This window comes from Tiliqua scincoides, chromosome 14 (genome assembly GCF_035046505.1).
Source record: "Tiliqua scincoides isolate rTilSci1 chromosome 14, rTilSci1.hap2, whole genome shotgun sequence".
Lineage (NCBI taxonomy): Eukaryota > Metazoa > Chordata > Lepidosauria > Squamata > Scincidae > Tiliqua > Tiliqua scincoides.
The window spans coordinates 14779169-14842868 of NC_089834.1; the positions used below are offsets into that span (position 1 = coordinate 14779169).

The 63700-nt window shown below is 48.4% G+C and overlaps 3 protein-coding genes across 4 annotated transcripts; 1 reads left to right on the forward strand and 2 right to left on the reverse strand.

Moving 5' to 3' along the window:
- Positions 1-4728: 4728 nt before the first annotated feature.
- MPHOSPH9 (M-phase phosphoprotein 9) lies at positions 4729-37273 on the reverse strand. Of its 2 annotated transcripts, XM_066609712.1 has the most exons (24): positions 37146-37273; positions 33027-33159; positions 32232-32337; positions 31041-31130; positions 27006-27511; positions 24158-24281; positions 22541-22631; positions 20353-20456; positions 17317-17439; positions 16099-16550; positions 14904-15059; positions 14226-14313; positions 12704-12919; positions 12135-12182; positions 11747-11811; positions 11097-11192; positions 10549-10692; positions 9727-9914; positions 9014-9178; positions 8471-8591; positions 7776-7879; positions 6068-6249; positions 5798-5866; positions 4729-5124 (listed from the first exon to the last, which is right to left on the reverse strand). In XM_066609712.1, exons 2-24 carry the CDS (start codon positions 33128-33130, stop codon positions 5023-5025), a joined length of 3444 nt encoding a protein of 1147 aa, XP_066465809.1. In that variant the 5' UTR covers positions 33131-33159; positions 37146-37273; the 3' UTR covers positions 4729-5022. The 2 variants fall into 2 exon arrangements, with proteins under 2 accessions (XP_066465809.1, XP_066465810.1); XM_066609713.1 differs by lacking the exons at positions 32232-32337; positions 33027-33159; positions 37146-37273 and adding an exon at positions 27977-28077 and having other exon boundaries at positions 4730-5124; positions 27006-27402; positions 31041-31119.
- Positions 37274-37888: 615 nt separating this feature from the next.
- MTRFR (mitochondrial translation release factor in rescue) lies at positions 37889-43172 on the forward strand. The gene is made up of 3 exons (XM_066609928.1): positions 37889-38031; positions 41200-41504; positions 42835-43172. Exons 2-3 carry the CDS (start codon positions 41223-41225, stop codon positions 43045-43047), a joined length of 495 nt encoding a protein of 164 aa, XP_066466025.1. The 5' UTR covers positions 37889-38031; positions 41200-41222; the 3' UTR covers positions 43048-43172.
- Positions 43173-45549: 2377 nt separating this feature from the next.
- Positions 45550-57640, reverse strand: CDK2AP1 (cyclin dependent kinase 2 associated protein 1). The gene is made up of 4 exons (XM_066609935.1): positions 57431-57640; positions 48247-48353; positions 47294-47429; positions 45550-45736 (listed from the first exon to the last, which is right to left on the reverse strand). Exons 1-4 carry the CDS (start codon positions 57471-57473, stop codon positions 45669-45671), a joined length of 354 nt encoding a protein of 117 aa, XP_066466032.1. The 5' UTR covers positions 57474-57640; the 3' UTR covers positions 45550-45668.
- Positions 57641-63700: the final 6060 nt, after the last annotated feature.

Below are 63700 nucleotides of genomic sequence, written 5' to 3' on the forward strand. Positions count from 1 at the left end.
AGGGTTTGCATCACCCCTCTGCTAGACCTTCTGTCATGCAGTGGGTGGGACCACACCCTGGGCAGTACTATCGCCCCACCAGCTGCTAGTTTTTTTGTTTATAACTTTTGATAGAATAGAGCAGTGGTGCCCAAACCCCGGCCCGGGGGCCACATGTGGCCCTCGGGGGCTCCCAATCAGGCCCGCGGGGAACCCCCAGTCTCCAATGAGCCTCTGGCCCTCCCGAGACATGCTGGAGCCCATGCTGGCCCGCCACAACTGCTTTCAGCATGAAGACAACTGTTCAACTTTTCACCTGAGCTGTGGGATGAGGGCTCCCTCCACTGCTTGCTGTTTCACGTCTGTGATGCAGCAGAGGCAGCAAAGGAAAGGCTGGCCTTGCTTTGCGCAAGGCCTTTTAAAGGCCTTGAGCTACTGCAAAACCTTCATTCCTTCATATAAGGTCCATCTCTAATAAATTCATTTATGTACATTTATTCAAATTCAAAATGTAAATTAATTCTTTCTTTTTTTTTACCCTGCCCCCGACACAGTGTCAGAGAGATGATGTGGCCCTCCTGCCAAAATGTTCGGACACCCCTGGAATAGAGGTATTTCACCACAGTTTGTTTCATTGCACTCTGCGTGGAATTGCATATGGATTGATATGTAACACAATGGTATTGTACAAAAATACCAAGATTTAAAACAATTGGGCAAGTAGGGGTGTCACCCCCCTCCTCCCGTATGCTTCATCTGGTGTGGCCGGCAGCCTCCTATAGTGACACCATTGCCCAGACCCCATCCAGGCACTTGACAAGAAAGCAGCTCTGGACGTGGAGGAGCTGGTTTAGAAACAAGACCGCCGTTTGTAAAGGCAATCAAGAAAATGCAGCCCTTGGAGAAGCAGCCCCCCCCCCCAAGAGAACCTTGCCAGGTTCCTGCTGACAAATGAAATCCCAAGAGGTTAATTTGCACTCAATCTCCTGGGGACAAATAAATTACAATTGACCTAAAATGTATGTATTTTTAATGTATGAAAACAGGCACTCGTCAGAGATTACCAACCAGCCTATACTTGAGCTTTCTCTCTGATCTGCAGCTCCGGCACCGTCTGGGCTGAAGCATGAAGACCGTTCCCCAGGCAGAACTGCTGCTTCGCTGGGGGCAAATTGCCCTCCTTTTAGGAGGCATGAGGTGACCTTTTCTGGGGTACTTGCCAGAGGGGCTCCAGTGCCAGTTTTCTACTTCCAGACCTCCAAGATCACAGAGATGAAGCTAAAAGAGCCAGGATGGTGTCGTCGTTCAAGAGTCGGACTTCGACCAGTAAGATCCAGAAGCCACCTCACTTGTGACAACAGGGAGAGTTCCCTCCCTGGAGCCGATTGGCACAGGTGACCCTTCCTGCTGTCACAAGGTACAGCATCCCACAAGCAGAGCCTGACCCCCGTTGGCACAGCTGGAGAAGCCGCCTTAGACCATTTTGGTCTGCGGTTCACAGCCCACAACTTTTCCAGCCCTATTTGGAGAGGCCGGGGCTTGAACCCAAGACCTTTTGGAGCTCGGTCTGAGGCAGTGGGGGGGGGGGAGATGTTGGCAACAAAGAGGGTTTCTAAGGTCAATGGAAATGAACATTTGGTGGTCAGGATGGGGAAGGGACAGAAGAAAACTTGGTTAGGAGACCCAGAAGGGGAGGCGGTGATTTGACTTGCCTTTTGAACAGCAGGAGACCACTGGTGTGGAAACATATTCTGCGAGTGGCTTTCCAGGAGAGCTGATAAGCTAGGAATCAGACACTGAACTTCATAAAATCTGCTGCTAGAGACACCTGATGAGACTGTTAGAACTGTTTGGTGGTCCTGGCAAAAAATCCGTCTTCTCTAAGCCACAGGGGTAAAGAGCTCCTGCAGGAATAAGGCTTGCGCATGACATGGGACTAGAACATCCCAACTGGGGTCTTTTCTGCCTCACAGTACCTATTTCTAGCACAGGAGGTGAAACGTTGACAGCTGTGGGACAGTTCACACATGCTCAACACTTGCGGACTCTTCAGGTCCACTGACTGCAGGAATGGAATGGAGTGGAAGGAATTCTTCAGGGTCACACAGCCAATCAAGTACCCACTTGCTGCGACAGTCAAGGAACGGAAAACCTCCATGAGCAAACCGGGCCTCTATTCTGCTACTACTTGAAAGCCAAGTCCACTTTCCCCGGCTGCACCAGGTGGGCTCTGCAAGTCTCAATTCAGTCCAGCTGTGAACATCACTACATAATTTGAAGCTGAGTCAGGCAATCATGGAGAAATGGAGGCACTTAAACCCTCAGTTTAGGTCCAGCTGTCCGGTGCGCCCTGGGATGTCATCCAAGGCTCCATGAGCCAGAGCAGATCTCAGCATCACCACCACACATGAATTAAGAGGCAAAACATGGCATTAGAGGACACTTCACTTGCCCACTTGTGCCTGTTTTAGCTTGAAAAGTACTTTTCTGGGCCTGCAAATATTCATTTTTTTTCTTGCAGGGGGGGCAAGAGAGGTGGGGGGGAAATGGTGTCAGTGTACAAGAGGGTGCACTTCATTAAATGTTGTGAAGAGAAACACAGAAATTTTGTTAGCTGCAGCTGCTACAGTGGGATTTTTTTTTTTACCAAGGAAACAAAAACCAGAGAAGCCCTTAGTGGGATCTTTTTTTAAACCAACAATTATAGCGATAGTTATTTTGGAACAACTCCTGGTAGGGCCTTTAATTGGCAAATACCAAATTAAAAAAAAAAAAATGCCAAGGACAATTTTCAGCAGTCTTAATGAGGAACGAGGGCTTGATCTCAGGCTGTGGGGGGAAAGAAGTGTGACATTTATTTTTTGACATGGCAGACCCTTAATTACAGGGGCAGGACTATATGCTGTGTTGCCTCACTGGGTGCCATGGGAAAAGAAAACAACTGAATTCAAAGGGCAAGGACTCAAGCCGCCCAGGAGGGACTCCCGTGTGGTTCTATGGTTGTAATCAAGTGCACAGAGCCATAGGAGTCTCTCATTGGCTCCGCAGGCACACAGATCTCCCAGCACTGCCGATGAACAAGAAACTGCGCACCACAGGAAGGGGGAGAATTGGCAGATGCAAAAGGTCTCCATGATTTGTGGACCACGCAAAGTAGCCAGAAATAGAAGTCAGCCAACAGTTTTCTCAGCCAGGTTACGTGAGCAGCTTTGACCAAGTCAGAACATTTGGTCTGGCCAGCTCAGTACTGCCAGCGGCTCTCCAGGGTTTTATTTTTATTTATCTGAAAAATAGATATTCTGCCTACAAAGTAGAGCCATGTGGGGCAACTACTGGTCCAGAAAGAAGTTGCCATTACAAAGGGTCTTCAAACCGTCACTCAAAACACCAGATGAAACAGACATGCTTTGAGTCCTCGCCAAAAGGCCAGGAGGGAGGGGGCAGTCCTTAATTCCCCTGCAAGGGAATTCCATAGCTATGGGGCTACTACAGAGAAGGCTCATCCCCCATCCTGCCATCCTTCTAACTTGGGACAGAGGTGGTGCTCACAGTAGAGCTTTCTCAGATGACCTAAGAGAGTGGGCCAAAATGTATGGGAGAAGGCGGTCCCTCAGATTCCCTGGACCCAAACTGTGAAGGGCTTTAAAGGGCTTTAAAGTACCCTGAATTGGGCCAAGAAATGAAATGCAGTTGCTGGGGCAGAAAGGGGTCTTTCTCACAAAAGAACACCAGAAGAGTCCTGCTGGATCAGATCAACGGTCCAGCTTCCTGTATCTTACAGTGGCCCACCAGATGCTTCAGGGAGCACAAAGACAACAATCTGGGTGTGCTCCCTGGGGCATTTGGTGGGCCGCTGTGAGATACAGGAAGCTGGACTAGATGGGCCTGTGGCCTGATCCAGTGGGGCTGTTCTTATGTTCTTAAACTACAATTCCCAGGAGGCCTTGCAGGTCTTCTTGTTGTCTGGTGTGCTCCCTGGGGCATTTGGTGGGCCGCTGTGAGATACAGGAAGCTGGACTAGATGGGCCTGTGGCCTGATCCAGTGGGGCTGTTCTTATGTTCTTAAGAGACCTGCATCCTGGTGCCCTCCATTGTATCTGGCATTCTGAGGTAGCCTCTTTCTAAAATCAAGAGATTGCACATACCCATCATGGCTTATAACCCGTGATGCTGGACTTGTCCTCCAGAAACCTGTCCAACCCCCTTTTAAAAGGCACCCAGGCTAGTCTCGCAGATGCCAGGAACTGAACCCGAAATCTCCTGCATGCAAAATGCTTCAAAAAGGACTCTGACTTCTTCACTTTAGACAATTACATTTTAATTAACATTTCAATGACCAACATGCAAAATAAAAATAAAATAAAAATACCAGAAAGTGGTAAAAAGATTATGTTTCTCCAGCTTCTTGTATCTACACAGATATTTAAAATAATGTGCTTTGCTGAAAATACTGTACTGTGACTGAAAGGGAAAAAAAAAATACAAAGTCAGCCATGAAACAAATTGAAATATCTGAACTATAAGATGTGGAGTGATGGGTTGGAGCTCACTTCACAACAAGCAGCTGTGGGTCATGTTTGGCATAAATAAAAATTCAATACTTCATCATATCATACTTTACAAGGCAAGTAACTAGCTGGATAAAAAAAAAAAAACAGGGAGCACAGTGAAAAATCGATTTCAGCATGATTATCTTTTGAAAACAAGTTGCCTTTTGTTACTCTGTTCTTATAAAGAGTCATGTCTACCATCGCCCACCCACCCCCCCCAAGAAAACAAAAAAAGGCTTTTAACACTTTTTTCAAAAGTAGTAAAATACAGAATTGACTGGTCGATTCTTTCAACTGTAAGAAAAATAGTTTTCTTTCTTTAAAATATATGTGGCTCGATACAAAATATTGCTGTGTGCAAAGGGTTAACATGATCGCAAAACTGGGGCAGAGGTTTACAAAAAAATACAAAAACCACTTTGCATTTCCAGAGTGCATAATCAGTATACTGTAGTGCAAACCCAAGGAGATCTAAAATGTAAATAGAGACATCTCAAATATTTGCGGAGGTGCGCAAAACGTGGAATCTCTTCAGGATCATCCGGATGGAGCCCAGTTCGCGGTTGATCCTTTCTAGCTGATCTTCCAAGGCTTCCTGAGGGGGATATCCAAATGCAACGTTCAATTTAAGACTGGGGAAAGGCTAGCCACAACCCAACTAAAATGGACCCTGGGGTATGATATCCAACCTTCTGTCAGCTTTCTTAGGCTAGACCTTTTTAGAATCTGTAATGGACCCACTGGAAGTGATGTCATGACCAGAAGCGACATCACCAAGCAGGGAAATTTTTAAAAATCCTAGGCTGTAATCCCACCCACACTTACCCAGGAGTAAGTCCCATTGACTATCATTGTTAAAAGCTGTAACACTTCCAGCTTATGCAGTCGCATATCATGGCAACATCAAGTCTAATATATTAAAAATAAAACATTGAAATGAACGGGGGCCCACCTGAAACTGGCTTGCGACCCACTTAGTGGGTCTCGACCCACAGTTTAAGAAACACTGGGCTAGGTAGCAATGTTCACCCTGAATACCAGTGTTTAATTTAACCCATTTCTGCCCAGCCCGCAGATGCACACATTTGACCCCGGTTGCATATATGCAGCGTTGGGCAGAAATGCTGTCTGAAGTGACCAGCACCAATTCAGAAATATCTTTGCACAGCAGGACATCTAAAAAAGGCAGAGAATTTCCTCTGCTGCTGCTGCATGACTGGAAAAACCCCACCCACACTCCACAGGTGACTCAAAGTGCAAACTTTTACCTGGTTTAGTCTTGCTTGCAGGGACATTCTGCCTCCAGTACAAGGTATTCGGCTCAACTGGGCCTCAATCTAGTAAAAATACACACCCACAGACCAAACACAATGAAAGAACAAAAGCCTGAGGAGGCAGAGTAAAGCCACCTCTGATCTGTAAGAAAGTCCTCCTCAATGGCTCTTCAGACAGTACCACCCTGGGAGCTCACCCTTTCCGCCCACAACTAGAGACCCCTTTTTAACTTCCTACTTTAAAACCAAGCACTAGGCTTCTACCTGTTGCTTTTCATGAGTCAGGTCATCAAAGAACTTCTCGGTTTCCGCCAAGGTCTTAAACCTTGACACATATTTGAAATCTCCCTCACAAGGCGCTGGTCCTGATGAAGGCAGGCATGGCTCATTCGTGTGCCTGGAGCTCTCCTCTTCCCAAGCTGGGCCCATCCTGCCATTCTTTGCTCCTGCGCACAAAAGATCCACACAAGAGGAACGTTTTTGTACAACCGTCTTTGCTCGGACTGGCAACGTCGCATTTCCAACCCAGAAACAAAACCAAGAAGAAATCTGAACGAAAGCTTGCTGTGAAAACACTTATTACTGCAGAAAATACGTAAGACAAGATGCTCAGATTGTAACTCTGATAAAGCCTAGACAGCCACCTTCTGTCATTTTGAAGGCAGCAGACCCCAGAGCAGTCTTTCTCAACCAGTGGTACAGGTACAACCAGTGGTACTTGGTGGTACTTATGGGACCCCTGGACACCTGCCAGCAAGACCAGGAACACTACGCGCAAACAGTGGCAGGAGGTTTGGCTCGGCACGCAGAGCTCCAAAGGATGCTTTTTGGTGGCCAAGAAAGCCTCCCATCCACTCTGAGCCTTTTACTGGTGTTTGTTTCGTTGTATCTGGCCTCCCAACCCAGGTGCATTTGGCAACGATGTTATCACCAGGTACTTCTGGGGGTATTTCAAACAGGTGAACCGTGAAGTGGTACGGTGGAGGACAAACACTGAGACAGGCCTAGAGCACAAGGCAAAGTTTCCTTTGGAAAGTGTAGTACTTGATGAGCATCAAGCCGCCAGCAAAATTCTTGCATTGTGCCAAAAAATAAAGCTATTGTTTGAGGCAAGGCGCCAGTGTGACTTTTGGATATACTCCATTACTTGGGTTCCTGTCCTGCTCAATCCCACAGCCTCAAGGCCTGTGGTTGGTCTGTGGAACTCCTTGCCACAGGATGTGGTGATGGCGTCTGGCCTGGACGCCTTTAAAAGGGGATTGGACAAGTTTCTGGAGGAAAAATCCATTACGGGTTACAAGCCATGATGCGTATGTGCAACCTCCTGATTTTAGAAATGGGCTATGTCAGAATGCCAGATGCAAGGGAGGGCACCAGGATGAGGTCTCTTGTTATCAGGTGTGCTCCCTGGGGCATTTGGTGGGCTGCTGTGAGATACAGGAAGCTGGACTAGATGGGCCTATGGCCTGATCCAGTGGGGCTGTTCTTATGTTCTTAACTACAATTCCCAGGAAGCCTTGCAGGTCTTCTTGTTATCTGGTGTGCTCCCTGGGGCACTTGGTGGGCCGCTGTGAGATACAGGAAGCTGGACTAGATGGGCCTATGGCCTGATCCAGTGGGGCTGTTCTTATGTTCTTAACTACAATTCCCAGGAAGCCTTGCAGGTCTCTTGTTATCAGGTGTGCTTCCTGGGGCATTTGGTGGGCCGCTGTGAGATACAGGAAGCTGGACTAGATGGGCCTATGGCCTGCTCCAGTGGGGCTGTTCTTATGTTCTTAAGGCCAATGACAAATATATCTTAAGCTGAGCAAAAGAAGAATTGTATTGTATATTTAACTCTGAAAACATTAAGCACAACTGATGGGATTTATATGCAGCCTTGTTCCAGTCTTGCTCTGATCAAGCCAACTGACAGATTCCATTTTCCATTCTTAACAAAACAAACAAACCCCTCTGGACCGTGAATCCTCACCTCCTGCGTCGCCTATGGAGAGAAACTGGAGCTTCTTCCGTGGGTTGCTGCACTGAGCAGCAGGTGCAGGAGCTGTTTCCAAATCATCTAGGAGAATATCAAACCTAGTGTTGTTCAAGGGGGGGGGAGAGGAGAGGTACATATTTGTAAAGTGTTTTTTAATCTCTGCTGCATGATTCAGCACTAGCCAGAGCCAACCCTGGTCATCTCAGGAAACGGCTGATCTGAAGAACTGCCAAGTAATTTCATGTCAGTTTTTATAATATTGGAACCAAGGCTTGACTGGGCAAAATCCTCACTCCAAGAGTGATCTGGTCACTTAGTGGCGTAGCTAGAGGGGGTGCAAAGCACTAAGTTTTGCAGGGAGCCTCACTGTGGTGTCACGGTCCCTCCCCCTCCCCTCAGTTTTCTTCTATTGCCTGAAATGGCTCCGAAGGGGAGGTGCCGTTTGCACACCACAGTAAGGCTCCCTGCAAAACTTAGTGCTTTGCACCCCTCTAGCTATGCCACTGCAATCTGTGGCTACAGGCTGCAGTGATCCTTGCTGAGCAGGGGCAAGAGGGAAGCCGCATTCCTTACCCCACACACATTTCCCCAATGCAGCAGCCTCTCTCTATTGGACCAGCTACGCAAGATGAGCTGGAACACAGCTTGATGGCCACCAGAACCCACTACCCTGCTTCACAGATCGCTACCTGGTCAGCGTGTTCTCGTTCCTGTTGAGCAAGTGGCTAAATCCTGGAGAGAGGTTCTCTTTCGGAGACCGCTTGGGGCTGTAGGTCACAGCGACTGGTGCTAGCATTATCTCTCTCCTTGCTGCCAACAGAAAGGTCTTATTAGGAGAGGGTGCTTTGTAGTGCGATCTAAAAAGGCTTGCAGTCTTTTGCAAGAACACCTTGAAGGTGTTCTTCAAAGATCTCCTATAAGGTGTTCTACTTAAATTGTAGGCATTGACAACTCGAAGTCTTTAGTCCAAATTTAGCCCCAAGAGGAGTAAAAGCTGCTGCTCCCTCCCTAACCGCATCCGTCCCTGGAAGAACTTGGAGAAAGCAGCAGCTATAGAACCAGACAGGCCACTCTAGGGGTTGAGGAAGGAGGCTGTTCCCCCACCCCACACACCCAAAGTGGCCTTTCTGTAAAACCACCAACTAGGGGACAGCCTGTAGTGCAGCACAGCCTTCCAACTCTCTCCCACCTCCCCCCACATCCCTAGGCACCTTGCAGACAGCAATACATACTTGGTGTGTTCGATTTCCTGTTTGATGGAGGGAGAGAGGAGGACCTCTGGCCACTAGGGGAGCTGTATCGTTTGTGCCTTTGGTGGTCTTTGCCTTTCTCTGGGGACCGGCGGACACCGAGAGCAGTTTCATCAAAGCCAACGGTTGGGCGCCGACTGGTTGCTTCTGAAATAATCAGCAGCGCATGAAGGTGGCCTGTGACAGGCTCTCCAGACCACCTCACAGTCCCCAGGTGTTCGTTCTCAAACATGGGAAGCATCGTCAAAAGAATAAGGGGCCCAGAAGGAGATCAAGGGTCGGGCGGGGGACTCGTGCAAAGTCATTTCTGTGGCTCCGGCTGGAGAGAAGACTGAGCACGCAATGCCTTCCGTTTTGCACGCGCCCCTTCGGCCCAAGCTAGTCCCCGTTTTGATCCACAGAAAGCAGGAGCAAGACAAAGGAGGGGCACTGGTCATCTGGTGGGCCACTGTGAGATACAGGAAGCTGGACTAGATGGGCCTATGGCCTGATCCAGCGGGGCTGTTCTTATGTTCTTAACTACAATTCCCAGAATGCCTTGCAGGTCTTCTTGTTATCTGGTGTGCTCCCTGGGCATTTGGTGGGCAGCTGTGAGACACAGGAAGCTGGACTAGATGGGCCTATGGCCTGATCCAGTGAGGATCTTGTTACGTTCTTATGAGGGACGCACCAGAAACCAAACCAGGAAAACTTACTTGCAGGAGCTACCACTGCCTCCTCGTCCTTCCCTGCCTGGGCACCCCAACTTTTCAATGCCTTCCTTTCTTCAAGTTCTTTAAAGGCCTTTATGATGGGTGTTTCTGAGGCTTCTGGTTCTTTTTTGGCAGATTCATTTGTCAACGAGGGATCAGAAGAGGAATCCTTTTCTGGGGGTGAATAGTGCCTAACACACACACACACACACACACACACACACACACACACACACACACAGAGAGAGAGAGCGAGAGAGAGAGAGAGAGAGCGCAGCATTAGACATATTCAATATTATATTGTTATTATAACCACACTGATAAAAAGGAAGAAGAGTGGCAATCAAGGGGTAATTAATTTCAAAATAAACTGCACTCCAGGAGCTAAAGAAATGTGTTTTGAGTACTAAAAAAAGTATACAGCTGGCCCTTCTCATCAGGTTTGGCACCTGCAGATTTGAATCAATGCAGGTGCTGACCCCACGATTGAAGAGCATCAAGGACCTCCTATATGTGAATTGAAGGATCTTCTGGTTGCATCCAAGAGGTCCTTCGAGGGCTTTCTGTGGATTTCATTATCTGCAGAAATCGGCATCTGTTGGGGGGTGTGTGTCTGAGAACGGATCCCCTGTGGATACTGAGCTCACTGGAAACTGTTTCTATGCTGCAAAGTCCAGCACTGGAAGTTTGCGGGGAGGAATCTCCTAGGCCCTCAAAAGCTCATCAGTCCCTGATGCTGGCAGCAGAGGACCCACCTCCCTGTTCGCAGGACTGCTGCCTTTCGAAAAGGACATTTTCCCAGTTACGCTGTCAATCCCACTTTACCTGCAAGTGGCGTACGTTTCTTCAAGTCGATTATCTTTGGGACTCTCGTGGGCTTCTAGAGGCTGGCCTGTGAAGATGGAATACTCTGCTCCTGGGATCAACCACTTCCTTCTGCTGACATCCGAACTTGATAGCTTGCTGCTGCTGCAACAGAAAGCTTCACAATGAACCTAAAGCCCACACGTTCTGTTTACAACATACAGGTTAACACCAATTAACAAGACAATTTACTGCCATTCATGAAGCTCCCTACTTTGATGGTTAATTGTTTGGGAGAGACATCCATGGAGACAATTGTGATTGAAGCAGAAAATGTTTTTATGTCTGTTCAGATGTCCTTACACATGTTTGTGATATGACTACACACAAAGAGCATTTTTCACACACCAAGAACACACAGTATCCTCAACTCTTAGCACAGGTCCAGATCACAACCATTACTCTTCATCCAGATGGAGACGCTATTTCATTCTCCTTAAAGTAGCAGTAGCTTTGAAGACCTGTATCCTTTGCTTCCTCTCACAAGGACATATTTATTATTTACTTACTGGGTGTAAGAAGTTCTGAAGTCTGCAAGATGGCGGAATTTTAGCCCATTTTCATGTTCGAGTTGTTTGATCTGGGCTTCGAGTTTTGAGACTGTTCTAAAGCGGAAGCAAAGAAACACCACACTATACAAAGAGCTACCAATAACCAGCTATTGCCAGTTAGTGTTGACAGAACTAGAGTTAGAGAGTGGGCCAACGCGGTGTAAGGCAGGAGCTAACCCTCGGCTCCTGCCACACCTCTCTAGGAAATCACACACTATACAAGCCACTTTCTCTCCTTGCCCTGGTCTCTGGATTTTCAGTGATGAAAACAACACAAAAACACACAAAGTCCAGTTGAACAAATTGCTCCACGTAATTTTATGCTTTCTGTTCTGCACCAAACAACCTAACATTCCCTGCTCACTGGCCAGCTAGCCTGTGCTGTAATCAGGGCAGGGTTGAAGGCGGATGGAGCACAACTTGGAGTAAGGGGAGTAAGGGTGTAATGCTGGGCTGCTCAAGTCAGGATCTGACTTGCAGCGGCCCAAAGAGCACTCTGGATTGCGCACTAAGCAACATTTGCAGGCTTACTTGCAAGACTGTACGAAATAAAGTGCTTTCCTATTTTATGACATCTTTTCTCATCTAGGCTTAAATGGCATATTTACCTTTTCAAATCAGAAATCTGAGCGTGTGCATCAAGCAGTTTGTTCTCAGTAATATTTAATGTATCCTGTGGGGGAGGAAAAGAAGACACATTATGCTCACAGCAAGTGTAAAACAAACACAGAATTGGTCTCTCTACTGCTCATGAAAGATTACAAGGCATGTCCTCCATTTATCTGGGCACGGATCCAATCTCACTTTAGCTCCCTGTAGTGAAAGCTCCAGGTCTGAGTTTCCCCCCTCTCCCATTGTCAGTGATTAGCTCTTAATCAGTGATCACCAGATCGGGAATCAGGACATTCCAACCCTCCAAAGCCTCTTCAGATTTTGGTTCTCTCACTTAGCTACACACTCTATTCCATTTGCAAACTGTACATGTTTGCCTCTTACCTTTACTCTTTCATGTTCTTTTCCAAGGGATTCATATTCTCCTAAAAGCTACAAAGAAACACACCTTGTTATAGCATTTTCAAGGTTCAAGTCTCAGAAGAAAAGATCTAGTTAGATTAAATCTGAGCCACTACTCCACCAGCCAAGTGGTAACACATCAACAGCAGTCAATCTTCAGACAGACAGACTTTGGAGGAGGACGTCAACTCCTGACTATCTACCACAGCCCACAAAGTAGGCAAGCACATGACTACTGATTCATGCCAGGACCGCATGGGCTCATTTTGTATGGCCAAGTCTTTGAGCTCAAACCAACCAATCACCACTTATGTCAAGCCAACTGAAACATCAGCACCGTGCAAACTTATGAATACTTATTCAGGATGGCGCACCACTGCACTGAACACATACACAAAGACTACCAAATCAATGGGAAATTATTAATTAATTAATTACTCCAGTGCAGTGTCTAAAAGCCTCATTAATCGAGGGTTCTGATGAACCTGCTCAAAACCCCTACAGCCCCAGGCATCGAGGCCAAGTGAAAACACCCCCATTTTCTGACTTACGTTCTGAAACATCTTATTCTCTTCCTTCAACCGGGCATCCTTATTATCGGAGAGCTTGTAGGCCTTTTCAAACGCCTCTTCCAGGTCCTTCAGTCTCCTCTTCAGACGACTGATTGTGTTGTCTTTCTCTTTGCTGCTGGTGCGCATCTCCTCGATTCGCTCTTGCAAGGCCTTGGTTGTATTGCTCACCGCACAGAAGCGCTCTCTCCAGTCCGTCTGAAAGGCAAACCGGCCGATGGACCACACAGGCATGTACTTCACAGAGACTTATTTGGGAGGTTGCAGGCAGAACCACACTGAGAGTTCAGGTGGCCATGTACAGTTTTGAAGCACAAGATGCAAGACAAGTCAGTTGCCAAAGCAGAGGAGACCTAAGATGCTCAAGAGAGCTCAGGTTTCTCCCACAAATGTGCAAAAAGCTCACACAAGGAGGTGTCGCAGGGAATGGGAGATCTGTGCATCTCCTATATTCCCACCCAGCCCTCCCGCCGTGCATCATATCAGTTACCTATTCTTGGGAGTTGTTCATGCTGATAATCCAGAAAAAAGAATGGATTCTATTGCTTGTACAGTGAGCCCTCCTTATCAGTACCCACAGACGCCAAGCCTGCAGCTGGACAACCTCAGAGGACCTCCTGAACATGACTGGAAGACATTTCTGGTCGCATCCGGGAGGTCCTCCAAGGCCCTCCAGCCATTGATTTAATTATCTGTGGAATTCTGTATATGTGGGGTGGTGGTCCTTGAATGGCTTCCTCACAGATATCGAGAGCCCACTGTATGGTGACCTGCCTCACTAGCTTTCCTGGTAGAAGTCACGACATAAACTTAAAAAGCAAAACACTCACGTATCCCAAAGTAATTTGGATTCTTTAAGAACATAAGAACAGCCCCACTGGATCAGGCCATAGGCCCATCTAGTCCAGCTTCCTGTATCTCACAGCGGCCCACCAAATGCCCCAGGGAGTACACCAGACAACAAGAAGACCTGCAAGGCCTCCTGGGAATTGTAGTTTAAGAACATAAGAACAACCCCACTGGATCAGGCCATAGGCCCATCTAGCCCAGCTTCCTGTATCTCACAGCGGCCCACCAAATGCCCCAGGGAGCACACTAGATAACAAGAGACCTGCATCCTGGTGCCCTCCCTTGCATCTGGCATTCTGACATAGCCCATTTCTAAAAATCAGGAGGTTGCACGTACACATCATGGCTTGTAACCCGTAATGGATTTTTCTTCCAGAAACGTGTCCAATCCCCTTTTAAAGGCGTCCAGGCCAGACGCCATCACCACATCCTGTGGCAAGGAGCTCCACAGACCAACCACACTTTTGGGCTTTTGGGAAATCAAAGGCTCCTTGGGGGTAAGAAGTTATCTTGACAAGAGTCACCTATCAGCATGTGACAACACTGAAGATCGGGCTTTGGAATAAGCATGCAGGCCTTCAGAGACTGGCACGTCAACTTGGTGACTTCTTGATACACTTTTTTATTAAGCGCTGGACTCAAAACAGGCACTTACCACTTCCATTTCCAGAGTGTTATTCTTATTCTCAAGGGCTCGCATGCGGTTATTAGTATCGTTCAATGTTGTCTCTAACTGGTCGCATCTAAAAATAAAGCGGTTGCCATTAAAAAGCATTAAAAACAAGAGAGCATTTTTTTTTTTAAAAACCCCAAAACTACCTTTCCTCTATGGCAATGCCTAAACCTCATTGACTTGAGGGAGCCACAGCGATTGACCTGTCCCCACACCAATGTGTCATTAGTCATTGTCCGGAATGCTGTGTCAGAATGGAAAAGCACATTTTGGAGGAGATGGGTTGGGAGAGCACAGCGCTGTGGTGCTCAGGAACAGAGGCAGAATGCTTCACAAACCTCTGGTAGGCTCTCTACATGTGCAGGACCCCCCGCTACATGTGAGGAAGCGCTCTTCAATATTCTGCATAAATACTGCTATTTTTGACTTAGGAAGAGCTCACCCTCCTTCCTTTAAGCATAACATTAATCCCTAATTAACTGGCATCTCAAGATTTCAACAAACAGGTCTGCTTACATTTTCATTTTGTCGTTGCTATGCTTGCCCTACATCTTCCAAACTGAAGCAAATGAGGGACAGAAAGGGAGGCTTCGAGACAGTACCGTTAAAAAAAAAAAAGCAGAAAAATAATATATATCCTCCACATAATTCAAGTATTACCTGTCAGCAAGAGTTTGATTGATTTTCTTCAAGTCTTTGGAAGGAGATTTGTGACTGGCCTCCAGCTGCTGTTTCAAGCTTTGAATTTCTGAATCATAATAAGCTCGTAGATCAGCTATGTGCCGGGCATGTTTTTCTCTCAGATTCTGCCTAATCCTGTTTTGTGGAATTAAAAACAAGCCTTGATGCTGCAGCACCTTAGCAGAGGGCAGTATTGTTGAGTCAGATGATTGCTGTTGTGTGTGTGTGTGTGGGGGGGGGGAGCATCTATGAAACTTTGCTTCCAAACAAAAGCTCTTCTGCTCCCAGGGGGAAAAAAAGCAGCTCTGTCTAAGGGTCCAAAGACTTTGGAAGCAAAAGAGAGTTTTAGGTTTGGTGTTTCTTAAACAGCAGCGCTCTTGTGTTGCAAAACACACACCTTGGAAGCCAAAAGGAGTTTCAAAAGCAGCTTGCGATACAGTCTGGAATGGGGGGAGATATGTAGCTCAAACCACACATGTTCACCCATGCACCAATCAAAGTCCTATTCAAGCTTTTATGTGTGCCAAAGCTGCTCTTTGAACAAGATCCCGGGCCAGGATCCTCAAAACTTCAGCCACCTACTTTTCATTCACGCATGTGGCCCCCACAGTTTGCCCCCACAGGATACCATCTGTTGCTTTTCAGTTGTCAGGTTATCGAAAGAGAGAGTGGCAAGACTACAGCTCATTTTGAGGCCCAAAAAATAACTTGGTGGCACACCCCTTTCTTAAAACCCCATGGGAGAGGAATCCTGACTCTCAGAATCTAAGTGGTACACATGTGGAAGGAGTGCTAAACTCTCCCTCATCTCTGGTTTACCTTCCCACCTAAGCTCCAGTGTCAGGCATGATGAAGGCTCAGTTCTCCTTGCCCACAGGCTCCCTTTCTTTTACGAGACTGGGTCTCCAATACCCCACCCCCTGCTTCCATTTTATCCATGACTGGGGCACATAATGATCCGCTTTAAACAAAAGAGTTCTGCTGCCATCACATCTAGTGTGGACAAGTTATATTCCTTTTTTTTTTTTTGCCAAATGCAGGCAATGCTGGACACCTCCAAAGACTAGCAAGCAAAATCTTCAGGAAATGTCCATAATGGAGACATTTCACTTGCACTGTTTAATTCTGCGGCACTAATCTGAAAACACCACATTTTTAATTACGGAAGTCTTACCTGGACAACACTGCAGGATCTTCTACACAGGTCGCTGAAATACTGTATTCTGGGAAAATATCAGTGGACAAAGGCTGGCAGTGGGCGGCCGACGATGGAGTTAGCGTTAAGTTGTCTTCCTCCTCCATGTTTAGTCCATCATTGCCGGGATGAACATATGCCACAGAAGAACCGGGGGTGTTGGCTTCGTTCTGGAATGCATAGCTGTTCCAGGGGTCTACGTGCAAGGCCGTTGTACTCAAAATGTCGTTCTGAGACCCAGCAGAGGGAGGTGATGACATGCTGCTTGCGCGAGAAAACGAATCTGTGTCCAAATGAATGGAAAAAGCAGGTTCCATCATAGAATCGGGAGAAAAGCAAGCCTTGTCTGGGGTGCCATAAAAGCTGTGAGAGGATAGCCCCGGGTTCTGCTGGCCTGGCTTCATATGCAGCGTTGGGTCGAGGGTCAGGATCTGTGAAAAGTGGCGGAAATGGAAGTTAGCGCCCAGCCATGCAATCCAGAAGCTCGACTTTGACATAAGAATGAACCAACGATGGAAATTTTTTAGGCTGTTTGTTGTGGCTACGGTTTGGGCACAGGACTGCTAGTTCCTTATGTTAGAGCTCTGCATTTTTGGGCTCCATCTGAAAGAAAAGTAATTCACCTTTGGTCTAATAAAGTTGGTGGCAGCCATGACAGTGAAAGCGTTAAGTAAACCTTATTTGTTTTGTGTTCCTGATTTTAACAGAGTATGGGAGAAACAATTGCTTCCTACAGGACAATGCAATGTATCACAGGTTTTGTTTACTGCAAAGAAGTACTTGAGCTCATGGCAAGGAATTAACTGTGTTTTGGAATCTTAGGACTAAAGCAGGGGTCTCCAAACCCTGGCCCAGGGGCCCACAGCAAGCCTCTTTCCAGCCCACAGCCAACCTCTTGTCCCCTGAAAGCCTCTGGCCCACTCAACTGAACATGACCAGAACTGTGCTCTGATTGTGTCTGGAGGGCCTTCTGAGGGCCAGAGAGGTTGAATGAATGAGCCCACTCATTCATTTATTCACTCATCTAAGTTCTATCTTTTATTTATTTAAATTTTATATTTAACTTTTTTTTTTCCGGCCCTCCACACCACAACAGATATTTGATGCGGCCCTCTGGCCAAAATGTTTGGAGACCCCTGAACTAAAGCATAACAAAGCACCCAATTCAATGGATGGCACTACAGAGTCAATCGTTACCTCTGGAGGGTGAGTTGATTGCGAAGGGGAAAGGTTCCAGTCCAGAAGCTGCCTGTTCTCCCTTTGTTTTTTATGGTAAATATCCTTCAAGGATGCTGGCTTCATTTCATCACCAGAAGAGGACTAAAACAGAAAGCAGTTAAGGTGGATAGTTTTAAGCAACACATCTGTTGTATGTAACGCAACAATGCCAAGATGAACACACACTGCTGGGAAGACAGGAGCACAAAATACTATGGTGACAATCCAAGTTTCTGTGGAGGGCCCAAGGCGCGTTCACAAGGGTATCCCCATTCACTACAATGTTAGGACGGCATTGGATATTCAATGACCCAGTTGAGAGGCTCCAGCAAACCAGGATTTGTTCGGCTGAGAACATGAGTCCACCAATGCCAAGTCCACACACTCCACCCACACGAAGGAATGCTGTCCATCAAATTACGATCTGCCCTCTCGATCTGTCCGAACTTGGGAGCAGGGTGTCAAGAGGGGTTTACAAATTGGGATATGGGATCAGGATTTGATCTTGGTTCCATATCCTGGAGAAGTTAACTCACGGCTCCTGGGTCTGAATGACACATGAGCCTGTGTCATTAAGAAATAAGAATTCCTACACACACAAGAAGGAAGGGGGTGAGGGCATGTGCTTTGCACTTGCTCAGTTTGCAATCTTAATCCAAGAAACCATGGTTTGCTGAAACCATGGTTTGCTGAGTTGGCTTCAGTTACTGAAGGGAACAAGTGAGTTTGGGCACATGGTTCTTTTCACATTTTAATTCAGCATCTCTGCAAGGCCCAAACCAAAGGGTGGTGAGTGGGCGGTGAAGGCCCAGCCCTCTCAAATATTCTAAGCCCCTTCCCTAGGATCTTCAGCTTTAATTAAAAGGTAAATCAAAACAGAATAAGTTGGTAGCCTCCTTGTTTCTAGTGGTACAAGAAAAAGCACAATGGCAGTATTGCATGAATAGCTGCCTTATACAGAATCAGACCATTGGTCCATCTAGTTCAGTACCGTTGGTGCTGATTGGCAACGGCTCTCCAGAGTTTCAGCAGAAACTCTGTCCTACCTGGAGGTGCCAAAGATTGCAGACAGACAGAAGCACACCTGCTTCGGCCTTCCAGGGTTCCAAATGTAAAGTGCAAAGGCTACCAAGGTGGAAAGACTGGGGCAACTTAAGTTCTGCCACATTCAATTGTTTTCATGAAAACATTAATACGGTAAATAGCACTAAGTATATTAGACTACCCATAACCAGGTTTTTGTTTCGATGAATCAATTTATGTCGCATCCCTCCCTCCAGTCAAACACTAAATCCCACCACCCGGACAAAATGGCTCAGCCATGGCTTGGAGCAACGCATGGCCATTAGAGTACTCAAAAAAGCACATTAGCCCCACATGTGTCAAGAATCTCTCTCGCCTTTTCTCTGAAGTGGTTTGTTTTTTTTAAAAAAAAAAACTGGAAAGTGACAGCTTTGTTCCCAACAGATTCTGTTTAAAACCTGCCCTGAAGAGGAGAGTGTGGCACTCGTTCGGCAAACACAGACACTTGCGCTACCACTTCTCCTTGACAGCAAGGAATGGCAAGCCCTTAAGAGGCACAAACACTTAAAAAGAAAGCCTGAACCGTAGCAGGGATCAGCTAATAGTGTACTTGGGGGGGGGGGGTGAACATTAGCCATGTGGTGAAAAAAACTCCCATCCTATATTTCCCCAGCCTCACCAATAGAGCAATAAAGCATCCAGGGCAGCCACTGCTTTTTTCTGCTGTATGGAATAATGGAGAGAGGTCTCAGGAGGGTGGAAAAGAAAAAGGGATCCACCAAGAACCTCAACCAACAGTGCAAGGTTTCAGGTCAATAGAGCCAGCAAGTGGCCAGGGATAAACAGCGACATTCTCCCAACCTAGAGAATTATTTTTTCGTCCAGATGCAATTGCCCAAAAAAGTGACGTGATCATTTTTGTTTTCCTTTTTCAGGAGCTGAAACTAGGCCAGCTAGGTAAACATCGCTTTCAGTCGTAGAAACGACAAGGTCTTTGATCTCTCTCTCAAGGCTTCCCGATTTACAATCTGAAGCAAGAATGCTATTATTTGAAGGCATCTTCTCTCCTGCTGCTCTTCCTATTTATGATACACTTGCTACGAAAAGATGCAATTGAAACTCCCCAGAGAGCATCCAGCCTTTCCCATCAACAGAAAAGCAGCTTGCATCCAAGACTTGTAGACAGAAACCTGGCACAAGGGCCTTTGGAGATAAGAGAGGCACTGACAACGCACCTCCAAATCCTGGGAAAAGCCTGTCAATATGGCTCCCCCTCTTCCATGACTAGATTGGCCCCTGCCACTTCTGTCAACAACTTAAACTCCAAGTCCTCGCTTATCAGGTTCCTCACACCTCCTCTCCGATTTCTCCTCCTCAGCATCTCGACGCAAGTACACCTGGTTCTATCATTTCCCCTCCTACGTCTGTACGCCCTGTTCTCAACTCTTCAAATTCACTGGCTTCCTGAGTTACAGGTGGCTGAGCTAACACTTTCACTCATCCTTTGGGGAAGCACATCTTTTGGGGGGTGCTTCCATGCAGGCACAATATTCCGGGGCTGGAAGGAAGTTTCTGCTTAAGTACATTTCAACTTGTGTACAGACCCCTGGAAACTAACTTGTACTTCCATAGGGAAGTTGGTCTCTCTCTCTTCTCTCTTTTCTCTACATTCCTCTTCCAATTTCTCTTATTCCTTTGCTTGGGCCATCTCTTGCCATCTCCCACATCCCTTCCCTTTTAAAAAAAAAAAAACTCTTTCTTTCTTCAACTCAATCCTCTCCTTTCATCCTCCTTGCCCAAGCCACTTCTCTCCAGCTATAAGCCCTCTGCAATTGTTGACACTGAATAAGAGATTGCACAAAACCAGTGTCGGTACCAACTACTAGAAATAGGCAGGATGACCATGATAAACCGGTGAAACCTGTAATAGTGCGAGACAATCCTTTGCCAGCACCTAGCCAACCCTCAAAGCAAGCAAAGTCAAATAAATACCTGCTCTGAGGACACCTTTGCTGAGGAGATACTAAATTCGTTCCTGAACTTCTCGGGCAATGAATGGTATAGCTCTTTCTCATCTAGTTTCCAGTATGTCAGTCCTAAAGAATACAGATAGATGAAAGTTTATTTCAAGAGAGGAAGAGACTATGAAGCCTGAAGTGACTTTTAAAAAAAAAATTTCCCATTACAAGTGCAAATTCAGCATCTTATGAAATATGGCTGAAATAATATGCTTCAGAGCTTGATCTATTACGCTTCAGAGCCGTAACAGGACTGTATGTGAAATAATGCCAAAGATACCATAACATAATCACAAAGAACTCAGGGGGAAAAACTAGTGCCAAGTCTGAAATGAGAATATTGGTCCTTCACAGTATTTCAACATGACCTTCATCTGAATCACCCTTCCTTATACTCCAGTTTGAACAAGTTAGCTAGATCATTGGATCCAATTAAAGAATGGGTGTTTTCATTGAGTGGGCCCTCGGTACCCACAGCGGATCAGTTCAAAGACACCCCGAAGATACCGAATTCCACGGATAATGAAATCTGTGGGGAGGGCAGTGGTGCTGCCTTCAAGGGCTCAGAAGACTCCCAGTCACAACCAGAAGTTACTTCCGGTCACATTTGGGAGGTCCTCTGGGGCCTTCCAGCCACTGAGAGGGGCCACTGTACTTATCACATATTTCTAAAGTAGCTTGAGAAGCAAAGTTGGCATCATTTCGGGGCAAACAGCTGGATATAAATTCTATAATTAACATTTAGATTTTAAAGCAACCTTCCCCTTTCATGTTTTTCCCCTTTCCTAACTTTCAGGTAGATTGTGACTGGGGTACACCAAGATGGTTCCTGTATTGCTCTCGAATTTACATAAGTGTTGCGGGTACTTGGAGCCAAAGGCTTCAGGAAGGCAGCACTGGATATAAAAACCACCGAATAAAGTGGAAGATAATAATATCACACGGCCCACCAGCAGTCAGCCCACACAAAAAGTGTGATGCATCCGTAACAAAGCTGAGGATCTGGCAAGTCCCTGGATGAGATCCTTGTGGGTTATGAAATACTTCATCAGGTTCCAAGAATCATTTTATAAGAGCGAGCAAAGGAACTAATTTGGCATCCAGATTATGTAACTGGGTGGGGAAGCCCAACATCCAAGACTACCAAATACCCCTTCTGAAGTTGTGTCCAGTTTGGCTTTGAAAACTATTTCCAGGCACAGGAACCTGTGCTGATAGACCACCTAGAAGAATCCATTTTGTTCAGATTTTATTGAGCATTGCAGGTCAATCATGTGTTCCGATTTCAAACCTAGAGTGGGAATCCACATCCTTCATTTCAGCGAAATTAGTCCACGTAATAATGCTAAGGTATTAGGTGTAATCCAGAGAAAAGGGATGTCCAGGACTACAGTCTTAAGCAGGCTCACTCACTGGGCCCGGAGGCCATAAATTAAGATGTAGCAAACAGCAGAGAAGCCTCTAAGATACTGTGTTAGTAACAGCACATTTTTAGAATGCTATCAGAAACACAAGGTGGCAAAGTGTGTCCCTTCCAAAGCAGTGTCAAGTTGGTGTGTTGTGTTGTGGGTTGGTGGGAAGGGGCCATTACAAACACACAACCCGTGTCCACAACTCATCCCCTGTGAAGGCTGGGGTGGGTGGGTATATGTGTAAACACACCCAGGGGTGGATGGGTGTATGTGGGAAAAGGTGCGTTTCTTTTCCTTCGGGGGCTAAGAGCAAGGACGCTCAGCTTTGCTGGCTACTGGAGACTACAGAGTTGAGTGGAAAGCCCAGGTCAGGTGTGGGGAACCCTGCGTGAGCTACAAGCCAGCCCCGCTGAACTCAGAAGGACTTCCCTGGAATCTGACACACGTGGAATTGCACGATATCACCCAAACAGTGCAACCCAAACCAGGCTTACTTGGAAGGAAGTCAACATGGAGCCCGACGGAACTTGTACCCAACTTACTCTACACAGGACTGCGCTGTGAAGCACAGAGTTCACTGGGGCACAGGTGTGCCTGCCCTTCTCTGGACTCTTGCCCTACATCTTACACCACAGCAGCCACCACGATACCCGACTACAAGCACCCCCACACACTGTGTTGCAATCTTCCACATGGGGGTCATTGTTGTACTAAGCAAGAAAGCAAAGAAGGAGAAGTGTTCAACCGTACCTGAATTGTCAGACACGACGGAATTTTGGCTTCCATCTGGTTGGCTGAGACAAAAAGTATAAGACGACGGCTCAGCAGCAGTGCTGTTGGTCTAGATTTGCACAGGGGGAGGGAAATCAAAGTTTTATAGGCCAATCAATAAAGTCACATCGATAACACAAAGCAGGAAGAATAAGTGTGCCAAAACCACAAAAGGGTCCTTGAAAGATCCAGGTAGACCAGGGCTTTTCAAACTGGGGCGTCGTGACCCCCCAGCCTGCAGGCCCTGGCCCCTGCCCCCTTAAGGGGGGGGCGGCCTGGAGGCAGGGAGGAGGCAGCGGCGCGACCCCCAGGCTTTAGCGGAGGCGGGGCACAATCGCTCCGCATCCACTTTCACTGCTGAGGGGAGCCCTGCTGCAGGTTGTGCCGGGCTTCCCGCACCCCCGGGAGGATGCAGCGGCTTGGGTACGTGTACCCAAGCCCCTGCAGCCCCCCTGAGCGGCGCGATCTGCCTTTCCCCCGCCCCCGATGACTCCCCTCTCCCGCCCACGCAAGAACTTAGTGGCTCTCAAACTCTCCCAGAGAGTTTGAGAACCACTGAGGTAGACACTAAAATGCATGGGGAAATGCATCGTGCTGAAATGGTTGCGCTAACCTCCAAAAATCAAACTTGCATTACTATGGCAATCAGTACCGAGAAAGCTATTTTGAAAGCAAAGTATAATTATGCTTTCAAGACAGAACCCCCAAAGAGAGGAAACACAGTGGACATTTCAAGGCAAAAAGAGAGAGAGAGGGAAGGGAAAACAGGCTTGTATGGACAACTTAAGGCCCCAATATTAATTGATAATTCATAAGGCAATTTGAGGAGCTTGCACTTCTTGAACACCATCCCTCCAGCAAACCAGCTTTTGAAGGGGGGTTTGAAAAACCAGATTATGATAAGAAAAGCGGGGGTGGTGGTGTTCCTCTGCTGTAACCACCTGCTGTAACTCAGTACCTGCCGGGCATGTTTAGAGGCAATCTTTGGATCCTAGCTGACAGGCAGCCCAATCCACAGCACACTAGCACCAGTGGGGCAGGCGCATGCCCCATCACAAATGTGCCGTAGAAAGCATGTTGCAGCTGCTTGGGGCATCATGGCATGGCCAGAAAGGCCTGTCCTGACTTGCTGGCGCCTGCAGAGGGAGCAGCGTGTGCCAGAGCAGGTAAGCTCTGCATGGGCCAGTGGAGGGCAAAACAAGGGTGGGAAGGAGGTGTAACGGGGTGAGGGAAGGGGTGGATTGGGCCCAGGATGGGGGGGAAGGATCTACAGGGCTGGCTCCTGCCATACTCTATCCCTCCTCCCGGGCTTGATTTCCTGACACAAGGCTTTCTGCCAGTGATTTTTCTGGCACAGGCTTGAGTAGTCCCACTGTAGCTGCTAGGCTTGCCAGAGGGCAAGGGGGCAAAAGTCCCTTCAGGCAGACCTCTGGCAGTCTCTTTCCTTGCACTGGAGACGGCAGAGGCTGTTCCTGCACTGTTACATCGCGGCGCAGAGAGCTAGGATTCAGCTGTAAATTAAACTGCCTGTTGAACAAGACGGATGAAGGGATGTTAATCTGGAAAGGTCTGGGGGAGAAATGGGTCCCCACTCACATCCTCAAATGTCAATTTCTGAGTCTGCTCTTTGCCTTGCACAGAATGCGCATCTCCTTCTTCCACACCGGTCCTTTTCAGCTGGCTTTTTTTCAGCTTTTGAGCCCATGATGTTAAAGATTTACTGTTGGAAGGAAAAAGGTAAAGAAAAAGATAAATTTTTGTGACAGCACCGCAAGTGTCGGTTATTTTAAAGAGCCAATTCGTGCTGGGCCTGCCTAACTTCTACATAGACTGAGCTCTCTTTGTTCTTTTGCATTGTGGGGGGGGGGGGAGAAAGGACAGCAGATTAATTTTCCACACTGTGAGTTTCAGAAGCGCAAGAAAACATTTGCTCCTGTGAGCAAGTCCTGGCATTTGTTTAAAATAAGATCTGTACCGAAAGCAGAGATGATGCTCCTGTTAGCTCTGCAAACCCCGCAGTGCCTTATGTATCAGGGGAATTTTAAAGAACTATCTGTACACAAATATTTATAGAATTTGCAGAATACCAAGTAACAGATGCTCACCAACATAATGGCCAGGAGCCAAAATTAATGTGCAACTTGGTTCGACATCCCCAAGGGGGCTCTGGAATTGCAGCTCTTGAGCAGCAACCCTTCGTGCCACAGAGTACAGGACCTTTTTAAATTGATGAGAGTTTCAAAAGCAATTTCTGACATGGCACTGATGTGTGGCAGGGCCAGGAGCAGGAGATGACTGCTGATCAAAAGCAAAGCATCAGAGATCCCACTGGATATACCCAACCCTCTGAGCGCATGGTTAATTAGCAGAGCAGGCCACAGACAGAACGCGGTTCTGAAACCCCGCACACTATGTCTGCATATAAGGACATAAGAACATAAGAAGAGCCCTGCTGGATCAGGCCAAAGGTTCATCAAATCCAGCTTCCTGCATCTCACAGCGGCCCCTCAGATGTCTCAGGGAGCACACAAGACCACAAGATATTTGTACCCTCTACTCCCTTGCATCTGGCATTCAGAGATAGCCTAGTACCAGGAGGTTGCATACACCAATCTGAATTGTAACCTCTGATAGACTTTTCCTCCAGAAATCTGTCCAAACCTCTTTTAAAGGTATCTAGGCTAGGTGCCATCTCCACATCTTGTGGCAAGGTGTTCCACCGATTAATCCCATGCTGGGTAAAGAGATACTTTATTTCATCTGATTGAACTCTCCTGACACTCAATTTGAGTGAATGTACCCTGGTACTGGTGATAACACATCTGCAATGCATCAAATGATGACCAAAATAAAAGAAAGTAATTCATTACACTGATGACTGGGTTACCCCAACTCAAATTATGGCGCAATTCTAACCAACTTTCCAGCACTGACTTAGCCGCAATGCAGCCCCGAAGGCAAGGCAACAAACATGCCCTTAGCTTGAGGAGGCCCCCTTGACTACTTCCCCACTGCAGGATGCAGTGCACACCACATTGGCACAGCTAGGTCAGTGCTGGAAAGTTGGTTAGGATTGCACCCTTAGTTTGAGAGTAACAGCATCTCAAATATACGCCTGCCAACAAGAGCTGACTAGTCTAGTGGAACCTTCAGCACTTAAGCATTCCCGAAAGAAGACAAACTGAAAACCTCGCAAAGAATGAGCTGCTAGTGAGTAAGTGGCTAGACAAATGCACATAAATAGAGTATTGTTAACATTTCAAAAAGCATAGGAACAGCCCTGCTGCATCTAGGCCAGTATCCTGTTTCCAGAGGTGCCCAGTCTGATGATTCTGGGAAGCCCATAAGGAGACCATGAAGAATAATATAATATATAATATACAGTATTTATATACCGCCTTTCTTGGTCTTTATTCAAGACTTTATTCAAGGCGGTTTACACAGGCAGGCTTATTAAATCCACGCAGGGATTTTTACAAATTGAAAGAAGGTTCTCTCTTTCAAGAACCACCACATTCAAGATGTTACGCTCCGATCTGGTTTAACATTCTGGCCTCCATCCTCCCACGCTCCGAGCAGATGGAACAGCTCAGCTGCAGCTTGCCAGCTGCTTCAAGGTCGCACGGTGCCGGTGGCCTCGAACTGCCGACCTTGTGGATGTTAATCTTCAGGCAAATGGAGGCTCTACCCTCTAGACCAGACCTCCTGCCCTGGAGGAGAAGACCCCGAACAGCCAGTATCGAGAGGAACACCATCTCTGAACATTTGCCCATTGTGGTCAAAGGATCCAGGAGCTCGTCCTATATGGAGGCTGTCAAGTGGTTGTATCCAATGGGAAGCTCAAGTTCTAAGAGCACATACTGACAGTCGGGGGAAGCTAAGCTGCCTCTGTTAGTTAAGTCACCAGTGCTAGTGTAAAACAGACGGCAGATCTATACAGTTGCAGTTTTTTAGCCCCACAGAACGCAGTCAGGACCCCGTAACTTGGCTTAGGACAAAACTGTCATTGACTCTCTAAGAGAGAAAGAGCAATCACATACTCCCATCGCAGTTGCTTTGGAAATGACATATAGATGGAGGCACAATGGAATTCTATGCATCAGAAATAATGGTCCGACCCTGCAGACTATAATAAACTACCCGGGCTACCAGCGTGCAATTGTGACGGCTCTAGCTCTGGTTCTGCCTATTTAACAATCTTTTTCAGGAAACGAGCAAGGGCTTTTGAATACAGAAACTTCCTGCTGCAACCGCAACGGCACTTTGGCACCGCAAAAGGGAGGAATGCATTGCAGGTAAAAATCTACAGAAATTCATCCACACAGGGGAAGTGACATGACACGTATGCAAGAAATCCTGCTGCCTTGATACGTGCTATTGCACGTGTTAAAAGAGCAGAGAAGTGGGGAAGCAGACAAAGGAGGCTCCAAAATTGATTACTTACCAGCTTGTTTTTCCACACTGACCTTCATTAACCTTAGGCTCAAATTCAGCAGGAAAAGCTATATCATCACCCTTTCGAGATGGACAATGTTCTACCGTTGTGTGTGTATGCTCTCTTTTGTTTTGAACACTGGCTGGAACTAAATCCACCTGTACTGACAAGGCACCATCCTGTACTTTGGTAAGTCCCTCAGGGTTTTCCATGCACGTCGGAATGTCTTCAGGCTTGCTTGGACTCAGTTCTGCCGCAGAACAGGTGCCATAGCCGCTGCTTAGCGAAACACTGTTTGCGAGGCACTCCTGATGGATGGCTGAAGTTTGCAGGCGACTCTCAGTTTCGTTGGATGCGAGTTGACTGACCAAGAGCTCATGTTCAGAATGCAACCCCATTGGGAGGTCTAATGAAGAAAAGCCGGAGGTAAGTTTGCCGGGAGAACCTTGCTTGGTGCACAAGCACACATTCTGGTTCTGAAGTTCTACCAAGTGCCTGATTTCATTTTGAATGCGCTGCAAAAAAACCCAAAAAACATGCAAGTCAGTTTCTTAAAAAACTGTACGGCTTACAGAACTTCTGGTTTCTTAAGCACACCTCCAGGAAGACTTTTCAACACAAAGACGTAACATGCGGAAATGTGTAATGGGACACAAATGGATAGTTGCTTCAACTTGGCTATTAAAGTACATGCATGTGCACATTCTGTGTTGCTTGGTTAAGGCTCTATTAGAGATCCAATGCAGTCCTGCAGTTAACTAAACACCACACACTCGACAAAGTGAAACTCAGGCATAAGTATTAGTATAAGTATAAGTATTGGCAACCTTCAGTCTCGAAAGACTATGGTATTGCGCTCTGAAAGGTGGTTCTGGCACAGCGTCTAGTGCCTTTGTGAAACTCAGGCATACTTTCATGAAATCAGACAGCTTGAGTACAGTGCTAATTTGGCAAGCTACTTGCTCAGAAGGAAGGGTTACCTGCCCTGCAAAGCTGCTTTAACAGCACATTGAAACAAAGATTTAAGCCAGAGAAGTCCAACTTTTTCCAGGACAATGTTGAGAGCACATCCATGGGTAATCTGGAAGGACACAAACTGAATTGAACAATCCCAATTGTTTCTGTCCACCTACCTTCAAAATCACATATTTTAGACACGCCCACCTCCACCACCTGTATGCCCCTCTCTCTACCCCTTTTCTCCCTGGACTGAGACCCAGTTGCTGCCACCAAAAAAGTCCCAGGCCACCTTAGAAGAGGTCCATGAAAAGTTGCTACAAACGTCTAGTTAAGTTTCAGTGGTCCAAAACAAGCTCTCCTTTTTTTGGTTTGCTCATAACCAGAGATTGCTTGCTATATGTGCCAAGTGATCCAGAGTGTGTTTATTCAGAGCTATGCTCCACAACTCACAGGGACTTAAGCAGGTGTGCTCAAGACCGCAAACATACACATAAAGAAAATGTTTCATTTTTCTCAACAGAAACTTTTGGAAAACATTTTCTTGGATTTGGCAGCCAAGGGCTCAGTTTCAATATGAAGTTTTAAAGTCTCATTTTCCTTCCTTACACCATCACCTGTGAAACAGCCATGCCAAAAAAGGGTCGTTCACCCAGAGTTTGAAATGGCCAAACATAAAAACAGACATTTGGTTTTCAACCCAATCAATGTACAGAAATGGGGATGACCATATGTTGCTTCTCCCGAAAACTGTTTCTCATCATGTCATAAGCAATTAGACCGTTGCCAGCTTTCAGACAGCACAGAACCAAGCCTTTGACCCCCCAAAATGCTGCTAAGATGCAACCAGCACTTCTCTAGATGACACACAAGAACTTTTGGTGAATTTGCAGGACAAATTCAAATCTGAATTAGGCTTTGGTCTCGCAGCCCATCCACAGGTTAATTTGGAAAACAAGCCACCCACAGTGGTGATTTGCACCACCAGGGAGCAAATCAAGCTTCTCTACAGCAACACATGATTTGAGACATCTACACACAGAGAACCTAAGAGTATGGATGGAAAAAGAAAACACAAAGGTGTGAGAGACAAAAAGAAAGTAAACGGGTGGGGGGGAAGAGAACAAAAAAAGAACAATACCTCTTGTTATTTGTTTCAGTTTCAGGAAGTGTTGTTACTATTAGTGTAGAGGGCCATCAGGAAAGGGAAGGGAGAAACAGTAACCAAAAGGATGTAAATATCAAAGTGTACCATATATACTTAAAGTGTATCAGATACATCTAATCCTCGCATAACACAAACTCTTACATTCTGATTTCACTGCAGAATAAGGAGAATGTAAATTTCTGTGCAAAGGGGACTATTCAGGTCAAGGATATAATAAACGCTATTCACGTGTGCCAATCAAGATCGGGGGTGGGGGAAAAAAATCCTAGCCAGCAAAACAGTTCGTTGCCCACACGTCAGGATTTGAAAGATGTCGGCCATTCTGTGCAGGACTGGGCTTCTAAAGAGGCGATACTGACACCTGGAAAATGAAACGCTCTCTCAAGCAGGTATACAATGGCAGCTGCCCAATGCGAAGTGTGCCCTCGACATTGGGAGAGTGAATAGGAGAGCATTAAGATGGTGGCTGTACAACTGTGTGTTGTGCAGAGGGGGTCAGGGCCAAGGCATGTAGGAATGAGGGCAATTCCCCCTATTCTGCAGTCCTGAAGAAAACCCCCATCTCAAGCAAATAGCACCAATGTGGGGAGGGGTGAAGCCATGTTCCAATCAGGTTTCCCCCTGCAACTGCTATTTGAAAACAAAAAAGGAAATGCTAGGAAAATGCATTAGCATTTAATCAAAGTAGTTTTGGCCTTCATTTTATTAATTAATTAGATTTGTATTCTGCCTTTCTCCGGGCACCCAAGGCGGCTGACCCAACGAGTCAGGCAAGCCTCCTCTGCTAGTTTAGGGGCCCAATCCTATCCACCTTTCCAGCCCCAATGCAGCCCCGAGGTAAGGGAACAAACATCCCCTTACCTTGAGGAGGTCTCTGTGACTGCCTCTCCACCGCAGGATGCAGTGCACTTGTTGGCATGGCTGCATCACCACTGGTAAATTGGAGAGGGTTGGGCCCTAGGTCTGAAACCTACAGAAAGGTCTTTGCTACTCTGGTATATCAAGTTGAGGTGCTCATTTTAAATCAGAAAGAATTTGGAAAGATAGAAATTTTATATTCAGTACCTACCACATGGTGTCAGTAGTATGAATTTGCTCTCAGAATAAAGTACTAACCAGATTTTCTCTGTTTGAAAAACTATGCCATGAAGAACCCCTGGTAAGGAAAGGTACTGCAGGATACTAATTTAACACAATTAGGCTGCAACCCTGTGCACACCTACCTGGGGCCAAACCCTACTGAACACAATAAGTTCTGCGTAAACTTGCAGAAGATTGCACTGTCATATCCTGTCAAACACACACACACAAGAAATAAAGCCCACAAAATTACTACATACACACAGAGGACACTGAACTAAAGCAGAGGTTCTTACATGTGGTCATTCTGACCTAGAAGACAACATCAGCACAAACACCAAAAGTGCAGATAGCACAGCTGACACAAAGAGTTTGAGGGCACAAAATATAAAGCAATGGACAGGTAAAGAACTGCATGCTGGGTATCAAGATGATTGGGCATTCTAGGGAAGAAAAACACTTGTAGGAACAGATTGCAGTCCGTCTGTTTGTCTGTCCGTCCCTCAACTGCAAACCACAAACTGCAATAATTAGGCTAGTCTTACGTCTCTAGCCCAATTAAAACATGCACTGGGAAAGGAATTCCAGTCGCTGTTCTAGCTAAAGCCACCAAGAGCCTTGCGACACCAATACATTTATTGTGGTGTACACTAGGGGCGCATGCAGAAAGATACACATATATAAGAGCATGGAGATACTACTAATTTGTATCATGCTGGGATAGAACAAGGAGTTATCTTGCCCTAGCAGCTGTCCATAATTCTCTAGATATACCTCCCCATGCACACTTTTGAGAACCCGTTTCCGTTTAAAATTGTCAAGCAAACCCAAATACTCACATGGATCTGATGATAGAAGTGTTTTTGCTGGGCCGCTATCTGTTCTTGGCATTGCTCCTCTACCCGTCTGAACAATCGTAACCACCTGGTCTATTTAAAAAAAAAAAGATATTTTGAAAAAGACAAAAGATTCCTTCTCAGTGTTTATCCTACATCCAACACAATATGAATTTCGTCTCAAAATCTGTGCAAAGAAACACCACATGACGTCTAGAAGGCCCCTCCCAAAAAAATTACCCGTACAGAGATGGCAAGTGCTTCAACACAGAGTGAAAATAAAACTGGGAGAGGGAGAAAAGAAAGAACTTGAGTTCTAAAGACTACTTTTGTGTTGGTACAGGCCAGTCTTCCAGTTTCAAGCACTTCAACACTTGAAAGAAACCCAATCAGAGTTTTTGACCAAGCACAGCGTATGGACTGCACTATGGAGTCGTAATTTTGGACTGAAAGAAGGGAAAACCAACACTGGTGACATGTTATATGAGAAGAAGAGAAATACAGCCTTTCTTTGTGCCTGAATTATAACAAGGGATCTCATAAACATATACAGCACAACCCACCGTCTCACTGTGATAAGACACAAACACAGCACAAGAGGTTATCAAGACTGCTACAGCTGGTTGAAGCCACTGCAACAGGTCCAGCCCAAGACCCATGAGCCAGAAGCCACCTCCCACGACCCTGCAAAGGCCTCACCAGGCATTTGGGAGCCATTCCAAATGGCTGACAGCCACAGGATTGTGGTGGAGCTGCCGGGTCATGCAATATTCCGGCTTCCAAACGCAACTGCATTTGCTAAGGTCAGTGACAGACTACCCGTATGGCATGCAGGAGGTCCCAGGTTCAATTCCTGGCATCTCCAAATAACAGAGGAAGTGGGGCTGCAAAAGATCAAGAGAGACCTTGGAGAGCTGCTGCCATTCAAGGCAGACAGTCTTGAACAAGATGGACCAGTTGTTCAACTAAGCAACAGGCAGATGCTGCAGGTGTGTTGTATTGCACCAAATCACTCTCCCTAGCAACAAACAAAAATCTAAGTCATTTTTCTCCCACAAAGTGAGCATATGGATGTGAAATATGGATTTCCAAAGTGAAATATGGATGACTGTTTGCAGCGAAACATTAACACCGATTGATAGACAACACTGAGTATCTGTAACCGTTAGGCCCCAAATCCTGAGCACTACATACCTCACAGTTCTTCAATATTTCCGAGTCACCACTCCTTGGAACGTCTTGCATAAAGGAAGCCAAACGATCAGCTTCGCCAGGTATTATAGCAGGGCTGACTGAGAAACTGGGAGATGCCATTTGGGTTAGACAAGGGATTGCTTGTTAGTTTTGGTGTATTTTTCAATCAGGTGGGTTAACACAACACAATGGTCTAGGGTTGAAAAGCCCTTACGAAAGCCGACCTGCTTGGGTCCAGGAATCCCCTGAGAAGACATCCAAGCAGATAATGCTGAACACAACAGTACCCACAGAGCTATCCTGGAAGCACAAATGTGCCTGGCATTTAATTATCTTTAAGAGTTAAACTCTCAGATTTATAATCCATACCTCTTGTACAGTAACATCCGTCTGAATATCCCATTTTCCCCAAAATGAAAAAGTCCTACATTATATTCATCTCTTTTATGCTGAATAAATCATGACAAACATTTAGTTTTGATTATTTTACAGTGTATCTTTAGGATACAAAAGCTAGATCAACCCCCACAAGTATTACTACCAATTTCTAGGATCAGCAATTGATGTTCTGCCCCACTGCATATCAAAATACAGAACAAACACTGGTAAAGCTACACCAAGTACTCTTACAGACAAGAGAAGTGTCCAACTTTTTCCTTAGGGTACAAGCCCAGTCATGCTGTCTTAAAACAAAGGGGACATCCTTGGGAAAGTTCATTTCAATCCTGGCTGTGCTAGAGCACAAACCTTTGGCTTCAATGTTTAAAATCCAGTTAGGCAGCATCTCACACTTACCTGCAATTATTTAAGTTACGGCCCACAGAGCTGTGAGCATTTTGGAGGAGGGTGTCCGCAGAAGAGGTGCCTTGCTTAACGTTCACCAAGCCCAAGTTTTCCATCTCTCATGTTCGCAAAGAATGTGGATATCCTTTCCAAAAAAAGAGGAACACACACAAGTGACACACTCATTGAAAAGAACACCACCACTTTCCCAAACACTGTTTGGAATCCCAGAATCTGATTATTCATTTGACAAACTTGTATCCCATCTTGTTAACAGCAACATGATCTCAGGGCAGCTTTCAGAAAGAAACCCCAAAACAAACAACTACAAAAACACATCACAAAAAAGCAAACAGCAGGATAAAAAACAATTTGCCTCTCAGATCCAAAGCCTGGGCAGGACAAAGTTCCAAACAACACAGTCCTGGAACATGCTGGAATCCCCAGCATGTATGCGCTGCTGAAACAGAGACGCCTGCGTTGGCTCGGTCATGTCGTGAGAATGGATGATGGCCGGATCCCAAAGGATCCCTTCTATGGTGAACTCGTGCAAGGAAAGCGTCCTACAGGTAGACCACAGCTGCAATACAAGGACATCTGCAAGAGGGATATGAAGGCCTTAGGAGTGGACCTCAACAGGTGGGAAACCCTGGCCTCTGAGCGGCCCGCTTGGAGACAGGCGGTGCAGCATGGCCTTTCCCAGTTTGAAAAGACACTTGGCCAACAGTCTGAGGCAAAGAAGGAAGGCCCATAGCCAGGGAGACAGGCCAGGGCCAGACTGCACTTGCTCCCAGTGTGGAAGGGATTGTCACTCCCGAATCGGCCTTTTCAGCCACACTAGACGCTGTTCCAGAACCACCTTTCAGAGCGCGATACCATAGTCTTTCGAGACTGAAGGTTGCCAACAGGTGTCTCAGATTCAAAGCCTGGGAAAACAATGAGTTATTCACCTGGTCGGAAAAGATGCAAGAGCAGGCAACAGCTAAGACCCACTAGGGAAAGCATTATGTAAGCAGGGTGCCCCAACCAAGGACTTCTCCCCAGTCATCACCCATCCCAGTTCAGAGAAGGGTAACCTCCAGAGATAACCTAGACCTACAGGCCTCATTCATCCTCTGGGGCTCCAATTCTATAGGTGAATACATCTCATTACCAACTTACTTCCAAGTTCGCCTGTCCACATAGGTATTTTCCGAACTCAGCACAGCAAAGTGATATCTTCGAAGCTATGGAACAGGTTTTCATTGCTGAATCCCATATAAAAACTGAGTGGCGACTTGTCTGAACCTGGGTGATGGCTCCATGTTATCCCACACCCACTGGCCAGAACCAAAGAACATGAGCCCTACAGTGAGCCACACAGTCATCTTCCTGTGAGGAAGATCACTGTTCTCCTGTCCCCATTATATAGATGTGACCGAAAAGACGTGATGCAGAAAGTTAATTCATGGCTGAACCAAGCCCGACTCATTCTTCCTACTGGTCCCTGCTCTGGTCTCTTAAACAGAGGACATTAATTTATGTATGTATATGCAAACTCATTTCTTGGGGGGGGGAGGCTCTATTTCTTTGGGGTGGGGGGAGAATAAAACCATTCCACCTCTCACAATACAGCAACATTCCAGTCAAATGCCCTGATGCTGCAAGAAGCGGTCAACTCCAACACACACTCTGGCTCACCAGTAAAGCAGAATTCTCAGCTGTTTGAGGCCATATCAAAAAGCCGAGAATTCATCCTTTTCCCAGCACATTATGCCTGACCTACTTCTTCCCTTGCACAATCCCTGGCGCATGAATTATTTCTACGACATCTTCAGCCGGCGCTCTCGTCACACTGCCTTCCCCCTTGGAAAAATCTTTAGATCTCGCGTCCAAAGCCCAGCCAAACATAATGCAGCTGAACAGAAGCTTAGCTCCACTTCTGAAAGAAATGGAAATATAAAAGCAAGCTGTTGGGTTCAATGCACCTAATAAAAGAAAGGCAGCAAGAAGAGATGGCAGCAACCAGAAGATCCTCAGGAACAGTTTGATCATACAGAGGGTGAAAAAAGATACCTGTGCTTTTCTACTTACTCTCATTCTACAAGGCAAGCTTTTTACAATGGGGCCTGCAGGTAAAAGAGAAGGAAGGCAAACACCACACACAGCCCAGCTGCACAAGAGAGATAAAGTATCAAGCCATTATAACACTGTTAGAAAAGCTGAGTGTGGGGGGGAGGTCCCTATTCAGCTTTGCAGATACAATTGCTGCAGCCATTCGCAATGGGCTACAGCCCCGAAGGAGCTCTTCTCGGCTTCCGAGGCCCCCCCATCAAACAAGGATACAACAGGAACAGATAAACATAAGCTCCCCTTCTCACATTCTTCAGTTTGTGGCCCCCTCCAAATGTGCCAGGTGGACCCCAAAGAGAATGGCTGGTCTACAGCACAGACACAGAAGTTGGTGGGTAGGGTTTTAGCATACGATTCAAAGGCCAGGCTTCACATCTTTGAGATAAATAAATATAGCATAGCAGCTAAGAGAGTAGGCTGTGATCCGCTGCCCTCTCAGTAGGGAGTAAGACCCACTGAACTCAATGGAGCTCACTCCTCAATAAACAAGACAACTTTGCTGTGCCCTGTAAGAGAAAATCCTGGTTCGTGCTTCACCTTAAGCATGAGCCAAGTGCACGATTCTTGGGCAAGATGCTAATCCTCAGATTCCCTTCTGCAATCTAGCGATAAAAATACTGATCTATCTTAACAAGATGGTTGTGAGGAGACAATATTCAGAGTGCTTCAGACTCTAAAGTTGCTACACATGTGTTTAGAACTATTATGATTTTAAAAAGCTAATGAAACACCCTCCCCACATCAGTTCTTCCTGTTCCCTTCCCCAATTCTCCTTATTTTGTCCCTGCCATGTGCTGTTTTAAGGTCGTAAGCCGACAAGCAGAGCTTGTTGGTTTTATTGTACTGCACCCCAAGTCTGAGGCACTTCTAAATATCCTCCTGGGGTCCCCTGTAAGGGTCAATAATAATGATAAATGACAACACTGCTTGTATTCAGGGTGTTTTGCAGAGAATTAATAGGTCCCTGCTACAAGGGGCTTATAATTAGCAGTCAGCACAGTGGACACAAATAGGAAGAAGAGGCAGGGATAGACTGGGGAAGAATGGACACCCATTTCAGCTGCATGTCTTGCAGGCATAATAGTATCTGCCTGCACTGAGCAGGGAGCTGGAATAGATGACCTCCATGGTCCCTCCCATTGAACAAGTGACTGACAGTGACTGACAGTGCAATACTACGCTCGGTGAAAAACTCTGAACCTTCCCCCTAGAAAGCGGGCGGGGACGGGACTGGACACCAGATCTGACAACTACCCTCTAATCCAGGGGTGTCATGAGGCCCATGGACCGCATACGACCCCCAGAAGCAATTTCTCTGCCCCTGAAATAATTGGGCTCTCATATCTCGAAAATATGAACCAGAATTTGCACATTTTCTCTTCTGCCATTTGCAGCTAAGGAGTTTCTATGCGAGAAGCAAGTGCTTATTTCTGGCCATCATCTGCTTAACGATGGCACTTGCTGCTTTATGACATCACTTCCACCTTAATGACGCCCCTTCCTGCTTTAAGGCATAGCTTCCACCTTCCCATTTTAAAACATCACATCCACCTTAACAACATCACTACCTGATTAATGACATCACTTCCACCTTAACAACATCACTACCTGATTAATGACATCACTTCCACCTTAATGACATCACTGTCTCATTCATGACATCACTTCCACCTTGATGACATCACAGCCCACTTTATGACACCACTACCAACTTAATGACCATTTCCTGCTTCAGGACACCATTTCCTGCTCTGTGACATCACTTCCACCCTAATGACGTCACTTCCAGCCCTGCTCTAACCACTGCGCCATCCTTCCTTGCGCTCTTTGGCCATCCTCCCCCCAATACCAATCCCCTCAGGTGCTCAAGCCCCGCCTCCTCCCCCCTCATAGGCCCGCTGCCCACACCAGGTCTGAAGCCTGGGCCGCTGATTGGCTGGCGGCGCGGTCGCTCTTCCCGGCTCGGGGCGTGGCCGGAGGGCCGAAGCGGGCCCAATGGGCGGCGCTCAAGGCCTTTACCTGCATCGCGGCTCGGGGCCCCTCAGGCGCGCGGCGTCCACAGGCGCAGCTCCACTCCCTCCTCCCCCTCCCCTCAGCATTGGCGGTTGAGATTCGAAGAGCCTCGGGGAGGCGCCGCCGCTGATTGGCTGCTCCGGGGCGCGCGCCGCGATTGGCCCGCGCCAGCGACGGGCTGGGGCGGGAAGGGCGGGGCCCGAGAGCGCGCGCCCCGATTGGGCCGCGGCCCGGCGCGCGCCGTTCGACTTCCCCGCTCCGGATAGGCTGGCGGGGCTCGGCAGGGGCGGGCCCGGGGCAGGTCCCGTTCTCTGATTGGCTCTAGCGGGGACTCCGCCCTCACCTTTCGCTCGGGTAGTAAACAGAAGCGGCGCATGCGCAGGGGAGTCACTGGGGCGGGCCTGGTCCTCGTTGACGTGACCCCCTTCCGGCGCAGGTAAGAAGAGCTGAGTGGACCCAGGAGTCCTGCCCCTCCCCCAGCTGGCACCCAGGGGTCTTCCCTCTCCCCCCAGCTGGCACCCAGGGGTCCTGCCCCTCCCTCTCCCCCCAGCTGGCACCCAGGGGTCTTACCCTCCCCCTGCACCCAAGGGTGCTGCCCCGCCCCCCAGCTGGCACACAGGGATCCTGCCCCTCCCCCAGCTGCCACCCAGGGGTCTTACCCTCCCTGTGCACCCAGGGGTCCTCCCCCCCTCCCCCCAGCTGGCACCCAGGGGTCCTCCCCCCTCCCCCCAGCTGGCACCCAGGGGTCCTGCCCGTCCCCATGTACACAGGAGTCTTGCCTCTCCTCTCGTTTGCATTCCCAGCCTCTTTGTTGTGTCAACAGACGCTCTGCTGGAGGCTCCGGGAGGCCTGACTGCCTCCTTAGGAGCCTCTTTGTTGTGCTGGGACCACAGTAAGTACTGTCCGTCATTAAGCAGAAGGTCGTTAAACGGCGCACACCTGTACTTGCATAAGCACCAGAGCTGTTTCAAAGCCTTCAGCAAAGTCACCTAATGGAAGCTGGGTGGTCCTCGGGCAGCCATCCGTGAACTCCTGTTCACAGAGTGTGCTCCTGTTTCCATCATTGATATTTTGGAAGGTGTGACAGAGCCAGGGCAGGAACATGGGTGTCCTGTGCCCCCCTCCCTTCTGTATTCGGGAGCCTAGAAGTCCTACTGCCCTCTCTCTTCCCCCAAATGTGGGGTTTCCCCCCAAGGATCCTGCTGTGTTCCATCACAGGCAGAACCAGTGATGGGGCCCAGGAGCTCTGCCCTTTTGTGTGGGCGCACACTGAAGGGGTGGCATGGAGTCCCTTCACCCCCACACATGCAGAGAGTCAGGAATGATACCCAAGATCCAGAACTTAGTTCCGTCTTCTAACCTTGAGGACTAAAAACAGGCAAGGAACTCCCCAACAGCTGCCTTAGAGCTGTACCGTGGATCTTAGGTAGTCAACAAGCACGAGCGATGTGAGATGTACTATCCATGATACACCGGCCAGGAGACGGAAGATGACACTTGAGCAAGGAGTTCCTCTCGCCTGCCCAGGGCCAGTCTCCACTTGTAGGGCCCCGTCTCCCTGTTTGAAATCCATGGGTCCAGAGGAAGGCCACTTCCAGCCGACAGCGGCCCTGTTTCTTACCATGATGGAACACCTGCCAAGCCCTGTTTAACCCGGCACTTGGTTGCAGTGCAGGGCTTTTCCTAGCAGGTGGAAGTCATGATGATGTTGCAAGCTGGGGATTGTGACTTCACTGCAGAGGAGGGGAGAGAGGGGCAGAAAAAATGAGCAATGGAGAACAAGCCTGGAAAAGAATGGCCTCATTTTCCTGTTTTAAAAGGAAGGGGAGACTTGGAGCAGCCTGTGGTGTAAGTTCTTTATAATCTTTAAAATAGAACAACTCAGAATCTGGTCACATGGATCAAATGGCCTTACAAATGAAGTGCTGCAGGTTGTGCTAGGAGGAGGAGGAGAACTCCAGTGTACCTTTAAAATTCCAGATACAGGGGTTACTTTTTCCACCTGCCTACTACCCTATACATCAGGGAACGTCAAGGGGTGCTGCAGGCAAGGCACCCGAAAGAGGAGCACACAGTGACCTGCTGATTTGTCCACTATTGCTTGACTTTGCTTCAGTCACTGCAAGCAATAACCCATAAGAACAGTCCCACTGGATCAGGCCATAGGCCCATCTAGTCCAGCTTCCTGTATCTCACAGCGGCCCACCAAATGCCCCAAGGAGCACACCAGATAACAAGAGACCTGCAAGGCTTCCTGGGAATTGTAGTTAAGAACATAAGAACAGCCCCACTGGATCAGGCCAGAGGCCCATCTAGTCCAGCTTCCTGTATCTCACAGCGGCCCACCAAATGCCCCAGGGAGCACACCTGATAACAAGAGACCTGCAAGGCTTCCTGGGAATTGTAGTTAAGAACATAAGAACAGTCCCACTGGATCAGGCCATAGGCCCATCTAGTCCAGCTTCCTGTATCTCACAGCGGCCCACCAAATGCCCCAGGGAGCACACCTGATAACAAGAGACCTGCAAGGCTTCCTGGGAATTGTAGTTAAGAACATAAGAACAGCCCTACTGGATCAGGCCAGAGGCCCATCTAGTCCAGCTTCCTGTATCTCACAGCGGCCCACCAAATTCCCCAGAAATTCTTCAGGTTCCATTTAAGCCAGCGGCCCAAAGCCATATGCTTAGAGGCCTTTTAGCAAAATGGAGGAGCCCCTCCGGTCCACAATCTGGCCGAAGTATGACTGGTCCAAAGGAAATTGGGGCAGTGGTGCCTTCTCTACACGCTGTGATTCAAAGTTGGCAAAACATTCTCACCCATCTGTTGGTTTCTAGTGCCACCAAGTGATCACTTGAGTTACTGACAATACTTGGTGTGGCTGTGTCTGGTGCGCTGTGCAGTGCATTTGGTTATGAGGGGTGGGGTGCAAATTTTGAATAGTAGCCAGGGCTGGGGTCTTATTAAGGTAAACCTCACCAGAGACTCTAACTTCACAGGGGTTGGCTTGGGCAACTTCTCCCCATCTCCCAGCCACCTGCCATTTCTTCCCTGCCACGGCATCTCCCTCTTTTTGAGCACATGCTGTTGCCATGCCACTCTCTGTCCACTTGGACTGGTGGAAAGAGAAGACAGAAAGATGAAATAGCAGCACACACTGATTGGCTGCCACTAGGTGGGACAAGGATTGTGTGGCTCAGTTGCACACCCCTCAGCAAGCTCTTGAAGGAGGGTCCCATGTTGCAGGCTGGCATTTAGGATGAGTCCTGGGCTAGCTCCTGAGAAACTGAAGGCCACATGGCTATTCTGTAACCCCAGCCAGAAGGCAAAAGCTCTTGCGTTCTTGGCCACTTGAAATAACGAGAGATCCTGGATGCAGAAGTACATTTCAGTTGGTTGACCAGCTTCTGCTGCTGGAATAACCCACCGCCAGATCGACGTCTCACCGATCAGTGAGGCTGTGCTGGGGCAGTGGTCAGAGCTTGGCATCCTGTGGCTGGCATGGGACTAGACTTGCTTTCTTAATCATACGAAGTGGCAACATTCTGAGAAGAAGAGGCCTGGGTCAGGAAAGGTTAACGCTTTTTCCTCTCCTGGACAGAAGATGGACTTAATTAATCAAACATACCCACTTAACTTGCAACCAGGTGGTTTCATCCTTCCCTTTTCCACCCAAAGAGGTGGCCTACTTATATTGTGCTATTGAGTAGTGGTGTTTCTGCTTTTTGAGGCAGGGTGGGGTGGCTCAAAGTAGCAATGGGTGGGGTAGAGCAATGATAAACATCGGCAAAGAGCACCCCATATAGTGATCCAACCCACCTGGCACGGCATCTTGTGGTTGGACAAGGCATGGTGGTAGACGGGGTTAAACTGGCAGACGTTAGATCATGCCTTTGGACAGTAAATCCACCCCGGCTGAATGGGACCACAAACTGCCCTGCTAAGTCAGCAGAGTTAATAAGAACTAAGTAATATTGAATCACTGTGTTGATAAACTCGTTTTACTGAATGCTAATAATGTGTTTCTATCTCTCTCCCCCCCCCCCCCGCTTTTGGGGGTTAGAAGAATCCTCGTCTCTGGTTTATATGCCTCCTTCAAGTTTGCTGCAGTTTAAAAGCTCGCTGACCAGAATTGGCTGTCTCCCTCTGGCCCCTGGGTGCCGCAGGGGGGAACGTCTTCTGCAGCCTCGATGGCCCAGCCCTTTGCTTCTCATAGCAGGAAAGAAGGACTCCGGTGAACTCCTTCCGCTCAATGAAGCAGATTTGGAAGAGCAGTTTGTACGAGGCTTTGGGCCCGGAGGACAAGCCACAAACAAGACCAGCAACTGTGTGGTCCTGAAGCACCTTCCCTCGGGGATTGTCGTCAAGGTGATTTGGCTGACTTAATGGTTGGCAACCTTCAGTCTCGAAAGACTATGGTCTAAGCCTACAGCACCCGGTATTCCCAGGCGGTCTCCCATCCAAGTACTAACCAGGCCTCACCCTGCTTAGCTTCTGAGATCAGACTAGATCAGGCATCGCTTCCACTTTGTGGCAAGGGCCAGTTGCTTCCTGCACAACAGTGGCTGTTGATAGCTTCATTTATAACTGTCACTTATCAGTATGCAGGGTTTGTAAGTAGCCAAACCCTTGATCACCTGTGGTGTGTAAGAATTGCATCCAGGTGATCAGGCAAGCAAGCTTGCGTGCCACAGATGATTAACTTGGCTGTGGGTGGGCATGTAGGTTAGGAAGACGTGGTCAGTTGTTGTGCCATCAAAGGCTTGCAGGTACAGGTGGACACAAGGAAAACGCAGAAAGGGGAAGAAAATGGGGGAGCATATGGCAATTATTTCAGTCACGCTTAATTACTGATAATAATAATAATATAGGTATTTCTATACCGCCTTTCTTGGTCCTCAGATTTCTCCTTAGACTTTATTCAAGGCGGTTTACCTAGGCAGGCAATTTTTAAATCCCTGTAGGGATTTTTACAATTTGAAAGAAGGTTTCTATCTTTCAAGAAACCCCAACATTCAGATGTTTCATTCTTGATCTGGTCGCACATTCTGGCCTCCATCCTCTCATGCTCAGAGCGGATGGAATAGCTCGGCTCAGCTTGTCAGCTGCTTCAAGGTCGCACGGTGCTGGTGGCCTCGAACCGGCGACCTTGTGGATGTTATCTTCAGGCAAATGGAGGCTCAACCCTCTAGACCAGACCTCCTGATGGTGTCAACTTAACTATGGGGTGTCACGGAAGGATTGTAGGAAGAAAGAAAGATGGTCTCATGAAGGTGTTCTGGCTCCAGATTTGAGAGGGCCCTTGGCAAAGAGCCTCTGGGACCCCCAAACCCTAAGAGTAGGCTTACCTGAGCAGCAGGGTAGGATTGGTCCTGAGTAGCTATGCTGATAGCTGCCATCTTTCTTTTTCCAGCAATGCCCCCACTCCAACATTGTGGCCCAGTTTAGATAATGGGAGGGCTATCGCCTCCCAGCCTCCTGTAACTCAATTTGGCTGGCTTCCAGAAATCCTCTTTCTGACTCTTGCGGTCCCGTTGGTGCCTCCCTCCCCCAGGTCTATGTAATGGGCCAAATGTCTTGTCTAGCTAATCATTCTGCCCCAATATGAGGCCTGCGGTACCCTTTCCAGTCTTAGGGGCAGGCAGGCTGCAGTCCCACAAGTAAATTTCGTTTTTTCTCCTCCCCCCACCCCCACCAGTGCCATCAAACAAGATCAGTGGAGCTGAACCGCAAGAGAGCCCGAGAAATCCTTCAGGAGAAAGTGGACGTTTTCTACAAAGGTGAAGCCAGCGATCTGGTGAAGGCAAAGCAGGAATCGGAGAAGAAAAAGCAAGAGAAGAGGAAGCGGGCAAATGAAAACCTGGAACGGAAAAGGCATTTGAAAGAAATGCAAGCCCTGGAGGACAAATAAGGAGCACAGGGTCATTTTTCTCACACTAGTTTTTGTATGTGTGGTGGGGGGTGTTGGGTGATTTCCAGCTCTTTCTTACCCTGGCCTGATTGTGATTTTTCAAAATACCAATGTGAAGCTACCAAGTTCTGCTTCTTGTCTTTTAAGGGTTTTTTTCCCCTCTTGTCCATTTTCCTAATTTCCTTTTATAAAGGCAAGTATGCTATAACCACCAACAGTGTACTAATTGCTTGAGCATTTAAGAATGGAGGTAGCGCAGCTTTCCTGTAGCTGCCCTATCCAGGTGATTGTCTGGTAGTTCTCTTTCTCCAGTCTAAGAAAGTCAGTTTTCATTGGCGTTACTATTGTGTAAGCTCAAGTCCCAAAGATTCTAAGTTTGAAGTCTTTTTCTTGTGGCTGAGAAGGCAACTTCCATCTTCTTCCTCCTCAGTCTGAATAGTGATTGGCATCTCCCAGTTCCTTTATTTCCTGTTCAAGTGGTGCACAGTGTCTTTATAGTCCTTATGACTTTCATGTTGGCAACCTTCAGTCTCGAAAGACTCTGGTATCGCGCTCTGAATGGTTGTTCTGGAACAGCGTCTAGTGTGGCTGAAAAGGCCGACTCGGGAGTGACAATCCCTTCCACACTGGGAGCAAGTGTAGTGTGTCCCTGGTCTGTCTCCCTGGCTGTGGGCCTTCCTTCTTTGCCTCAGTCTGTTGGCCAAGTGTCTCTTCAAACTGGGAAAGGCCATGCTGCACAGCCTGCCTCCAAGCGGGCCGCTCAGAGGCCAGGGTTTCCCACCTGTTGGTGTCACCTAAGACTTTCATAGTGAACAATCAAAACATATGCTGAAATATGCCAGGTGTACACGCACCCCTCTGACCTACCTTAAACGAAGCCTTGTTGTGTTAGCATCTGGTCCAGCTTCTCATTCCAGGCTCTGGCTTGCAGCCTGCTTCAGGCCATACAGCCCTTTCTCCCACATAGAGAATGGGCTGCAATTGAGAAAGTAGGCAGATACTTGAAAGGTCCTCAGATTGATTAATCCACTAAAACTCGTTTGCTCAATCAACACAGAACCTTGCAGATCTACCAATAACCATACACATGCGGGGTGCCTTTGAGAGATCAGAGTTCACAAATCAGGACACAAACCGTTAATGAAAATAAGCTTTATTACATCAAGTAATAAATACATACAAAGATGCAAATAACAGTTTAGTTGCTTATTTGGGTTGTTTTTTTTTTTTGGCAAAGTTACAGTTTAAATCTTGGGGGAAATAAAGTTACTTTTGGGGTCCCTCTCACAGAGTTCCATTTGCTGTTTTGTGTGTGTGTGAGAGAGGGAGACTTGCACCCTTTTCAGACTTGGAAACTCTGTCATGCCACAAAAAAGGGTGTGAAGGGGTGGATTTTAAATGGGCATTTATGGGGTGCGTGCCACAAACTGAATGAATTAGGTTATTGGGAAAGGACATGTGATCTCTGTACCTAACAAAAAAATGTAGCTATGAAATAAGGTGAACATTGGGGGAGTATGGCAGGAGACCTACGCAATCTGTGTGGGGTCCTGATCTGGTCTGATGGTCTCATCCTGTCCCACATGGAGCTAGTGTATGACTCAATGCACAGTCAATACTTCCCTCCAGCTGTGTGCTACAGAAGATGATCAATACTGGCAGACCAGCTGCCCATCAGAAAACTTTGTCCACTATTACAGTACTGCTTTTCTCATTAAGACCCCTTTGACAAAACCTTTTGGGGTGCCTTAGGCAGTTCGACCATCTGTGAAGCCAACTGTAAGGTAGTTATCTCAGGTGGCCTCCTCCCTGGATTCAAAAAGGGGAACAGAATGGATAATGAAATATGGAGAAGAGTGGTGGACTAGAACATGCGACTGTCTAGCCTGCCACACTTCTGTCTGTACTTCCTCTTCTGCGCCAATCCCCTCTTATGCAGGGAGCAGCTGCTGGTATAACACTGGGTAAAGTGGTGGGGGGGCGGGGAACGGACACCATTCGGTTTGCCGCCTCACAAACTGGGAACTCTTGAGCTAGTCCTGATCTTGGACCTCACCAGCGCAGTTTGAAACTGTACGTTGGGGGAATACCACCAGCTGAGGAAAAGACACTGAGCCAGAGAAAAGTAACTGGGGAATTCGTGTACAATTTTTAAAAAAATGTGACAAATTCAGGGAGTGTTCAAGTTAAATGAAACTTCACAAACTCCTCAAACGGGAAGGAGATTTTTGTTCAGTTTGACTAAGGCTGGGATGCCCCCCCCCAAAAAACCCCAACAACCAAACAACTTGTTCCATACACCCAAAGAGGCTTCACACTGTCCGCTTCTCAAACAGAAGCCCACCATGCGGGATGGTGACCGGCTTTCAACACCAAGGAGAGCTTCAAGAGCTGTTTGTGACACAGCACGGTGGGGGGAATGGGAGGGGGGTCTTCAAAAGTCCTCTGGGCTGAAAAGCCCTTGGGCGTGTCCCAAGGAGCTCTTTGGATCTCAGCCCACATTCTTGGAAAGGGCGGTGGGGAGAGGAAGTAGATGGATGAAATCAAGGAGTTTGCCTGAACGTTTTGATCATCGCCAAAGGAATCGGTGTGTCTCTTTCGCTAGAGGTGATTGGAAGAGGCTAGGATCTTGCGTTCCGCTCCGTCTCTGCCAGACATTCTCGAACGAGACCTCGTGCGTGGATGATGCCTGCAACATGAATGCATTGCTTCAATACACGCAACATATATATTGTTTAGCGTGTGCTTGTCCATCATCTGGTCACGCTAGGGAATACGAGCATTCTGGATGGAAACATTTGGGTTCGTTGTTGAAATCAGGCTCCACTATACCTGCTGGCCCCATCAAGATTATTTTATGGTGATGCATGCGGTGATGGGTCTAGAATTATATTTAGTAAATGCTGCTAACATCTATACCAGGGGTGCCCAAACTTTTTGGCAGGAGGGCCACATCATCTCTCTGACACTGTGTCGGGGGCCAAATTAATTTATATTTCAAATTTGAATAAATTTACATAAATGAATATATTAGAGATGGAACTTATACGAATGAATGAAGGTCTTGCAATAGCTCAAGGCCTATAAAAGTCCTTGCGCAAAGCAAGGCCGGCCTTTCCTTCACTGCCACTGCTGCATCACAGATGTGAAACAGCAAGCAGTGGAGGGAGCCCTCATCCCACAGCTCATGCAAGAGGTCAAACAGTCTTCTTCACACTGAGAGCAGTTGCATCAGGCCAGCATGGGCTCCAGCAAGTCACCGGAGGGCCAGATGCTCATTGGAAACTGGGGGCTCCCTGCGGGCCACAAATGGCCCCCGGGCCAGGGTTTGGGCACCCCTGATCTATACTACTGCACACTGGGGGGAAAAGACAGTATATCAGCCACCCACTGGTCACACTGGGGCTTAATTTGAATAAATACACATTTGATTGTGCTGTTAGTCAATAAGACAATGCCCCTCTTTTAAATCCATTGTTGACAAACACCAATAGGAGGCTCAGGGTGGACGGGGGGGCGGGCTTTTCAAGCACGGAAAAGCACGCTATGAAGTTCTGCCTGCCAAGCCTGCTGTTTGGTGTGTTGTATTCCTGGTCTTGCTGCTGGGCTGCAGGTGTCCCACAAGTACCACCTCAAATTCCACTGGTGGTACCCATACCACTGCTTGAGAAACACTGGTCTAGCATTTGGGTGGGACTAGATACCCTTTGGGTTCCTTCAAATCACAGGATTCACTCTATGGCTGGCAGCTCAGACTCCCAAAGATGCAGTCTGGCTCTCTCTTGTTTATGAAGCTCGACCAATGTGCAAGTTGTTCAACTTTTCCCCTAATCCTATGATCGACAACAGAGGTCTCCAAACCTTTTGGCCAGAGGGCCACATCAAATATCTGGCATGGTGCGGAGGGCCAGAAAAAACATTTAAATATAAAATTTAATAAATTAGAGATGGAACTTAGATGAGTGAATCAATGAATGAGTGGGCTCATTCATTCAACCTCTCTGGCTCTCAGAACACCCTCCAGACACAATCAGCACAGTTCTGGTCATGTTCCGTTGAGTGGGCCAGAGGCTTTCAGGGGACAAGAGGTTGGCCGTGGGCCAGAAAGAGGCTTGCTGCGGGCCGCATCTGGCCCCTGGGCTGGGGTTTGGAGACCCTGATCTACAAATGTAATTCTTGTTTTAAAAAAGTTTAAAGCAATAGAGCCTAAGAGAATCCACCCTACCCCCAGGCAACAGTTGGTTACCTCGTTTTAGCCGTTCCATCGCACTTTTACTTCCAGCATATGTCGGCCTGATTTCTTTCCCTAGTTCTTCAATGATGGCCAAAAGCTCCGCATATTTGCTTTGTGGTACTTGGCTACTGCTGCTGGTGGTGGAGCCCTGGGAGACAGACAAACGGCAGCTAGATGAAGCAAACAGCAGTTGCCACGACCAACAAACCCCAAATAATCTCAGCCTGTTTAATTCGTTGACCACAGATGAGAGTTACGTATTTTAATCAGAGCTGTCCAACGTAGAAGGCAGCACTCAAGCCCTCATCTCCCACATCTGCACCTAAAAGCACCACCAATCTCTCCAAACATGGACTTGGGTATTGAAGCATGGCACTTCACACAGCACAGAAGGGCAGGCCTCTGCCCCGAGGAGTTTACAGTCTATCATTCAGTCTCAATTTGGCATCGTCAAGATTTCACTTCCGGTGGGGTGCTATTTACGTTCATTTGACATTAAAATAGCCTCCTGTGTGTGTTGACCGTATTTTACAGACAGATCGAGGAAGCTGCCCCAAGGAGCTTACAGGAGAGACAGCAGAAGGAGTCAGGGAGGCAGCAGTAAACGGGTAGAACATGTTTCAATGACACTCCCTTGGCACTTACAAGAGGATATGGGGGACCATGAGAGCCAGGATGGTATAGTGGTCCAGGTTCAAATCCCTGTTCAGCCATTAAGCTTCCTGGGTGATCTTGGGCCAGTCACTATCAGTCTTACCTACCTCACAGGGTTGTTGTGAGGACATAATGAGGGAAGGAACCATGTACACCACCCTGAGCTCCCTGGAGAAAAGGCAGTACAAGCATATGAAAAATAAACCAGGGGTGTGTGTGAAAACCTTCACAGAAAAGGAGGAAAGCCAAAATGATCAACGTAAAATCCTTCAGCCTTAACAGTAAGGTGAAAAGCCAGTGGCCATTTTTACCTGTACCCCTTGCGTGTAGCCTAGAGACGGGGGTCCGTAGTCGTTTATAAGCTGTCTGTACTGCCCAGAGCCCGCCATGCTTGTGGAAGGAGAATGGACGCTGCCAGCTTTGGAGAAAAAAACAGGTGGTTGTTTTTTAAAGTGTGACTTATTCCTTAAAGGTGAGTACATGCATATATATGGGGAGGAGGGGACTGACAAAACCCAGTACTTGTTCCCTTAACACCTGTGAAAAGTTGACCTGAGTCTCTTATTTAAATCACAGAGGAGATGCTCTTATTATCCCCCTACTGCAGAAGGAAGGGTTGAGGCTGAGCAAGGACAGCACAGCTGTGTGTGATGCTGAAATAATATTTGGGGTAGCAGGTAGTGGGTACAGCTGGAAGGATAACAAGGCCTGACCTTCACAAGCAACAGACTGAGGTGGTAGAGTCCTGATGTTATAGGGTGGGCTGTAACACTTAAGACTGCAGATTGGGAGGGTGCCCTTTTGGAAAGCTCCCCCGTGCAAAAAAAAACAAACAAAAACTCCCTGCAATTCTTTAACTAGTGTGTCAGGGAGAAAGGTTCACGTCCAGCAAATGCCTGGCTGTGCTAGTTTTCTTGCTGCAGGGAGGTGGGTCTCTTTCTGAGTATGGGAGACACTCAAACCCTTAACAACCCCTCCCGTTTTCAGTGATGGAGTCCAGGCCTGGCCAACACATGTGAGCAGATTGAGGCAGGAAGGAGCTAGAAGGGGTGGTAGAAGAGGCTGAATAGCACAGGCAGGGGATTCATTCTGCGCACTGACCACTCCTTGCAAACTGACAGCCAGCCACACAAGGAGATGGCCAGAAAAACTCTCCCAAACTGTGCTTTATTTGGTTTTTTAACTTACCAAAACTTTGTTGCATGGGGGAGGACTCAGAATGCGATTCCCTTTGCAGTCTTAAGTGGGACAGTCCCTTGAAGTTCCACCAGCTTAATCTATTGCGCATTAAGGCCACATGCAGCTTGGGGTAGGTGCCACTAAGGCTTCTCCCACCTTGGTAGCTCAGGAGTCATCACCTGCCCGGTCATTCCCCTCCCGCGGGGTAACTGATCAGCGCTGCCAGAGTTGACCACATCAGCCACCTGTCTGCCAGGTGTGCATACACAGATCCTCACCTCCAGCTATGCGTGCACAGACGTGAAAGGATCTGTGGGTCCCTGAACCAGGGCCGGAGACCCAATGCAGTCACCAAGCATGAAGTGAGGACTCTGATGGAGGTGTGTGATGCACATCACAGAGCCACCCAGGCGCATGCTCTCCACGTCCCCCCCCATGCACTTCTCCCCTTGGGAATTTCCCCTTCTGTGCAGCCATGCTCGCACTAGAAGCCACTACCAATTGATGGCACCTCTTCCCCCACACCCTCAACACCAACTCAAGTGGCAACCTTGGGGCAAGTTTACCTGCTCCTTTGCCTTCTGCCTCGAACACGTAGTAAGACATTGCAGCGAGCACCCGGCGCCTTACTGACGCGGCAGCAGCAGGCGCGGAGAACAAAAGGAGGGTTTCGGACTTGGCTGCTGTGCCAGACCCCCCCCCCCCCACTCGCACAGTGCAGATGGCCGCATTGGCAGTCGTGCCAGCAAAACCCAGCTGGAGGGGGGAAGCGTGGGTGGGAGGAAACTGAAACTGCAGCCAATCTGTTGCTTAGAAAGCGCAGGCTACCAAAAGGGTCCCCCAAAGGCCATCTAGTCCAGCCACCTGCTGGGAAGACAGACCGTCTAGCAGGTGCCCCTCTCTAGGGCACGCCAGGTCCAGAGGGCAGGCGTCGGGGAGCGAAGGCTGCCATGGGGTTCACGGCAGCTTCTGTGGAAGCTGCACAAGACCTTAAATCCTGCCAAGGCCTGGACTTTATTTTCCCTTTAATCTTCATTAGCCCTGTTCAGCTAGAGGGCTAGCCTGGGCCGGTGACGGATACCCTTTAATCTTGGCACCGAGATTTGGGAAAAAATGGTTTGCATGCAGCTTGGCTTGATTGCAGGAGTCGTCTGGAAGGAGGGGTGCTGTCTGACTGCATGCTCTACCCTTGTTCCCAGGGGGGGCGGGGCTTGCAGTCTTTTGAGACAGAGGAATTAAGCTAAAATGAGTTAGGAGCAGAAGAAGCTGCCACACTAAGTCTGGCCATTGGTCCATCTGACTCAATATTGTCAACACTGAGTGGCAACAGCTCTCCAGGGTAAAGAACATAAGAACAGCCCCACTGGATCAGGCCATAGGCCCATCTAGTCCAGCTTCCTGTATCTCACAGCGGCCCACCAAATGCCCCAGGGAGCACACCAGATAACAAGAAGACCTGCAAGGCATTCTGGGAATTGTAGTTAAGAACATAAGAACAGCCACGCTGGATCAGGCCATAGGCCCATCTAGTCCAGCTTCCTGTATCTCACAGCGGCCCACCAAATGCCCCAGGGAGCACACCAGATCACAAGAGACCTGCAAGGCCTCCTGGGAATTGTAGTTTAAGAACATAAGAACAGCCCCCCTGGATCAGGCCATAGGCCCATCTAGTCCAGCTTCCTGTATCTCACAGCGGCCCACCAAATGCCCCAAGGAGCACACCAGATCACAAGAGACCTCATCCTGGTGCCCTCCCTTGCATCTGGCCTTCTGACATAGCCCATTTCTAAAATCAGGAGGTTGCGCATACACATCATGGCTTGTAACCCATAATGGATTTTTCCTCCAGAAACTTTTTCAATCCCCTTTTAAAGGCATCCAGGCCAGATGCCGTCGCCGCATCCTGTGGCAAGGAGTTCCACAGACCAACCACATGCTGAGACCCTTTCATAGAGCTCCATGCATTTTTTCCTTCCAGGTTTTGGCAGACAGGGAGTCTTTTCCTAGTTCTAACTCCACCACTGAGGTACGTCAGTCCCCTGCAGCTAGACAAGGAAAATGTAGCAGTCTCTGGACAAACTGCAGCAGCACCATTGCGTGACACCCCCTCCCCCAAATCCTGAAGCGGGCCCTACCCCAGGCAGTGCAGACCAGGGTGTGATCCAAGGAGAGAGCTTCCCAGCACACAGGGATCCAACTTTTCCTGCTCTTCCATCCCAGGAAAAGCCTCACTTGCTTAATTGTCACGTGTCTGTCTGTTGTTAAAGGCAGAGGAGCAGAACTGGAGAGGGGGGTTGGCAACGTGTGAGGATGAGGAACTTGGCAGGAGTGACAAGTGACATCTATAGAGCAAGGGCAAAATAGGCTCCTGCCTGAGAGGTGAGGGGTGCTGCAGAGGGTTGGTTTTCTAGCCTTCAGAGGTGAGAGGAACTGCCTTCTCTCTCCCCGCTAATTGCAGGGGACAATCAAGCTAAGTGGGTAATTAACTGCAGCAAGCCAGGCTTTCAAAGCTTCTTCTGTTGTCTCCAGACACCTGGAGTACATCATGACCTCCCCACCACCACCACTCTTCCTTGCCTGCATGGGGAAGGAAACCATGTTTTCTTTCAACTCTGAGAGGCTTTAGAAGTCTCCAGACCTGGTTCTGGGTGACAAGGAGTGGAATGTTGGCCAACCCATCCCACCCACTTGCGCCTTTGTGTTAAGATCTTACCAGATGCCATTCAGCAGGTCCACCCCCCCCTTCAAAAGAGAGGCAAAAGTGATGATCAAGACTCTTCAGTGGGGCCTTAGCTTTGGGCCACCCTCCATGGGAGGTTCCCCTGCCTGCCCCACCCCAACTCTGCTGTCTTTTTATTTCCCTTGGGGATCATTCCGTTTGGGCTCTTTTTTTGTTGCCCCCCCTCCACCCCCAAAATCTGCTAGCTTTCATTGAGGGATGCTTCATAAGAACATAAAAACATAAGAACATAAGAACAGCCCCACTGGATCAGGCCACAGGCCCATCTAGTCCAGCTTCCTGGATCTCACAGCAGCCCACCAAATGCCCCAGGGAGCACACCAGATCACAAGAGACCTGCATCCTGGTGCCCTCCCTTGCATCTGACATCGCCCATTTCTAAAATCAGGAGGTTGCACATACACATCATGGCTTGTAACCCATAATGGATTTTTCTTCAAATTCCAGTGACGTCTTGGATTGAAAAGCAAGTGGTATCAAAGGGCTGAAATCAGCCACACCAAACAAGCAAGCAGGAATTCAACAGGGAAAGCACTGTGACCATTTTTCAGGGCTAAGTCCTAGCTGTTGTTGCTTCTGTTTTCTTTCTTTAGCTCCCCCCCCCCCAATTAAAATAATCCTTCCCCAAGCCTAGAATAAAAGCAAGAGTTCTGATCTGAATTCCGAGAGGGGCAAGAGAAGGGGGCCTTCAGTGGGGATGCCCAAGAGAAGCACCTTCTCCGGCCTCCGATCTTGGCCAGAGCCGGCTTCCTAGCACAGAGAGAGAGCATTTACAGTCATATCACTTGCGAATCCGATATATTCAATTGCCAGGACTCCTTTGTCTAACTCCCTTGGCCTTGAGCCAGGTGCTGGCATGAGAGCGGAGGCAGGAGGACGGGCTGATGCACAGAGCAGACGGAGAAACCATTTTGGATCCTGGTGACAGCTCTGGTTTTTTTTTTTTTTGCTTCCTCTCCTTCCATCTCAAAGATTGTATTGGCAACCTTCAGTCTCGAAAGACTCTGGTATCGCGCTCTGAAAGGTGGTTCTGGCACAGCGTCTAGTGTGGCTGAAAAGGCCAATCCGGGAGTGAATCTCAAAGAGTTTCTTGATATTTAGGGTGATGGCCCCCAAAGCAGCCCAGGCTATAAGAGGGAGAGTCGGGTCATCACCAAGTAGCTCTGCTGAAGATGCAGGGGGGAGGCAGACACAATGATAATTATTCTCAGGTATTGTGGAAGAGCAGAATCGGTCTGGGAGGGGACATCTCCCCTTGCCTGCCTCTGTGATGCGGCAGATGGCCCTGGCTCCCAGAGTGCCCCCCCCACAAATGTCACAATTACTCTCCTATCCAAAATGCAGGACAAAAGAAAACAGTGTGTGTGGGGGGGGGGGGAGAAACAGCATTTCTATACAAGATCCATTGCTGGGGAGAAGAGCTGGTGGATTCTCATTGAGCCCCAAGGGCTTGGGTGACTCCTGGACAATACTCTCTCAATATCTCATTTTCCTCCCGGCTTCAAGAAGTGCCAAGGACCCCACAGCCATCAGTCCCCAAACAGGACTTCTTTGTAAAAAGCTTTTGCAGATTCCTAGCATTAGACAGCAAAGAAACTTGACATTCAAAGCAGGCTGGAAACTTGAGAGCTAAACCTGACGGGAAGTTCTCTCGCACAAGCCCCACTGTAATGGAAGGGAAGGGGAGAAAGGACATGGTGGTCTTGTGCAGCCCCCATCCCTTACCAGTAGGGCTTGGGTGCTTCTCAGATTATTGTTCATATAGCCTGCCTGTCAATCAGGGGCTCTTTGGGACTGGTTCCCCGCCCCAAGGAGCTTACAGTCTAAAACTCCATGGAAGGAAGGCCACAGAGGAAAGTAAGGAAGGGGGAACAGGATGAAAGAGGGCAATGGAATTTTGTCACAGGTAAATCCCTGGAATGGCCTTGGGCAAATCTCCATTCAACTGTGCCTGGCTACTCTGAGTTAGGGTCACAACAATGATAAAATGATGATGTCCTGCAGCAGCTAAGAGACTGACTTATGACATCATTGGCTCTGGCACAGACTCATGTGGCCGCCTTAGTCAAGCCACTTCCTCAGAGCAGAGTGGTGGCTAATGGAGCCAGGTTGCTAGAGGCCCTGGATTGGGCCCCTGCTAGTGTTCATTGGCTAGTCCCTGATGGAAGTATTAGACACTGCCATCTATACCCAGGGGTCTGCTGGACTGACTGAGCCCTCTGATGGGCTAAAAATGCACTTGGTCAGTGCCTGATGTCACCTCTCCCTCTCAACCTCATTCTTCCCCCTTTGCAACACGGGGACAATATGCCCTACTTACCTTACAGCAGCTGTGCCCAAACCCCGGCCCTGGGGCCACATGCAGCCCTCGAGGCTTCTCAATGTGGCCCTCGGGGAGCCCCTAGTCTCCAATGAGCCTCTGGCCCGCCAGAGATTTTCTGGAGCCTGCACTGGCCCAACACAACTGCTCTCAGCGTGAGGGTGACTGTCTGACCTCTCACATGAGCTGTGGGATGAGGGCTCCCTCCACTGCTTGCTGTTTCACGTCTGTGATGCAGCAGAGGCAGCAAAGGAAAGGCCGGCCTTGCTTTGTGCAAGGCCTTTTACAGGCCTTGAGCTATTGCAAGACTTTCATTCATTCATATAAGTCCATCTTTAATATATTCATTTACGTAAACTTATGCAAATTTATTCAAATTTTAAATGTAAATTCATTCTTTTTTCCCCCCCGCCCCCGACACAGTGTCAGAGAGATGTTGTGGCCCTCCAGCCAAAAACTTTGAACACCCCTGCCTTACAGGGTTGTTGTAAGGACTGCACCCAGGCAATGCATGCCGAGTACTTTGAACACCCGAGAAAGCGCCATATGAATGCCAAGTGTTCTTATTCTTCAAATGCATCCCGGCGATGGCTCAAAGGGAAAGCGAAACTGAAAGGGACCTCATAAAAACCGCTGTTGGGAGGGAACAATGTGAAAGCAGAGAGAAGGAGAAAGGAAAGCGATGGGAAGAGGAAGAGTGAAAGTGAAAGAAAAATGGCACAGGAAAATAAAAAGGACTGAAAGACAGGAAGTGAAAGAAAGTGGGAAGCGAAAGGAAAACCAAAATGACATCGGCAGGGACACTTTTGCCAGCCTTGAGACCATGTGACGGGGAAAGTTTGACAAGCATTATTGCTGCATGTCAGGCTGCTGTTAAGGGCACAGGAGCAAAGCCAGGAGGAGAGTTGGCAAACCAAGCCCCTGTTTCTTTTCGAAGTTTCTTGGGAAACCTCCTGCAGGCAAAGGGAAGGGCTCCATTTTGGTCGGGCCAGGAATCACAGCAGGACTACGTCCTGGAATATGTATTGAACTGGACTTGTAGCCTGTCCTACGCAAAGTGCTCAGGGTGGGCATCACCTTGTGGACTTTTTATTTGTCTACCACTCCCTGGGCTACTTTCTGCTGCTCTGAAAACAAAACAAAGTGTTCAGGACCTAAGAAAAGGTCTGCCTGATCAGACCAAAGCATCACCGTCCCAGAGTGACAAACTAGATGCCTTTGACCCAGATCAGGGTGGACCCACCGAGACTTCAAGGAACAGATGATTCAGAGCGAAGCCACCCAAGTTCACTTCTATGGAAAACCGTTTGGCAAAACTCCAGAATCCGAGCCCCCCAAACGACAAATGGAACCAAGCAGCACATCCACCAGACACAGGAAACAGCATCTCCATATGGGACATTTTTTCTACAGACAAGATGATGGAGTCAAAGCAGTCACTTTGCAAGAACCCTCCCCATCCGCTGAGCCCACGACTGCCTCCCTGTGTACATTTCCTTGGGAGGAAGCGCCACTGAACTCCTTAGGAGGAGATCTTGTGGTGGCTCTGCTGGGTTCTGCACGGGGTCTTCCTTTCCCTATGAGACCATGAGACGCCAGACTTTCTGCACGTGCCCCACTAGGCCCTTCTGATCTTAGCCTGACAGCGGCTCTACAAGGCCCCAGCTGGTCATCATAGCCCCTTGCCAGAGCTACCAAGGATCAAGCGCCATCTGGGGTTCTCTGCATCAGTGGCGTAGCTAGAGGGGGTGCAAATCGCTAAGTATTGTAGGGAGCCTCATGACAGCGTGCAAGCGACCCCTCCCCTTCAGAGCCATTCCAGGTGGGGAGGGGGGAACAAAGCAGAGGCAGGCACCTGGAATGGCTCCAGACCCTTCATGTTGGGGTGAGGCTCCCTGCAAAACCTAGTGCTTTGCACCCCTTCTAGCTACGCCACCGCTCAGCACGCCAGGCCGGTCTCTGCCACCCAGCCGCGGCCATATCCCTGGCCGTGCCTCTTATCTCTGTCCAGAAGTACACTGGGATCCCCTTCCCAGAGAGAAGCTTGAACAGAGAGCAAGACACAGCTTGCCCTTGCGCATCTTGGTGAGGCTCCCTGCCAAACTTAGTGCTTTGCACCCCCTCTAGCTATGCCACTGCTATGGTCTCTGCCACCCGGCCGCGGCCGCATCCCTATCCGTGCCTCTTCTCTCTGCCCAGAAGTGCGCTGGACAGAGAGAGGCACGGCTTGCCCAAAGTGGAACTCCTTGGAAGAGCGCCCCTGAGCTCCTGGCTGGTCAGGGGAAGAGCAGGACTTTGGGGAGCCTGGGGAGCCCCTCTTCCCTGGCCCCTGCCTGGGCATGTGCAGAGTTCCTGGCTGGCCAGGGCAAGAGCAGGACTTTGGGGAGCCTGGGGAGCCCCTGTTCCCCGGCCCCTGCCTGGGCATGTGCAGAGTTCCTGGCTGGCCAGGGCAAGAGCAGGACTTTGGGAAGCCTGGGGAGCCCCTCTTCCCCGGCCCTTGCCTGGGCATGTGCAGAGTTCCTGGCTGGCCAGGCAAGAGCAGGACTTTGGGGAGCCTGGGGAGCCCCTCTTCCCCGGCCCTTGCCTGGGCATGTGCAGAGTTCCTGGCTGGCCAGGCAAGAGCAGGACTTTGGGGAGCCTGGGGAGCCCCTCTTCCCCGGCCCCTGCCTGGCAGCCTGGGCTCCTCCAGGCACTTGCGGCCAGTCACCAGCAGCAGCGCGCCTCTTCCTGCCTTGATCCGAATCAATCAGCCGCTCTAGGGAGGCGATCATGGAGAGATGGGGGGGGGGGAGAAGCCTCCGGAGCGAGCCACCCGCCGCCCCCGGATCCCTTCCCCCACCCGGCCCTCGCAGGTGGGCGATCGCGGCCGGGGCACGGGGGGCGCCCTCGGGGAGGCTGCCCGGGGAGCGCGGGGCGCGGGTGCCAAACTTTGCGCACGCTTTGCCCGGGCTGGCGCTGGCGCCCCCTCCCCAGAAAAAGTGGATCGGGGCGGGGGGGGGCTCGGATCCGGGGGGGTCCCCACCCCAGAGCGCCGAGGGGGGGCCAACCCCCCCCGGGGAAAGCAGCCCCACCGGAGGATGCCCAAGAAGAGCGGCGCAGGGAGGCGGATGCTGCGCCCAGGTGGCCAAGAGGGGAGGCCAGGCGCTGGGCTCCCCGGGGGGGGGCGATCGCGGCCGCAGGAGCCCCCCCGGGGGGGATCGGGGCCGGGGGGCAGTTTTTCCCCCCGGGGGGGCCCCGGGAGGGGCGCCTCGCCTACCTTGGCCGCCGGGAGCCGCGCTCAAGTTGGGCTTGTAGGACATGCCGGGGAGGCTGGTGTCTGCCGCCCGCGCGATGCTCCTGCGCCGGGCCCAGACTTTGGGGCTTGTTTACCGCGCCGGGGAGGGCGAGCGGCGCCCGCTCGGCAAATATGGCCGTCGCAGGGCTGGAGAGCGCGGGGAGAGCCTCGGCCGGCCGGCCGGCCCTCCATCTCCCCGGCCGGCCCTGCGGAGGGAGACGCGCAGCCCTGCGCCCCCGGGTCTCTGCCCCGCAGCCTTCCAGGGAGAGGGGGGGCGGGGCGCCGGGAAAAGTTTCCCACCAGCTCTTTCCAAGCCTCCGCTGGAGTGGATGGACCGGCTGGTTCCCTTTCATTGGGAGGGAGCCACGCTGGGAAAGTGCAAGTGTGACACAGATTCTCACTATTACTTTCACTATTATTATCAAGCAGATTTTTGCACCACCAGGTAGATCAGTGTTTCTCAAACTGCGGGTCGCGAGCCAATTTCAGGTGGGTTCCCCCATTCAGGGCGATATTTTATTTTTATTAGATTTGTACCCTAATCTATTAAAAATAATAGAGTGGATGGACTGGGTGGGACTCTGCTGGGTCCCTGTGCATGGCAGGGAGCCACGCTGGGAAAGTGCAAGTGTGACACAGATTCTCACTATTACTCTCACTATTATTATCAAGCAGATTTTTGAACCACCAGGTAGATCAGTGTTTCTCAAACTGCGGGTCACGAGCCAATTTGAGGTGGGTCCCCCATTCAGGGCGATATTTTATTTTTAATAGATTTGTACCCTAATCTATTAAAAATAATAGAGTGGATGGACTGGGTGGGACTCTGCTGGGTCCCTGTGCATGGGAGGGAGCCACGCTGGGATAGTGCAAGTGTGACACAGATTCTCACTATTACTCTCACTATTATTATCAATCAGATTTTTGCACCACCAGGTAGATCAGTGTTTCTCAAACTGCGGGTCACGAGCCAATTTCAGGTGGGTCCCCCATTCAGGGCGATATTTTATTTTTAATAGATTTGTATCCTAATCTGTTAAAAATAAAATATCGCCGCGAGTGGGGACCCACCAGCCCTAACCAGGTCTACTCAGAAGTAAGTCCTCTGGTTCAATGGGGGCTTTCTCTCATTAAAGTGTGGTTAGGATTGCAGCTTTAGACTACTTTTGGGGAAATGCCACAGATCTGTTCTTTTAAAAGGCTGTTGAGTATATGAGAGTCAATGGAATTACGGTACTCCCGGGTAGGACTGGAGCCTAGGAGTGTTAGAAATTTCCCTGCTTGTTGATGTCACTTCCGGTCATGACATCACTGCTGGTGGATCCTGACAGATTTTCGTTCTAAAAAGTGGGTCCCAGTGCTACAAGTGTGAGAACCACTGAGGTAGATGTTATTCTACCTGACTGTGATATTGGCTGGTTTGTTTGATCCAAGATGTAAGCTGTATTCTTATTATTTAAAAATCAATAAGTCACCGGGCCCTGATGGCATACACCCAAGGGTTATTAAGGAATTGAAGAATGAAGTTGCAGATCTCTTGACTAAGGTATGCAACTTGTCCCTCAAAACAGCCACGGTACCAGAAGATTGGAGGATAGCAAATGTCACGCCTATTTTTAAAAAGGGAAAGAGGGGGGACCCGGGAAACTATAGGCCGGTCAGCCTAACATCTATACCGGGTAAGATGGTGGAATGCCTCATCAAAGATAGGATCTCAAAACACATAGACAAACAGGCCTTGCTGAGGGAGAGTCAGCATGGCTTCTGTAAGGGTAAGTCTTGCCTCACAAACCTTATAGAATTCTTTGAAAAGGTCAACAGGCATGTGGATGCGGGAGAACCCGTGGACATTATATATCTGGACTTTCAGAAGGCGTTTGACACGGTCCCTCACCAAAGGCTACTGAAAAAACTCCACAGTCAGGGAATTAGAGGACAGGTCCTCTCCTGGATTGAGAACTGGTTGGAGGCCAGGAAGCAGAGAGTGGGTGTCAATGGGCAATTTTCACAATGGAGAGAGGTGAAAAGCGGTGTGCCCCAAGGATCTGTCCTGGGACCGGTGCTTTTCAACCTCTTCATAAATGACCTGGAGACAGGGTTGAGCAGTGAAGTGGCTAAGTTTGCAGATGACACCAAACTTTTCCGAGTGGTAAAGACCAGAAGTGATTGTGAGGAGCTCCAGAAGGATCTCTCCAGACTGGCAGAATGGGCAACAAAATGGCAGATGCGCTTCAATGTCGGTAAGTGTAAAGTCATGCACATTGGGGCAAAAAATCAAAACTTTAGATATAGGCTGATAGGTTCTGAGCTGTCTGTGACAGATCAGGAGAGAGATCTTGGGGTGGTGGTGGACAGGTCGATGAAAGTGTCGACCCAATGTGCGACGGCAGTGAAGAAGGCCAATTCTATGCTTGGGATCATTAGGAAGGGTATTGAGAACAAAACGGCTAATATTATAATGCCGTTGTACAAATCTATGGTAAGGCCACACCTGGAGTATTGTGTCCAGTTCTGGTCGCCGCATCTCAAAAAAGACATAGTGGAAATGGAAAAGGTGCAAAAGAGAGCGACTAAGATGATTACGGGGCTGGGGCACCTTCCTTATGAGGAAAGGCTACGGCGTTTGGGCCTCTTCAGCCTAGAAAAGAGACGCTTGAGGGGGGACATGATTGAGACATACAAAATTATGCAGGGGATGGACAGAGTGGATAGGGAGATGCTCTTTACACTCTCACATAATACCAGAACCAGGGGACATCCACTAAAATTGAGTGTTGGGCAGGTTAGGACAGACAAAAGAAAATATTTCTTTACTCAGCGTGTGGTCGGTCTGTGGAACTCCTTGCCACAGGATGTGGTGCTGGCGTCTAGCCTAGACGCCTTTAAAAGGGGATTGGACGAGTTTCTGGAGGAAAAATCCATTATGGGGTACAAGCCATGATGAGTATGTGCAACCTCCTGATTTTAGGAATGGGTTAAGTCAGAATGCCAGATGTAGGGGAGGGCACCAGGATGAGGTCTCTTGTTATCTGGTGTGCTCCCTGGGGCATTTGGTGGGCCGCTGTGAGATACAGGAAGCTGGACTAGATGGGCCTATGGCCTGATCCAGTGGGGCTGTTCTTATGTTCTTATGTTCTTATGTTCTTATATTTATTTTATTCATATCAAAATGACAACACAGCCAATATTTATTATTATTATTATTATTATTATTATTATTAACCAGATTTTTTATATAGCCACCAAATCCAGTTCTTCCCAAGAACATAAGAACAGCCCCACTGGATCAGGCCATAGGCCCATCTAGTCCAGCTTCCTATATCTCACAGCGGCTCACCAAATACCCCAGGCAGCACATCAGATCACAAGAGACCTGCAACCTGGTACCCTCCCTTGCATCTGACATTCTAGAATCAGGAGGTTGCACATACGCATCATGGCTTGTAACCCATAATGGATTTTTCCTCCAGAAACTTGTCCAATCCCCTTTTAAAGGTGTCCAGGCCAGATGCCGTCACCGCATCCTGCGGCAAGGAGTTCCACAGACGGACCACACGCTGAGTAAAGAAATATTTTCTTTTGTCTGTCCTAACTCTCTCAACACTCAATTTGAGTGGATGTCCCCTGGTTCTGGTGTTATGTGAGAGTGTAAAGAGCATCTCTTTATCCACTCTATCCTTCCCATGCATAATTTTGTATGTCTCAATCATGTCCCCCCTCAGGTGCCTCTTTTCTAGGCTGAAGAGGCCCAAACGCTGTAGCCTTTCCTCATAAGGAAGGTGCCCCAGTCCAGAGGCAGCTATTTTTTTTTATATTGTTACATTACAAATACTGCTGGAATGCAGCCATTTTCCACCTTTTTCATCTCATGGCACACTGGCAAGCTGCTGAAATGGTCAAGGCACACCATCTGTATTTTGACTGTTGACAAGGCACACCATTCTGCTGGTAGGGGGCTCAAATTCCCCAATTGCCCTACTAATAAATGACCTTCCCCAAAGTCCCATGGCACACATGCAGACCATCCAGTGTGCCAGGGCACAGTGGATGGAAATGGGCTGCTGTAGTATATGTGCTGTTCCTAGTAAGGCGGCCTTTTGTAATTGAGTGATGATGCCTGTATTTATCCCAGTGGTGCTTTTCCAGGTGTTTCAGGATAACACCAAGGCCCCTATGGCTATTGGTACTACTCTTGCTTTCTTGTGCCAGTCTTTCCATTTCTGCTTGGAGGTCTTTATACTTGGTGTAAAGGTTTGCTGTCTAGCAACTTCTCTCAGGGTGTGCCAGACTTAGCTCACTCCTTTTTTTATGAGTCTTTTGTTTTTAATGCTTGCTGTTAATGCTTTGTTGCATTTTAAAACAGGTTGTTAGCTGCCTCACATCTCTTGAGAACGAGGAAGGATAAATCTTTTCTTAAAAAAAATACCATATACAAGGACAGGGCCAAAAATATCATGAGTCCTGAAGAATATGTGGCCTAAAATGCAGGCAAAGAGGAGCCCCCCCTCTAAGTATCACTTCTGGTAATGAATGATTCCTCCCCCTCCAATATCTTGGGGAATGTATATGAAAAGCAATACTTGGTATCCTGCTGCTCCAAAGAGGGTTAAAGTAAAAAGTCTTAAGTAGTTACTATATTTTCCCGTAGCCCACATTGCAGCTCAAGGTAGGGCTGGAAAAGACCCAGCTGCCAGTTTGTGCATACAAGGCTCCTTATACCACTGTTTTAATCTCTAGAGCAGTGTTCCTCAAACTGGGGGTCAGGACCCACTAGGTGGCTCACATACCAATTTCAGGTGGGGGGGTGTAGCACCTAGCTCAACTGCCATTGAAAATACAGAGCACAGGGGCTCCTGGTGGGAGAGCCCTGAGCAGGTAGAGAAGATAGGATGCTGGAAAGGGAAGGATCCAAGTCTGCCTTCCTCTTTGACTTCCAGGCAGGAATGTTTGAATTCCAAGCTAAGCAAAACAGCATGACGAGCACACTGTGTAATTGGACCTTTGGCTGATAGCAGCTTAGGTCTGAAGCCTAAATTGATGTTATTTCCGGCCATGACATCACTCACAGGTGAATGACATCACGTTCAGTAGGTCCCAACAGACTGCCATTATAAAAAGTGGGCCCTGGTCCTAAAACGTTTGAGAACCACCACTCCAGCGTTTTAACACCCTGCCCTTGCAACTTGCAGCAGCGCTCTCAGGCCTGAACATGCAGCACATTAAAAAAATTACAGCCAACTCCTCAATCAAACTGACTCAAAGGGGGGGAGAGCAGCAATTTAACAGTAAACAATTCAAGCCCTGAAAAATAAAGGGCCTTGTCTCTCTTGGGAGAATCTCACGCAAGGGGGACAACATACCCCTCAGAAGGCAGACAGGGGCAACTGGAAAAGGACTCCAAAAGGTTAATCAGGAGTTCAAACAGCTGGTGACAGTCTGTCATAATGCAGCGTGTGCATTTTAAGGACATCGATCTTATTGACTTCTGGACACACACAGTGTGGCATGACAACACAGGCCAGGTCCCTGCTCCAAGAGGCTCACAATCCAGAATAACCACCAGGTAGAGACAAGGCAGTGAAGGGAAGGATAACATGGGGGTGAATTATTCGTTTTTGGAGTTACAAATATGAGTTAACAGCAGAGAAGGGGGACTAAGGGATTGGAACAAAGATTTCCTAGACAAGGTGGGCTTTGAGGAAGGATTCAGACCTGGCATTACTGGGAGGCAGCATCGGGCACAGTCATTCGAGGGGCCAGGGCACCTGAAGATGGCCAAGCTTGATGAACAAAGGTCACAGGCAATGATGTGGCAGGAAAGGAGAGCAGGGAGAGAAGAGGGACAAGGCTACAGTGGGTATTTGAAGGCAAGGATGAGAAGCTTAGAAGGCTGCTTTCACCCAAGCCCATCTGTGTCACATTCACATCTGTTCCAAGTAAACTTTGTGTTTAAGATTTCTGTTCCTAGACAATGGCCATAACCAAACAGGTTGCTTCTTCCTAGTATCTGTAGTTTTTTTTTTTGGGGGGGGGGTTGCTTCTCTTCCTTTTTTGTATTCATACAGCTAAGTTGTTATTCATGTGTCACAAGTCTGTTTATCTAAAGAGCAGTGCTTCAGTGGCACCTAGTGGCAAAGCGTACCAAGTCCCACGTGAAGACATCTAGTCACTTGTAGTGACACCAAGACCGGACTGTGTTTTATTTGTTCTTCCAACCCACTGCCAACTCATGCAAGAGGAGGAAAAAAAATT

Coding starts and splice junctions, on each gene's coding strand:
- MPHOSPH9 (XM_066609712.1), bottom strand. CDS start 33,130: ATGGAAAACTTGGGCTTGGTGAACGTTAAGCAAGGCACCTCTTCTGCG. Junction 15,060..16,098: donor GATCCTGCAGTGTTGTCCAG/GTAAGACTTCCG, acceptor TCCACAAAACAG/GATTAGGCAGAATCTGAGAG. Junction 8,592..9,013: donor CAGGAAATCGAACACACCAA/GTATGTATTGCT, acceptor TTCTGTTGGCAG/CAAGGAGAGAGATAATGCTA.
- MTRFR (XM_066609928.1), top strand. CDS start 41,223: ATGCCTCCTTCAAGTTTGCTGCAGTTTAAAAGCTCGCTGACCAGAATT. Junction 41,505..42,834: donor CCTCGGGGATTGTCGTCAAG/GTGATTTGGCTG, acceptor CACCCCCACCAG/TGCCATCAAACAAGATCAGT.
- CDK2AP1 (XM_066609935.1), bottom strand. CDS start 57,473: ATGTCCTACAAGCCCAACTTGAGCGCGGCTCCCGGCGGCCAAG. Junction 47,430..48,246: donor GCTACACGCAAGGGGTACAG/GTAAAAATGGCC, acceptor TCTGTCTCCCAG/GGCTCCACCACCAGCAGCAG. Junction 45,737..47,293: donor GATGGAACGGCTAAAACGAG/GTAACCAACTGT, acceptor TTCATGTTGCAG/GCATCATCCACGCACGAGGT.